This window comes from Buteo buteo, chromosome 23 (assembly GCF_964188355.1).
Source record: "Buteo buteo chromosome 23, bButBut1.hap1.1, whole genome shotgun sequence".
Taxonomy (NCBI): Eukaryota; Metazoa; Chordata; class Aves; order Accipitriformes; family Accipitridae; genus Buteo; species Buteo buteo.
Genome location: NC_134193.1, coordinates 139719 through 204195, shown reverse-complemented (window position 1 = coordinate 204195; position 64477 = coordinate 139719). Strand labels below are relative to the sequence as shown.

Genomic DNA, 64477 nt, shown 5'->3' with positions numbered 1-64477 from the left:
CAACTACATAACCAGTTAGGAAAAATCCATAGGGTAGGGCTTTTTTTTAAATTTTTATAGTCTCCTATACTGTTCAGTGTGCAAACAAGGGAAAGTAGATGACAGAAAAAGGAGCAGTCCTAAGAGAAGCATATGTTAAGTTTACATAGCACTCCATAGTTAACAGATTAAAAGTATTAAAAAGAAAATAAGAAGTGTCCTATCTTGGCAAGATGGCCCTAAGACTCTTGTAATGTCCTTTAATGGCCTCTGTGTATATGGACCCAGGTGCTAAGAGTGTGCCATTCTTCTTCCGAGCACAGCAGGTTTGATGTTATGCACTTGAGTTAGCAGTGGGATGATACCTACAAACTGTGAACCAGGTACTGAACAGCAGACTTTACTCACAAGGTACCGTGATGCTGAAATAAAGCAGAAAGTAACTTATTTCCTTACGTTTTCTGCTGAAAATCCAGTTCTTGCTCTTCCTCATCCCTCATTAAAGATGAAGCTTGAATATTTGATGTTCTTTCCACCATCCATAGCAGCATCTCCATTCACTCATGCAATCTCTTATGAAAAGTAGCAGTTACTAACCTCTACCTCACAGAGGTTAGGCACTAGCGCTCAAGACATATATGGCCCACTCTCCACCCTTTCTCATCTCAAGAATTCTCTCTGCCCCCCCCCCCCCCCCCCCCAGACCCATGTGCTGTGTACAAAAAATGACCTACATTGATTATGGCACTCAAGCAATCAAAGGTACAACCTGAAACAATGCCAAATGCCAGAACACTTAGAGCCTTAAAGTTTTGCATAAAAGGGTAGAAATTAATTTTTAGCAGAAACATCAAATAATTAATATTTAGAAACAGATACTCGAACCAAACATGTACTCTTTGAGGATGATAAATAAACGTTCAATTGCCACTCTTCTAGTACCCTGTAAGTGAATTGTCAACATCTCTGTGGGAAAGGTGATAATGACCTGGCATGTTTCGGCACCAATGTCCTTACCACCATCTCTTTACATAGAATAAGCCCTTTCTAAAATAGAGGGAGAAAAGACTATGAAATGGTAATATTATTCTTCTTTTGCAGCAGGAATCATAAAGACAAAATAATTTAGTTTGCCATGCTTGTCACATGTAACCTTATTCCCATGTACAGGAGCAAAGTCTAAATGGTAATTTCAGCCTACTGATACATTCACTGTGCAGCTCTAATCCTACACTGTATTGCATCAGTTACAACCATGGCAGCACCTGTTTGTGCTACTATCATCTATTAAACAGGTTAATTAATTCCAACTCCATTCAAAGCATGCGAGAGAAATAAGTCAGTCTGGAAACATCTTTTCTGACAAACAAGATAAGTTTTTAGCCTGATTACCAAAGTTTACTCAGAGTGAAATGCAAAGCATATAATGACAGACAAGAAATTGTCAATATGTGGCAAACTATCAGATTCCTAGTTAATGCTACATACTCTGTTGTAAACTCATTACTGCTCATGTTTATAAAATTCTACTAACTTCCATTTTTAAATTAAATATTACATTCAGAAAGGCCATTAAGCTGAATCAAAGTACTTAAAACAATTTAATCAATCAAGCTAAAAATCAAAACTCTGACATATACAAAACATGAATGATCTAGAATATTAGAAATGTTCCCATCTCTGGCAAAGAAGTGTCTGAAATAGTAATCTCCTGTCAGCTTGACTGCATTCTCATGAGTTACCAGGGTCAAATTAACTGAGACCTGAAAATACTACTGAGATGCAAGTTATATTTTTTTCTGTTTATGCAAATTCATTTTAAGAAATATGATTGTAGCTCCCAAGAAATTAGATTTTTCATTCACACTTTGCTTGAACCAGAATTCACAGGGTACAAATAAGAAATCTAATCTTCTTAGAAAAATCTTGCTTTCCATTTTGCAGTTTTCATGAATGTTCCTGGAATCTGATACTCTGTATTCCAAACACCTTAATTTTATTTCAACTGCAGTAAAGCCTCCGTGGAAGATGAAGAGAATCTGCTAGGTGGCCCTCCTTGAGCAGGGAGGTTGGACCAGATGACCTTCAGAGGTACCTTCCAACCTCAACCAATCTGCGATAATAGCAAAAGCTTTGTCCAAGTCAACTGCAATAATAAGCTGACAGCATTTGCGTGCTTGTCATGGATTCTACACAAGGCATGAACTGTAATTGTCATATGTATAATTTGGTGATAAAAAAATGCCTTTGCAGGCAAGGTTTGAAAATTTAAATTCTCTGAAAACACTGTTTACAATTAATACAAAATCCAGAGGATTTTGCAGAAACAGTAGGAGCCCTCCTTCTGTAAGATATGCCCCTTACACCTATGATTTAAGCAATCCAGTTACAGCTAGATGTATACAAGACTACTTTTACAACTGTTGGACCAAGAGAGGTTAGCTTCAATTAAGATAACAAAAGACCTTCTGGTGGTGAGAAAGTCTGGTATTCCCCAGCCCCCAACAGAACTGCAAAAACCATGTAGTGACAGGATGCAAGAGAGCTGGGGACTCCCAAGTTCTCAGCAAATAGCTGCAACATGAATTGCTACTCTCTGGTTTGTGAAGAGCATAGAGAATGACAGGAAAAAACTGGGAAGTAGGTATTTACCCAACAAAGCAGCAATTATGTTATCTAGTAAATGGCAAAGAAACAAAACCTTCAGCTTTAAGGTCAGACAGTGCCTTCTCAAGGTGTCTGAGCCTTTGAAAAGGCTATTTAGCACAGGAAAATTTAAGTCAGCTTACTATTAAACAGCATGTGCACTGAGCAAAAATGGGAACTAGGCCTACTTAACAGTAATCAGCAGCACTGCAAAATTATTATAATGCTCCCTTATGGGTGGGACCGACCGATTTTCTTCAGTATGAACCTAGGCATGCAAAAACCAACAGCCTACTTCTATGGTTAATGCCTACGCAAAATCACTGAGAAGAAAATAACTAACGTGACTTCTTTTACACTTAAGAAAAATCCAAATTAAGACAGTTGGGTTGTGTTAACGCATCTATTTAAATACACATTTACGCACTCACGGAGCACTTTGTCCCTTTGGCCTTTCAGCAGTATTTGTGTTCAAATTTAAGACCCTCGGGTCCAGTGATAGCAGCCTGTTGAGGTGAGGATTCCTTAGGGTCAGGTGTTTGTTTACGTTTAATTTATCTTAAGATGCCTTTTCACACAACTAAGCAATGGATCTGCAGACAATCCTAACATCCTTACCTCTTCTCAACATCTTAATCCTGGTGAGGAAGTCACAGAAAACCTGGGAGCACAGAACACAAAGGAGGCTAGCAGAGGGGGTGGGTCGATCGGAATCCGCACCGAGGCAAATTTGTCCTCTAAACGTCACCGGCCTCCTCTTCAATACCGAGACTATTGTCGCATTAAACGTTAGGCCTCTCTCACCTGGGAGAGGCTTGAAAACTGGGTCATCCTCTCTCCAGCTTCTTTGCTGCTAACCGGCTTACAGCCAAGGGCCTGGCCCCCGTTCGACCACCCCCACCCGTAAGGAGAATCACGGAAGCCCCGGGGCCACGGGGGCCGGGGCGGCCGCTCCCCGCCGCGGCCGCCTGCTCCTCGCGGCCCAGCGCACACGGCCTCTCCCGCAGGTGCCCAGCGGTGGCCACGCTGGGATCGATTTTGAGACGCACAATCCCGAACGAGTGAACGACTCTCACACCGGGGAACGAGAATGCACCCGCACGGCCCGCGGCCTCCCTCCGGTTCGCCCGCAGAGACAAAACTCGCCCCCGGCCCCGCCCGGGGCGCCGCGGCCGGCCCCGGCGCGACGAGCCCGCGGGCAGCGCCGCCCAGACGCCAGGGGGCGCCGCCGCGCAGCCCGTGCGTGGGGCCGTGCGTGGGGCCCCGCCGCCTGCCTGCACCGCCGCCTGCCTGCACCGCCGCCTGCGGTGTGGCGCGACCGGCGGGGCGGGCCCGCGAGCGCTCAGGAGGAGCGGCCTGAGGGGGGCGCGGCGGGGCGGGGCGGGGCGGGGCGGAACCCGGGCTCACCCCGCGCACGCAGCCGCCTCCTACCCGGCACCCGCTGCGTCTTAGGGCCCGCCGGCTGCCTGGGCGCCCCGAGCGGCGGGCGCAGAGGCCCGCCGGCGCCCCTGCCTCCGTCGCCACTCTCCCGCCTTTCCCCACCCGCCGCCAGGACGAGGCACCGCCCGCGCGCTCGCGCACACGGGCCGCGGCGCCGGTAGCCAATGCGGAGCGCGTACTGCCCGCCGTCCCTCCCCGGTGGGCGGGCCCGCTCCGCCGCGCGGGTCCCTGAGGTGAGCCGTGGCGGTGCGGCGGCAGCCGCCGGCTCGAGTCCTGTCCCGGTTGCCGGCGCGGGGCCTCGCCGGCCGAGGCCTGCTCCTTTACCGGAGCCCGCCCGCCCGCGGCCCCGCGCCGTGGCGATCAGACAGCCGAGGGTGACGGGCGAGCTCCGGCCAGACCCGCCCCGCAGCCTGCGCTCGCGCCCCGGCCTTAGGAGCCCCTCGCCGGGCGGGGGGCCGCCCCCGCCACCGAGTGACCGCCTGCCGCGGCGCACCGGGTGTCCCGAGCGCCAGGATGCCGAAGGTGAGGCGAAGGCAGCCCTGCCGCGGTGGGAGGGTCTCTGCTGGACGCCGCGGTTAGAGCTCAGCGCCCGGCCGGCCGCCCGGCGTGCCGCGCTCGCGGTGGCGGGGGTGGGGGGGGTCGGGTCGTCGCGGAAGGTCCCCAGCGTGAAATCCGGGAGTTTGTCGGGGGCTGGTTCTGACAGCGCACGCTGGAGGGCACGGAGACAAGCTCTCTCCGGTAGTCGTTTATTTCAGGTTATTTTTATTAGAAAGTTGTTTCAAATTCAAGACAGAAAAGGTGATAAAACGCCACTTCAGAACACATTAGACTAAAGGGAAGTGAAAGCTGATTTCAGCAACAGAATACGGTGGTTTTTTTCTCTCAAAGACAGCTGCCATAGAGGTAATTCTGCTACAGACTCTGCAGCATAAACCGATACGCCAGTCCTGTCCAAAATCAGAATTTGTGCTATAGAAGCAAATACATTGTATTGGAAGTGGTTTGTATTTTGGAGAACCTAGTGGCTGGAGCACCAATAGAGAGGAAGAAGTAAGATTGAAAAGCTTTATATATGTACATTTTCTATGAACAGCATCTGATGTTGTTCATCAGTAGCCTCCAAAGGCTGTAAAATATAGCATCTGAAGTATTAAGATAACTCAATTTCTTTTTCAATACATATGAAATATATTTTGCTAAAAAAATATCACTTTCAGTATGATGAAGAAAAGTGAAATACAAATCTTCATTGTAGGGATATTACAGGGCTGTGCTTCATCAGCTCCTGTGCAATCTCTGCGAGAGATCAAAACTGGCTGAGGTTTTTCTGTAACAAATGAAGCTCCCACTGAAGTCAGTTACTTAGAAAAATTAGACAAGGGAAATGTGAATAATGATGTTTAGAGTTATAATAAGGGCATCAACAATTTACACCTTTCATGCTTTAGAACAAACTGTTTGACAGGAGAATAAGAACACGTGTGTGATGTGCTTTCAGAATTATCACCTGGAGGGATTTGATCTTTTGTCACTTTCCTCTGAAACACAGTACAAGGGACAGGACTAAATGGGTACTTCTGCTGACTTATACGGCAGTTACTATGTATCTGGTGCACACAAGCATCGGAGTTTGTTAATTAACTCCTGGCATGCAACTTTGGAGCATGAACTGTATTTGAGGAACTTTAGGTACTGGTTTGGATTTAGTTACCTTTGAAAAGCTTTCTTATTGAAGACATATGGTGTAGCTGCTTGGAAATGATTTTGTACTGCCGACAAAGATCAAAGATTTTGTGCTTTCAAGAGCTGAAACGATAGAGCAGCAGCACAATAAACTGTGGGCACTATATATCTAGTTTGGATAGCCATAACCCCCCCTGTGACATCTAAGCGTTTAAAAAGGGCTGCTCAAGCTAGTAAATGAAAATTGGAGTTGTTAACTAGCTATGATCTAAAAGCAACAGGAAAGAATTCTTACAGCTTCGACAGGGAAAGAACAGGTGTATTTTCTGTCCCTTAATGAGTTAAAAAAGACTTTCAGTCACTAAGATGCAGAGAAAACTGCAAATATATTATGCACCTCACAACAGCAGACAACAGCAGGAAACAACAAAAGAGGCTGTATCTCTGGATTCTGTTAAAGGCACTAGTAGATGCATAACATTGATTTCCAGCTTAAATTATACCAATAACTTAGGTATTATTCTGTTCCTGATATGCAGTGCAAGTATCCCGTAAACTTAAATAGCAGTAAACCATAGAGTGTAAGCAGTAATTATGCTCAGAAAAAAAAATGCACTGTTCAGAAGAAGAAAAAAAAACCCAAAAAACCAAACACAAATCCAAAACACTTCAGCAGAAAGTTAGGTTGTTCAAGTCTGAATTTATGGAAGGTTTCTTTGTGCCATTCTTCCCTGTTTTCATAAGGCACTTAGATGTTTTTGTACTTCTGGGGGAGTGGGGAGCTGGGGAAGCAACGGAAGTTTCTGCAAGCTGCCTTTTTATTCAGTGCATCTCAAAAGCAGGAGTGGGCATCTTCCAACTTATTCAGGAAACAGTAAACAAATAAAGAAGTAAACTCTGGTCCTATCATTACATTCCGGTGCTACAGATTTGAGGAATTAAAACCAATTGTATGAAGATGTGTTTAAAATAAATAAAATGCTGTCATTACAAGGGGGAGTGTAACACAAGGAAGTGGCTTTATTTGCAATAAATCTCTATCCCTCTAGGGCAATAATCTTGGAACCTGAACTACTGGCTTCCCTACTGTGCTATTTTTACTGGTTTTCCTGGAAAGCTGTCTCGCTCTGAATGGCAAAAATGACACTATACACAGGTTTCTTCTTGCTGTCAGTATTACCTTGGGAGAAAACACGCCAGTCATATACTATCCCATTATCTATTTAGAGCAGAACCAGTTGTAGGGACAGTCTCAATTATATCTGGGATCCAGGAAATTGCTTTGGCTATGTCAGTTGTCTGCTGTGAGAAACTCACTTTCTTAGTTTCAGCTTGAGACCCCTGTGGATTTGCTGCTAGTGTCATTCTCCCAGTTGAGCCTTCCTTGGGAGCAGACAGCAGACTGGGGCCTTATTTCCTGGTCTGATGCTTGCAGAATAAGGTCCCAATTCCTACTTTTACACGGCATCCATAGCTAATCAGCTGTGAACAGAGTGATACAAGCCTAACTCTTCTTCGGTGTAGGATATAATGTCTCCCTGTCAGCTGGGTACCTGAAGCTAGGCCTGGAAACTGCTCAGTTGACAGTGCCTGCTGCATACCCAGCATTTAGTGCACAGTTGTCTCAGTGTCACAGGTTGTGGTTGAACAATTTGTAAAGACAGCAAGATGTGTCAGTTAAATCAGTTACATGGAACAGCAACACTCTTTCCAATCCTGAAGTAACAGAAAAGTGATGGGAGTTTGAGTTTGTTTGGGAAATGAGAGATAAATATAACGAGAGATGTATATTCCACACAAACATGTGCACTTGACTGTACACGTTTTCTGAAATCCCATTTCCTTCCATTGTGTTTCAGTGGAATAAAGACCCCATGACTTGTAAATGCCAAGTCCTGTTAGACATCGTGGACCGTTTCAATGAGATAGATACATAGTTTAGCTGAACTTTTCCCCATCATGTATGGAACAACTGCATCAGAAATCTGAACCTAGTGATCATCAGAGAGACAGAGCTGCTATGTGGATATTGTTAGCAAAAAGCTGTTCTCTGAAATGGTGAATAATCTTGAGTAAGCCAAAAATTAAGAGATTCTGAGCCTTTGATGTAATTTATTTTCCCCTTCTGGGGACAACCTTTCTCCCTTCTAGGTTGTTTTAAAAGGAACATTCTCTTATGAATAAATATGACAAATAGAAAAATAAAAATATAGAAACAAACTATGTAAACGCAAGCCCTGAGGTATTTCAAGCACACAGTGTAATTTTTCTACCTGACATGCAATCTAAAGGTGCCAGTAAGAAAATTTACTTTATGGCTCTGTAAAAATGTCCCATCTTTCTTTCCTGCCTTACACCCGCAAGAAAAGGTGAGAGGTTGAGGTAAGAGCCCCATGGAAGCTGTGATAGTCACAGAAGCAGAAACAGAGGATATTAAAGTGCTGTGTGTCTTTCCCTGACCATTTTCACTCTTGGTTGGCTTCCATAGGCCAGTTAGATTCTACAGAGTATCTGACAAAGCTGCTGCTTTTCTGGATATAGGCTCCACTCCTGCACCAGCATATATATCATATAGAGTCTTGCAGGATAAAGGGACTTCTGAATAAAGATTTTTAGTGGCCCCTTTAACTCATAGATTTATCTATTGTGTGTGTGTGTCTCAGGCTAGCTTGGGAAGCTTAAGCACACTTTGCACTGCAATCGCTCCCATATGACTGCATTATCTTGCCAGCTTCCCACCTCTTTCCCCCTCTTCCTTTAGCCTGGATCTCCTTGGACATGTTTCCTCCCCCAGAGCTTTCTGCATTTGCATGAAGGGTCCAGTCCTAAAAAAAAAAATCCAGTCTCTGCATGACAGTGAAGTCAATGGGTCTACTCACATGAATTAAAGCTTGCTGGAGCAGGCCCTTAGGCATTATAATTTTTTTCTTAATAAAGTCCAATTTTATTAATTCTACTCTGTTTGGGCTTTGGAAAGAACAGCTACAAAATGGATCATAGGTCTTACTTTTTAAAATGGCATTCGTTCCTCCACTAATTCTTGCAAAAGGGGCTCAAATTGAGAGGGTTTCAAGCACTGTATACCTATGGGTGTGTGTACACTCTTGCATAGTGAGACTCTGGAATAATACGCATGCAAACATGTCCACACAACATATTCCACTTGCACATACTTACCTAAACAAGGTACTGCATACACAGGTACCTGCTCATGTGCATATATATGTGTAAGGAGAGATATGCGTGTGCTTACACAATGTCTATAGATGTGTAAACTCTTAATTCCACATATACAAACATTAAAAATCAAATTAGTCTTAGATGCACCTTTGCTTCTTTTCATTAAAAAGGACATTTTAAACCCCTTTTTTGTTCACTTCAGTTTTACTGTAACTAATACAATTCACCTGCTCACCTAATGGGATATTCTCCTCTCAGTATGTTAAAACACTAATTAAAATGCATTACAATTATTAAATTGGGTAGAAGAGCACTTCTTGTAAAGCTTAGTCTGGAACTCCTGGGACATAGTTGTGCAGTGAAAGTTTTAGATCATATCTCTTGTGTTACGGATCGCACAGCACAGAACCATGCTGAATATCATGCCAAAGATCTAGAAGAGAAGGGATGCAATTTAGGGTTCCACTTACAAAACAGTTACAAAATAGTCTGCATGCCAGAACAATCTGAAGGTTCTTATGGCAGAGTAGCAAGTGACTGCTTCCATCTACAAACCCCAAGACATCAGGCAATTAACATAAAAGAGATTTCACTGATACTCAAAGCCAAGATTTTATCTGCTCACACTAGTTTCACTGTTCTTTTTTCTAAATGTTAAGGCCAGCATAACAGCCTCAAACGTTAATAATATTAACATAAATTTCACTGATATCAGTAACTGTGACTATTGGTATTATGCCTAGTATTGCACCAAAAGGTTCTGAGTTTCAGAATGCTTCTACATGGAATATTGTATACACACTTGAGTAAGAGCAGAGAATGATTCCAGAGGAACCAGGTCTCTGGAACTGGTGCTGAGCATTGCGATTTTACAGAGAAAGCTAAGCTCTTAACAGTTACTGCTCAAGACCAAGACTATACATTAAATATAAAATTCTCTTCATGTTAGGGAGCTAGTTAACTAGAGGGAATGTTAAAAACAGAGAACAGTGGGTGATGCCAGAGTCTCCAGAAATTTCTTTTTTGCCACAAGTTGATTCTCCAAAGCAGTTAGCAGCTATCTCCTCAGGCCTTATTGCTAATAATGGGAGATGAGCAGTACTATGAGGCAGTTAAACCACTGAGTTCACATCCCCTCCCCACACACCTCCCTAAGCAAGGAGACAGCTGACCAGTCATACCCCATGAAGTGTCAGAAACAAGCACAGAAAAATGTACAGACATGTTTCTGCTGCTAAAGAGGTTATAATTTCATAACTTGTGCTGTATCTGAGGTGGGAAGCCATAGAAGAGATGTTCCTATTTCTAGTGTATCCTTGTTGAGCAATGAGGTTATTGGAACTCTGTCCCACCCATGTTGCTTTGCTGTATTTTTGAGTATACCTTCACGTTCTATACAAATCACAGGATTGTTTAATCCCCTTTACCCACGCCACGGTTTCTATTACATCCATAAACCCTTCATATGCTTTTAAGTGTCCACCCATGTCCATGAACCTCCTGCTCTTCAGAGCAGCTTAAAGGTGTATTTCTTTATTAATATTCTGGCTCCTCATGCTGCTTCTGACTGCTGCTGGTTTCAGAGTCTGAAGGAAGTCATGGCACGTGCGTGCTGGAAAAGGCTTTCTGTTAAAGCCTGTGCCTGACACAGACTGCCCATTCCTGCCACATCCTTGCAGCAGGGTGACATCTACTGGTCACAGCTCTGTCAGGAAGGAGCAGACCATGGGAATACAACAGTCCACACTTGTGGGAGGAGGTGGACTGTAAGGACAGTTATCAATGCTTTGATGACACAATCCGATGAAACGGCTACCTGTAACTAGGTACTATGTGTTTAGGAAAGCAATGCTGTTCTGAAAACTATGCAGTTTAAATCCCGCTCCTTTAACAAAATACATACTGATCACTGGATCTGTGACCTAGAAAATCTGTTTATAAACTATCCTTCAGATTGAACCAATGCTACAGCCAGCATATTCCTGGAAAGCCATTTCTATGCAAAGGGCAGGTACTCTCTACTCCTTGTGAAATCTAAGGAATGGATCCTCAAAGGGCCTAAAGCATCAGTCTGCAGTTGTTTTGGAATAGACGAAATGCTGCTACAACCTTTTGCTTTTCAGTTTGGTTCATGTGCACTTTGCTTTCCTATTATTACACCAAAATAAGGTTACCATTACTTTGGACCTTCTCTGAGGACACAAAATGAACTGGTAAAATGAAGTCATGCAAGTCTGCTTGTGCCAACATGGGCAATTCCCAGAGAGAGGACACACTGAAAGTGGTAAGAATAACTGCACCTTTGAGGAATCTCACCAGTTGCTGCAAAACACCTTCCACAAAGCTTTGAGTAAGGGACAGGATACTGGGCTCAAATATAGATTTGAGAGTGAGAACATGGATTTACTCACTGTGATGCCAGCAATTGCAATTCCAACAATTCCAACTAAATGCAGATTAGCATCAATTACATTCTGGATTTCAACCAGGCAGTTCTATTAAAAACAAAATTGAAATACTTTTACTCCTAGAAAAATATACTCCAACCAATTCTGTCAGCTGTTCTCACTAAACAACAGATAAACATGAAAAAATACTGCAGTCACTGTCCTAATTCTTGCATCTATGCCTTGTGTTTTGTTGGACAATTTTCACAGCATATTCCCTTTTCTCGTGAGACATCTGTACCTCTTGCTTGTACAGGCTGACACATACAAGTTATTTTCTTACAATCAATTTTCCCGAAATTTAAAACCCTCTATATGATAGGCCATGCTAAATCAGGCAGTTTGGCCCTTCAGCTTGACATTGTACTCACAACCAGATTCACAAAAGACAGAAATAACAGTATCCTTCTTAACACCAACAAAGTTTCTAGTCGGGAGTCTCCATGCCTGATTAAGGCAGGCACTTGCCAAAATTCAGCCTTCACAGGGCTTTTCATTTAGGATTCCTTTTCTGCTACATCCTTCCCACTTTTCAGATGATGTAATATTGTCTCAGCTACCATGGGATGCTACAAGCAGGCTTCAGAAATGAGGGTTGGGCATGTTCAATATGACCTCCAAATTATTTCTGCCTCCACTCTGCTCCATTTCATATGGAATTTCATGCTGGAATTTGCAAGGTAAAGAGGAAGTTCTTTCTTTTACTTATAGAATGTATCCAATTTTACTAAACAATTGACATGAAAAAGTGATTAGAACAACCAGAAAAGAGGACACTTGCCTTTGGCATCTGGATATTCTCTGGACAGGGTAATCCCATTTGTTCCATATTATCTTTACCACAGCATTGGAGCTAAATGAGAGAGAGAGAGAGAGAGAGATGAAGAATTGAAGAAGGGGAAACCATAGACTTGTTTCATACTGAAATTAGTTATTACTTTCATATTGAAAGTGAGACAATAAATAACTAAAAAAAAAAGAAACAATACAGATCAAATTATAAATTTATTCCCTATATTAACTGCTACCTCTGGTAGAGTTCCAATTGTGTGGGCCAAAATTCTCAAAAATCACTTTCAGTTGTCTGAAGCCATAGCAAACAGACAAATTTGTATTAACAACAACTTCCAGAAGGGATTTTTATCACACTATCTCATAACAAAGCAAGCAAGTGGATTTTGGAAAAGCAGATCCCTGGCTTACAAGGAAACAGGAGTTGTTAAAGGGAGAAAGCAGAAAGTTCAAATAGCGCATACAGAATTATGGGCAACGCACAAAAGCTACAACAGAGAATGCTAGAATCTTTATTTCTGACAAAACATAGTGCTGGGTTTGGAGACAGTAATAAATCAGAGTGTTTCAGAGGGTTTGTTTTTCCTGTTTGCCTATCTCCCACAAAATGCTTGGAATTCCTCTTTGGGTCAGAAATAACAGCTATGGGAGAAGGACAAAAGGGTCTGAGGTTGTGAAATGTTTGTTCTAAAGAACGTGGGAATGCTGTAAGGAGCAACAAAGCTTGGGCTTGATCTCTGTGGGAGGCAGTGTAGATACAGGATGGACACAAATAGGATTCAGGAAGTCACAGGTTCTAATTCTGATTCAGACACTAACTTTTTGGGTGGCCTGAACTGAGTCACACATGTACTTTTGGTTCTTTACCTACTTGGTTCAGTCAGTGGCAGGATCTGCCACACTGTTGGTCCTGGGACACGGGTCACAGTTTTTTCTCTGACAAATGCAAAGAGATTCAGACCTTTCTACCTCTCTCTGCATTTGTGAGTATTTATTCTTGGATTTTAATATCCAAAAAGGCCATAATAGTCATATCTTCTGCACAACAAAGACAAGAAGCATCAGCTGAAATTTAAAAGCCTGGCCATTTTCACTTTCAAAGTTAGGGATTGCTTGGAATCTGAAAACCAGAATTCTGACAGAGCGATCAGGAAACCAGATTTTGAACCTCTGGCTCCATTTTAAGTAACACTCAGTTCTATTCTTTCATACCTCAGTGGGAGGCATTTGGAATTTTAAAGGGTAATGTGACAGTAGAGTAGCAGTGCAAGGTAATAAAGTTCAGGAGGACTACTCACAGCCAAGTGGTAGTGATAGATAGTCCTGTTGACCTTCCCCCCTGGGTTTTTCATATAGTCATCATAAATGTCTTCATAGATTTTCTGTGCTTCCTGTATTGCCTGCAGAAATCAGACTTTCCAAGTGAGTGGCAAATAAGTCTTACCCCCAATCCAGTGTGGACTTCCAGCTTGTGTCATCAACCTCCAGAGCAGAAAATTATGCCTGTTAAACTGAGGTACCATGATTGGAAAGATAGGAGGTTTTGTGGCCTGGTGGCATTCAGAGGGACTCTGCATGGGTCAGTATGTACATATGCTGTATTCTGTGTTTCGGTTAAACACTGTTAGCTGAAGTTCAGGGCTTGAATTTGTTTGCCCTTTTCCCTAGCAATACCCTCTTACATAGTTCTACTTGATGTTCCTTGTGGATGTAAGGTTGAACAACACCTACAGATTTTTCTTTAATAGAGGGGGGCAAAAACTGCATCCCATTCTGGACTTGTGACAACACAAGCTCTCATTGACTCCAGATAAGAATGTCAGAGAGTCTTCCTGGGAAAAGTCTCCTGGAAAGGTTTCCTATGCAAGAGCCAGACTGTAGGTCAGTTGGCACTGGAATCCATAACTGCCCCATTCTTACATTAGAAGTTGCTTGCTACTTACCACTTTCTTTCCTATGAAGGCAAATACTCCAGCAGTGACCTCAGCCGCAAATATCACCAACAAGCAAGCAAAGAACTGCAGAGGAAGAAGAGAACCTTGTATTAATGTACCTTGCACAATTCTGCTTTATATGGACTGCCAGTCAGTCCCTCATCGTTGCCCAGGCCTTAACAGCCCACACAGTTACTGAAAGAATGCTGGTAAGCAGGGTCTGTGACAAGGGCGTCAAGTCAGATTTCTTGTAATATGGAAACAAAGGTGGAAATGGCAAAGATGTGGCTTAGATGGTAGCTTCAGAAGAGACAGAAGGTAATTCCAGGAAGTATATCACATGAGACAAGCAATGGAACTTCTTCATGTATGGAAGCTCTGCAACAGGACGGTGGCTAGAGATGCTAGATTAGCCAGTAAAAGGACATAAGACATTTCAGGTCTTGCCTAGTAAAGATCTTTCCACTAATGACACAAAACATATGCTTTTGAATGATTTTCCTACGCAGCCCAGGCCCTTGTAACCTTTTACTTACTGCTCCAAGTAAGCACTGAGACTCCCGCGCTGCTCCACAGCACCCAAAAAATCCAACTGTGGTCATGAGAGCCCCTGCTCCCACCAATACATAGAGTCCTATGAAAAATCAGAATCAGAGAAGAATTTAAGGTTTGTCTTCCCAAAGTCTGCTACCTATTTTGTCAAAACCATGCATTTGTAAGTAACAATGGTCTCTGGCTCTCACAAAGAACACCTGTTACACAGAAAAGTTTCTCTTGATCCAAAAGGAGACCAATGATTTCTTCAGAATTCTTGGAGAATTTCATGAAGACAAATGAGAAGACTTCTACCTCCCAAGTTTCCTGTCCCAAGGGCAGCTCGGTCCAGGAAAAATATACACCATACTATCCAAAACCACCTTACAACTCTTCAGTGAGGAATGTAAGGCAAAAAAACTTCAACGTTGCTAGAGGGCTTATTTTTGTGAAACCTGGGACTGGAAATGTGCTGCACTGCTATGTAGGGGTGGAACTTAAAAAGCTACTTGGCAGCTATGCTCTGTCAGTTGCCTGGCAGTACATAAAAAGGGACATTTGAAAATCCTCAGGGAAGGTACAGGCACTACAGTGTGATGTTCTTCTGAAATCAGTGCTTTGGCTGGGGAAAAAGCTGATTGCTATTGGAAAGAAGAGGATGATTGGGGGAACCGGTTGAAAGCTGTTAGAGGAAGTGAATGAAACAATGAATGGGCACCCTCTGGCAAAATAGTGAGTGGGAAGAACAGCCTAGGGGAGGTCATAACCTCAGCAATAGTCCTAAGCTTTGTCACTGCAGAGAATGGAAGCTTGTCTACACTTCAGTGATTTGGAGTGTGGCATCTTCCTTTTACAATAAGTAGCTACTTTACTGCCTGCTGGGCAGGCATATTCCAGTGTCATTACTCTACTTTTTTTTTTCATCCAACATACTGATGCAAGTGTCAGAATATGTGATATCAGCAGCTTTTAAAGGCTAGTATCAGTGCACTGTGATCAGAAGCCTTGGAAAAGAGTTGCCTGAAAATGGATAGAATCACAGAACCAAACAAATCACATCAGATATTAAAAAAAGGTGATTTGTATGAAACGAGTAGAGCGTCTAAAACTTAGAGGCCAAGAACCTTGCATGCATGGCCAACAAACACCATCTCATGGTGCATGCTGCCCTCATCTGAACTGCAGGATATCCTCCCAGCACCTTATTTCAACAGGCAGAATCAGTGGCCCTGCAGCAGTCAGTGGCAACACTACATTGTCCTCCTGTTCTGGACATTTGCAGTTAAGTGTTATGCAGTTACTGAATTGTTCAGGGGATTGCTCAGACACCTTAGCCAACCTCCTCCTGGGACTGCATTGCTGAATGGACTTAAGGCTACTGGCACAAGGAGTTACCTGTGTGTAGACAAATCTAACGACATAAAGAAAGAACAGCAAATAGTGGATTATCAGACTAAACACATTAAGAGGATAATGAAGCAATCTGGGGATGAAACTGCCAGCAAAGACCAGGCCTGAAACAACTGCAGAACATGGGAGATGTCAGTGTAGCCCTGTATATATTTGAAGATCTCTAGGATCTCTAGCTATGTCCAGAACTTGACAGGACAAAAACTGTAGAGGTCAGGGGAATTGCATTCATCTCTGACACCTGTAAAGCTGCTAGAAACACTCACATTCAACAGGGTTGGGTTTTTTTGTATGGACTTTATCTAGGACAAAAGGAAACCAGAGCACAGAATTTTTCATTCCTCACTTGTAAACTTAGATGCTTGATCTGTGCTTAGGCAATACATCCGTTCATGGGCAGTGTCAGTTCCCATCAGACCACAACAACTGTGTTTGTGCCTTGTCTCTGGGTACCATGTCAGCCAAAGTACAACAGGCTCAGTGCAGTGCCTTGTAATTCTAGTCTTTGTCTTGTGTGGGCAACGTGGGAGACACACAGAAATCTTCCACGCCAATCCACTGCGAGAAAAAACAGCTTCCTTTCCCTCATGCCGTTATGAGGAAACAGCGAAGCTACAGACTGTGCACACTAGAGGGCACAGTGAGCCTCGCTCCCAGCTTTGACTACGCAAACTTTTAATGAGAACGTTTAGTATTCTCAATTACCAATTTAAACATTATTTTTAAAACTGACCCAAATCCTTAGGGTTAACAGAGCTGCTGGCATTTCCTGTTAGCAGACCTTGCATAACCTAGACTAGAAAGCCCTACAAATGACACTTTGCAATGATTGCTAGGAAAATGAAAAAATAAACTGTCAATATATGAGTGCAGAGCATCAGCTACTCTGCCACAGAGATGCAGCCTGATTGGAGAAGGCAAACTGCTGCCTGCTGCCCATTCATTGGCACATCACTGTCCAGTCACTGTATATCAGCCAGATATCTATCCCAGCTCTTATGATCCTTCTCCCCTCCACTCTTCTTGCCCTGGTACCTTTCTTGTGTCAAGGATTGCTGCTGAGGAACACATTCTGCTAAACAGCAACAAAACAATTATAATTAATATGGCTTTGTCAGGTCTGTGATGCTAGATATGTGGGATTTAGGGCAACCAAGTTGGTGAGGGGCCTGGAGCACAAGTCTTATGAGGAGCAGCTGAGGGAGCTGGAGCTGTTTAGTCTAGAGAAAAGGAGGCTGAGGGGAGACCTTATCGCTCTCTACAACTACCTGAAGGGGGGTTGTAGTGAGGTGGGTGCTGGTCTCTTCTGTCAGGTGGCTGGAGATAGGACAAGAGGAAATGGCCTCAAGTTGAGGCAAGGGAGATTTAGGTTAGATATTAGGAATTTTTTTTTTTACTGAGAGGGTTGTCAGAGGTTGGAATAGGCTGCCCAGGGAAGTGGTTGAGTCACCATCCCTGGAGGTATTCAAAAAGTGAGTACTTCAGGGTATGGTTTAGTGGGCATGGTTGATGGTTGGACTCGATGATCTTGAAGGTCTTTGTAGGGGTCGGCGTTCGGAAGATCTCGCGTTGTCACGGAAAGTTAGAGGGTTAGTCGCAGCCTTGTGATGTACCTGTAACCCCACCTCCCCTTGTTAGTATAAAAGGAATTAACTGCGCAATAAAAGGGGAAGTTGGCGCTCACACTGTGTGTGTTATCTGTCTCTTTCCCTGGTCCGGGCCGACCAGTGATCTAATCGTGGCACCTTGATATGTAGCGAATGCTACAGTCTTTTCCAAACTAAATGATTCTATGATCCTATGATTTGCTGCTGACTGTGCTGGCAGTTCATATTCTGTATTTTCTAGATTTTTAATATTCAGCATCTTGTGACTTAGTAGGACTGAGCATTCTTAAAGCTAATACTTGTACACATATTCACACCATAGTGGTTTTTACTGAGGGAGGGACATACAAAGATATACCTGGCTCAGGAGAGAAAGGTCAGCCCTTTGTGAAAGATGAATTGGAAAAAACTAAAAACTCTCAGGTGCCAAACCTGCTGTTCAACTGCCAAACACCAAAACTGCCATTTCCTGAGATCTCCATGGTAACAAACAACATGTAATTACAAAGATGTTTCCTGGACCCTTTTCTGCGTGTGACTCCCTTACTGCAATCCCTGTAATTACTTATAAGGCAACTTAGCAGAGAGACTTTTTGATTAAGAAGACTGGAAAGAAGTCTTCCCATTTCTTTTTGTTGCTTCCAGCTAGCAAAGGCAAAGCTCTCTGAGGCTCAGGGGTGAGACCACTTTCAGGAATTTGGATTTGCTTTTGTCTGAGAAACAGACTTAACATTTCACTTGCATGAGTCACAGCTAAACCGCTACCTCAATCAGAACTTCCCTTTTAAGGCATGTTACAGGAAGAACTCGCACCACTCACTAAACAAAGCTGAGCTTGCTGTGTGTCTGGCCCCACGACTGAGCCAGCCAAGAGTTTAAAACCACCTTCTTGCATCTTCTGTTCAGGAGAGTTCATTCCAGACTTTGTCCTTTCTCAGCCTGGGACTAGTAGTTGCTGATACCGAGAGCGCTATTTCTAGATGGAAAATAATGACGACACTTTAAAAAAAATTCCACAAAACTAAAGATGTTTTTACTTGTCTACTATATACACACACATCTAATCTTTCACACAGAGATGAGGCACTTGAAGAGTAGCTTGAAAAAAATTCAAAGGGACCAGGTTACTTCTCAGCTTGCACTGTGAAGTTTCCTAGCACCCAGATTCAGGTATGCTCAACAGGAAGATGATTTCTAGGCAGGGTATCAAAGCAGTAGATTCAGAAACATCCTAGATGGTGTAAGTATGTAAGACAGGGAGCTAGTATTTCTTTTCCTAGTAGGCTATACACAGCAGTGTAGGCATGATCACTTCAAATTCTTAATAGGAATAGACCTAAACTGAAAAGTGAGACTCTCTAGAAAGAAAAAAGGGTGACAATGTGTGGCACTCCTTGGAATCATAGCCTTACCTAGAGACATCATGCACTGATAGTCATCAAGTTAGCCCAGTTAGGATCAGCAAAGCAGAAAAAATCCAGAAATTTGGTGGTGTTAAATGTCATACATTGCTATGCAATAGTATCATGTGTCAGAAGTAACTAAGCTTCACTAGAGCCCGTTTGTTTCAAAAAAAGCAGGATGGAAAGTAAAAGCCTTAATCAGCTTCTATTCATAAGTGCTTCCACTGTAAAATACAAAGCCTTGGCATGGCCTCCTATTTGACATCTACAGCACAGCAAAGAAACAAAAAAAGACGCTTGGTTTATAGTCACAAAATGGAACACATTTGATAGCTAGAAACTGACACAAAAAAGTTCACTACAATTCTCAGCATGGCAAAAAGAAGTGTACAAGTCAGGTCAAAGTAGAGAGCTTGTTTTGGTGAATGGAAAATTTTGCGAAGACTGTCTAGCTGCAGCTTTTTGTGCAGCAGAAGTAAAACAGTACAAGGTAGAAAGGAAGCAAATGTTTGTGGCCTGTATTAAATTTTTCCTCTTACCTCTTCTTGCCTCTGTTAATTTCCTGATTTCTAATTATGTCACTTTGATCTGTGTGTGCTAATGAAGAGGAGAGAGAGTTTGACAATACTAACTATTGTCTGAGTTTGTTGGCAGCACACAGCCCACACAGGAGCAGATAACAGATCAAGAGAGAATACTGAGAACGGGCACACTGCCATGGCATTAAGGAGGGCAAATGCTGGACCTAGTGGCAGAAACCTGCCATCTATGTGACTGCCCACAACATTCAGGACCCACAAAGCAAGTCACACTCAGCCCTTGAATGCAAAGGGATGAAAAGGCACATTCCAAACACTTAGAAGCCATGTGCAAAATGCAACAGAAAACTGGTTGATCTGAGCACACGCAGCCAGGACACTGATGACTGTGAGGGGTACTAGAGGAAATACGGGCTTCTTTGTAAACACAAGAGGATGAAAAATGAAGTGTCATAGGACTGGGTTTTTTTTGTACAGAGCCTATTCTTTCAACCTTTTTTGTGGGGAAACATGCAGGTTTTAGGGTGGTGGGGTTTTATTTGTTGTTTGAGCTGTGCTAAAACACCCACCCACACAAACACAGATTTTTATAAGCTGTGAAGAGAAACCAACACTTCTACTTTTAGCAGTAAGTCAAGTAAGAGAACACCTAGTAACAAATTGATTTCCCTTCTGGCTAAAAAATAAGAGTGTAAGAAGGGGGGAAGCCCATACTTCAGCCATTGTTTCACTTTGCAAAGAACAAATTTGGAAAGCAGTAAAGCAGCAGCTTTTCTATATACTTGATTTTTTGATTCATCCCATGGGGAAATCATTATTTCCTGAAAGGAAAATGGCAAATGCGGGCATTTCCTGTGATAATTCCAACAGGAGGGATTCCTGTTTTCTGGCAGACTCTGCTTTGCAATTACAAGGAGAATTTAAAAGTTACCTGCAATCTCAGAGCAACCAATGGCTCCCAGTAGTGAAGAATGGCAAATCCACAACTCGGCAGATATCTCTAGATTGGTATCTATGTTCATGGCACAGAGTTCTTCCATAAGATAGTTTCCTCTGGGTACAAGCAAGTATACCCTACTGGGGCTGTATTCGGAGACAGCGGATCTGCAAGTGTGAAGAAGCACCTCAAGAAGGATAAAGGGTATTCTGTGTGTCATTTCTGGATAAACACCTTTGTGATTAGCAGTGAATACAGAATTTCATCATTTTAAGCTAGGTAGAAGAGAAGGATAGAATTTTATAGCTGCTGACTGCAGGGTGTCTTTATGTGTATCAAGAGTGAGGGAGGGATCAGCCCCATTTTTAGAAAAACAATGAGTGAAATATGCAAGACATCCGTTCTTTCTTCCTTAGAGCAATTAAAAGCCACTCTCAGGGTAAGATGCAAATCTATGCGTAACTAATCTGAAAGGAAGTGTCACCAGTTCTTTAGTCTGTCTGTGTCATATGGCACTGGGACAGAGTAACAACTGTGACCTTAGAACCAGAGTCCCTTTATGCTCCCATTGCAAAGAATCACGTGATAGGCAGAAGTGTGTACTACCAATGTTTTATGAACAGAAAGGAAACATTACAACACAAACCAGGCAGGTAGGAACCTAATAAACATTAAAACCATTCTTACTTCAGACAACACATGAACCATCACAACCACCACCAGATATACTCTGCCGGCTGCCTAGCCTGGGAGAGATCTAAATTCAGAGTCTGGGACAACCCACTCCCAGAGTTCTTTTTTGTTTGGTCTGCCCCACCTCCCACCCCCCCACCCCAAGTCTTATTGACGGCTTTGAGATACAAATCCCTGTCTAGAGCCTACTGCAAAGAGCAGGAGCAGACAAACGTACACTGTCTCTCTGTCTGGCTTTATTTCACATGGGTTTCTTGTTTACCTGGTTGCTATGGTCACTTTCCATTTGAAATAATTCTACTTTTTCTTTTTTGGGCTGAGTAACTTAGCACTGAACAAACCACCAACTGTTCATACTACACTGAGAAAACAAGCAGCTCTATTCCTGGTATAAGAGATCCAGAGGCAGTGATGACAGGAGTCCTAGAATCCAGACATGACTTGAAGAGATCTTCCTGAGGTTGTATGTGCATTACAGTCTGGGAGGCAGATGTGCTTCTCCACAGGACTCAAACTCTCAAGCCCTCAGTAGAGCACCAAGGAACCTGTAGTGCAAATGCACTATTGGAAAAGATGAGAAACACATGTTGGGAGTTGGAAATAACAGGCCAGACAGGGACAGTTGTGTATGTTGCACATGGTAGCAAAGTCAGTTTCTGGAACAGGCTTCTTACTAGAGATTACCATTTTTCTGTTAATAGATTTTTAGTATATTTATCTAAGAAATACATCTACAAAACCGAAGAAGAGAGGCAGAGTCCTCTGAAGGAAGATTAATTTCTGGAGAATTGAAATATATCCTTAATTTGAGCATAATGCATAGACATAATTACATGTCTTATGTGAATTCAACAGGTATTTCATGGTGTTTAATCTTCCTGGAACCACAAAAGCATTACAGATACCAGGCAGTTTGTAGGCTTCTGCTGATGCACAAATCCTGAATTTCAATTTAAAAGCAACCTCACTGTGGTGTAACATCCTGGTCCACTGCCTCCCCCTTCCCATGGAATACCAGCACTTGTTACGTATCTTGCTCACATGCATCTCACAACCCTAAATAATTATGTCCCAAATTCACATAAGCCAAAGTATGTCAGCTATTACCTTCTCAGTAGTCTCCAATGGCTCTGTCAAGATCTACTTCACCCTATACCAAACTTCACTGAAGTCAGATGTAATCAACATACCTGTATTAGGCGGATCTGTACTATCGCGGTTGAACTTCACAGAATCCTGTGGCAATGGATTCTACAATTTAATGATGTGAATAGTGTGAAAAACTTCCTAATATGGAAGTTGTTCATAGTGCATAGTATGATAATAAACTTACCAAAATTCTTAGTACTTTTTCTAGTTTTATTGCATCTTTTCTGACCAGAACCACATACGACATTCAAGACACTGAGTGCACTGGAAATTTACACAATGAGTTTAAAATTTTTCATTTGGATTCTCATTTCCTTTCTTAATAATTCCTGATATTTATATGCCTTTTTAACTGCAGCTGAGCAAGGCACTTTTGACAAGAGCAAATGAGTGAGTCTAAGATCACATTCCTGTGTCGTTATAGCTAATTTAAAGTCTATCAGTGTTTATACTGCTTAGAGTTTCTGTTACCACTTGTATCACTTTGCTTTATTGATACTGTGTTTCATCTGCCTTTCTAACACTCAGTCATTCCGTATTCTGAAATCCTCTCACAATGCTCTGCAATCCTTTCTAGATTAGGACACCCTGAATAATCCTGTGTGTATGCTGACATTTTGATGCAGGTGTCAACAACAATTATACACTTCTAATGCTTAAATGCACAGGCTGCAAGCCACTCAAAACAGAAAACAGAGTATGGGCATAATGAATTCACAGAAATCTGCAACCCCCACAGTAGCAAAAGTTAGGACTCTGCAGATAGCTGTCTTTACCCACCCAAGTGCAGGTAAAGTAAATGCTGGAACAAAACAAGCCAACTCAGTCAAAACCCTCTCTGTAGATGCTTTTGAAAGTGGCACACCCCAAAAAGGAGCTAAGGGCTTTTTTGTTCCTGTTTTATTTTTTTCCAGCAGACAAAATGCTTTCCTCTTAATGGCTTCATAGTGGACAGTCCCATTTTATTTCCAGTTCTGTCAGAATGAAACACTACACAGGACATTTCCCATGAGATACGATGGATTATATTGGTTCGGTTCTTTTTCTAGAAGTGATTTTAGAGACTGGCATCTAGAGCAGAGTTATTAAAGAGAGCATGTATGAAGACCAAAGCATGTAACAGAAAAAGTTCCTTGTGCCCAAGGAACCAGCACAGACTTTCCTCTTCATCCACCAAAAGCAAAGAGGGGAGAATAGGTGTCTTGAACTGACCCTTAAAAACTCCATTCCTGGAGTTTTGTGTGCTGCTACAGCAAGAGGAAACATCTTGATGTCTTTTTACTTCATGCAGGACCAGTGACAGGTTTATCCCCAGTCACCTAGGTCACTTGCTGCAGGTGGCTGTTTCTGGAAAAGTTGCAGTGTTGAGCCTGTGGTGCTGGGCTCTGGCCTTTGTGTATGGGCAGTCTGACCAGAATCAGATACAACTGCTTGATCGCTCACTGAGGTAGGCTGAGGGAGACCCCACATACTCAGTGAGCAGTATTCTCAGAGTTCAGCATTCACAGCAATGCGACCAGCGTGCAGGCACCAGGGTGACTTGCAGCTGCCTAGAGGAAGGAGAAGAGGGTGTGTCAAAGAAGGAAATGTCGTAACTGTCAGTTCAACTGTTGCTGCTGTGTGGAACTGGCTAGCTTTTAGGTAGCTACATGCAAAGAGAGTAGGATGGGAGAAAGGTTTATCCAGGAGGACAGAGTAACAGGCAAAAAGCATAAAGTGCATTCTTACTCTTAAGTGATTAATTAAAAAAAAAAAAAAAAAAGCCTCCTGAATCTCAGCATATTGCAAATATAAACCAATCAACCTGAGGTAGATGGACAGATTATTCCATTAGGCTTGATTAGCTTGTTTTGTCAGAATACTAACTTTGTGATGTCCTTGCCCTTACTCTGCCAGGTGGGATACTGACTCTTAGGAACTGACTGCTACGTTTTATGATCCAGCACATAGACTGAGGACTTTTGAATAACTTTAATTTTGACTAAGGTTTTTTTGGGGGTGGTAGTGGTGGTGTCATGTTTTTTAAGCAGATTTCTGGTGCAGCAGTTTTCCTTTTCCACTCAGGGCACTATCAGCATTTTCTAAAGCACTCTTCCTCAACTGCAGAAGACCTGCATACAACATGACAAGAAGAAAGACAAGTTCATTGCTCAAGACTTAAGTACACTAAAAGCCTCTCCAATACACATGATGGCAGGACCATGTGATGCTCCTCTTATGGTATTGCATCTCTACACAGAGGCTACTTTGCCAATAGCTCTCATTTTAAAGGCTGATAGAGTTTGAGAGGCTACGGATTTGGACAGAAAATACTGTTGACTAAGGGTATAGTGCTTGACTCTGAAATACATGAATAGAACTATAACAAAATGAGGCACAGGAGCAGAGAATTGCAGTTTACATGGATTTAACTGCTGGCCAACTCCTGTTTGTATGGGCACCTACTGCTATGGAGAAAAACGACTAACATCCTTCGACTCCAGACATGACTTCATATCCTAAGGCATGCGCCATCTAACTGTACCTTTCAAAGCCAGAACGATCACTCGTGCTCTCACAGACCCCAAGAAAAAGCCACAGCCACCCTGAAACTTCTGTCCACAACTGGTTTGGCCCTGGTGAATGCCTGGACCACAGATTGTATCGTGGAACTGCAGCATAGAAACGTAACATAGCAGGAAGTTCGTGAGCTCTGGCTGTGCAAAAGAAGCGATGCTTCAGTGCTGCTAGTTATGAGAAAGAGTAATCCAGACTGATTCACTCACATTCATCAGTTTTTGTCACCATTCCTGATGGGGCTTGTTGAGTGCATACACTTCATTTTTATTGCTACTGGCAGTGATGTGACCCTCTGCACTTCCATTTATCAGGGATACAGAGAGTTTGTCCTCCATGTTGCCCAAGGAACCAGCACAGACTTTCCTCTTCATCCACCAAAAGCAAAGAGGGGAGAATAGGTGTCTTGAACTGACCCTTAAAAAGTCCCCGTGTTAGTTTTTACTTCACAAATGCTCAACTTGCACTCAGCAGGCATTTTGCCTTCACTTCTGTGCCTTAGGTATTTTTAAATTTAAGAACAGCGCTACTACAAAGAATTAATTAAGGACGAATTAAATGTGAGACAGCAATGCTGACATCTTGGGTTCAAACAAGCATCTCTTTTCCTTCTTCTTGTTGCTGACTTTCCCGCCCAGTAAAAAACTTGCTAGAGTCTTGGTACAGGAGTCTCAAGAAGGACGAGCAATCTAAGGGAATTCCCTTTATTCTACAGATCTTTTCTCCTTTTGGTCAGTATAGTGTCACAGACCACTCAGATAAAAGAGGTAACTGCCCAGCTATTGACCTTTGCTGAAATTATCTTTTTTTTTCTTTTTTTTTTCTTTTTTTTTTTCTCTCAAGTAAAGCTGTGAGAGGACTATATGAAATCTACCAGAGCTGAACTGCAATAGAACAGGAAAGCTACAGTTTTGCCTCACCACTTGAAGCACAGGCACAAAAAACATACTATGACATAGAGTAACATAAAAATATTGTCATGCATGCCACTGCAGTGGGAACTCCAAAAGTTGGGGAGCTGCAGAGAGAGGATGTCCAATTTTAGGAAGCCATTACAGTCTAAGATACATCTGGTAAAGTGGACGGAGACTGCATCGGTCAATGAGTTCCAATTCCAACCTTTTATGTTGTAGGTTAAAAAACTGCAAGCTGCAGTGGGGAATATGGATCACTAAACACAAAACCACAAGCAAGAGAAAACTAAGAACACATATGTGCTTGACCTCAGCACTGCTGCCTGTAAGTTGTTCTCAAACCAACAAAAACATTTTAGTGACTGGAAAAGATGAACAGGCCTGGTTGCCAAGTCATGGCCTGAACTATTCCAGGGGGCAGAAAAGACAGCTGGACTGCTGGTAAAGAACAGGGCTATTTAAGGAGACTCATTCTGGCCTAATGGAAAATGCAAGGATATAATTATCAATTATTTTAAACTAAAACAACATTTCAGATCCAGGAAAAAACATCACAAGGAAGCACAAGAGACAAGCTGGTTAGATTCAGCTGGCAGCTCAATACAGGTACAAAAAGAGCAGAATGTGCTCCTCTTTAGAAGGAAGAAAATGAGATGTTTTCCACAAGATGGTGATTCTGGACAGTGCTTCAACCTACAAAGCAAACTCTGAATGCAGATGCACTGTTGTTCCAAGCACTGACACAAAGCTGATCTGATCACAGGGGCTTGGGTTATCATGAGGCAGCCACAAAAGCAGTCAGTGGAACACAGCTAAAGAAATTATAAATATATATAGCCATGTGTTTATATCTCCAAGTCATACCGATGGTCTGCTTTCTCTTTCAGCCCTCTGGGCAGCTGCGCCTTGGGTGCTGCACAGTGTTCCATATTAAGAATTCCTATGCAAAATTCTGGCTGTCACCCAGAATGCCTGTTACAGAGCAAACACAAAAAGCCAAATAAACAACACTCCTGGAGCTGGTGTGAGAAGGGCCCAATATACAACTGTCAGGGGGGACTCAGAGCTGAAATCTCCTAGAGAGGTAAAGCTCTTGAGCATGACCGTCAAGTGCAACCTTGTCTGCTGGAAAAAAAACGCTGTTACTGAACTTATCACCATCCTTTTACCAGTGCCTTAGTCACAGATTGTTAACAGCCTCAGACTTCTGAATGGCTGCCCTATCAGATGCTCAGAAGTCACAACAGCATTTAACATGATTGGTAATGAGGGAGGGCAGCAGAATTTTTTTTGTTTTCCTTTAACAGGAATGCTCTGTTCAAAGCACAATGCCTATTAGAAAAAAGGGCCAAAACTTTGCTTTTGAATTCAGTCAAAAGTGCAAGTTTTAAAGAATTCTCAACATATTTATGTCCTGTTCCTTAGCACTTCCTCTGCTAGCAGTTACATATTATAGCATACAGCTCTATAAATACACGTGGCAGCCCAATAGTTGAATGCCACAGTATATGACAAAAACTTTTACAAGAACAGCACTTCCCAAAATTAACAACTCTGAACAGCTTTTGTAATTCCCATTCAGGACTGAAGCAGAATAAATCTTTTAGAGATTTAAATATACATGCATCAAAGGATTATCTTGTTTACACAGCGTTACAGTCTGCACTGCAAAGCTGTGAAACAACTGTGGTGCTTATTCACATCACAGGATGTACTACTTTCTAACCAACAGTACTTGATTTTGAAGGCCAGAACATGCTTCTGTCTTGTTGAATCTCCTGGGTCAAATATTAAGTGGATGAGGCAGGGAAGAATTCCAACACAGAGCACAGGAAATTCTTCAGGTATAAACTGGATCTGGAAATGAAGTTGGTGATCTAATATGCTGCTGACATAGCAGCTCAGATGTAAGAGAAAAAGTAAATCATGCTTCCTGGCTCTCTGTGTCAGTGGAGGTGCTACAGGATATTTTCCAGTAACCCTCAGGTCCCAATCAAATTTTCATCTGAATGATTTTATTCAGCCTCATCAACTCTCACAGAAACTTTGCTGGACATAACATCCTACCCATCTATTCCCACAGTACTATACAGTCAGCTCTGTGCCTCTAGCCTGGTTGCATATATTAAAGAAGCTTGGGGTTAGGACTGCGGTGTATCAGAGTCAAGGTCTCCAATAAGAGAATCAGGGTATTTAAAGTAACTGCACAGCCCAGGCAATATTCCTGTGATAGGTAACTGACTGCTACAAGACATCTTGGGTCAACTTCCATTCCTGGCCACCCTGTCAGAGTGGCTCAATGGACAAGGCAGGACTGGGTATTCATTCACACTTTGCATTTGTATATGGCAAAAATGTTTGCGCCAACTGGATTTTATTGAGTGAGTCCATCTCCAGGGGTGATATATTAAAATAGAAAAAAGTCTGACTCTTCTGGTGTAAAGGCATGTTACAATTGCCAATGGATAGAGAAATGCAGTTGCTGACAGTTCTAGACAACTGCTATTTAAGAATGTCTATAGGTATGTAACACATGTGGCATTTCCAGAAAACCCAACTGGAAATCCTAGAGAGAAAAAAACTTATCTTAAATGTCTAAAATTAGACATGACCAATACCAATTCTGTGGGCTTGGGGAACTAGTTGATTCCTGCCTAGGCTGGACAAACTGTTCTTGAGATGACTGAACACTGTGTAGTTCTACTTTCCAGCTGTAGAAGGATTTGCTCTGGTACTTGAAGTCACACTGAGGGCCTCTATGCAGACACAGGGAGAACTGGTGAGCAGAAGTTTTGCTGCTGCACTGGTGTTAGAAACATTCAGAAGTGACACTCATTTTGTTGGCTAGCAGCTGCACAGAAAACTCTGGAAGGATGTGTTGGTGAGCCCCATGTTCCAGGAGTCCCTGACCCATCTCAACTTCTATTCTAACACTATTAGCACAATTCACTTAAGATATGTGAGGATCGGATCAAATCTGGGAGAAGAGTTCAGTTAGGCCTAAGGAAGTTGACGCCAAGCAGAGAAAGGACGAAAGCCATCATGCACATGACACACAGCACCAGAATGTCCAGTTTTGTGTAGTTTAGCCCAGGAATTGTTGGTCTTCATATAATTCAGTGCATAAGGTGTGTCACATGCCCCAGGATTAAACCAAGGCTAAAGGTTGCTGTCATCACAGGCACTTTAACTTACCCATGAAGAAATACTCTGGAGACTTTTTGTCTGAAGCAAAGTCTGCCATAACCCCACCAAACCGCAGCCACAGACCAAAGGCAATGACAGCCAGTCCTGCCAGCTGGAAGATAAACAGACCAGTCAATACTTTAGTAACAGTTGGCTGGAGAGCATCAAAGAGGTGTCATTGGTACTTTCTGCTTTCTTGAAATCCCACAGCTCAGGATTGCACTGTCAGAAAATTCAGGAAGCACTTGCCAGTGTTTGATAAGAATGAATTCCTATTATAGTGCAATGTACTTCTTTCTTTCTTTCAGCTCTTCAGTGTAGTGGTGCTTCTGAACTTACTAGTGACTTTCAAACCTTGTAAGTAAGCTCATTCAGTCATCAAAACTTGGCCTGAATTGCAATAGGGAGTGGAGTGGGTGGGGGTGCGGAGGGGAAGTGAGTGCCCATGAGAAGAACACACAGGCTGCAAAACCAATGAGGAACACTCTGACCTCCTTCCTAACCCTCAGAACTGGACTGTAGTCAGGCAGTATGCAGGAGGCCACTCAGGGCCTGGATCTGGAGTCAAGATGCTGTTACTGTAGGAAGAGCACCTTATGGGGAAGTGCCACACAACCAGGAGTTAAGCCTTGTTGGCTTGACACAAACCAAACTTTTAGGACAGAAGTAACTTGACTTCTTTTTCAATGCTCCCAGCTGTTTTAGGGGTAAATAACAGCCTTTTGGGCTGAGAGGTGCCCCTTTCCCCTGTATGTATCACAGAGGTCCAGCTCCGGTGTCACGAGATATGTGATGCTGTAGAGAGAACAGCTGGACCTCTAAATCATCATACCAAACTGCAGGAGACCATCTGCCATTTCAGAATTGCTGCTGCTGCTCAGTTGTAAGAAGTGTTCTGTTTGGAGGCTTACCAGAAGGAGATGCTTGTATTGTTCTTAGGGATGTGCTGAAGTCAAGTGTGTTTGGACCAATTATGACAGGGCATTTTTCTTTAAATCACCATGGGACCCCCTATCAGAACTAGAAGGTAAAAGGATGTACAATATCAGTGTGCAATATCTTGGATCACAGAAATGACTAAGAAACAAATGACAGATGCTGTCAAATGCAAGGAAAAATTCCCTTTAATGTGAACAGGACTAGATCAAAAAAAAGTGTCAAGGCATGTTGTTTGAGGGGAAAGATCTATAGACAGTGGTCTCGGACCCACAGCATGTGAGACATATTTATAAGCCTGCCAGGCAATGGTGGGTGTCCTGGCAGACAGCTTCAGCATCCTGCAGGACCAGGCACGATGCTCTGCTACTGTTCAGATGGAGGCCCAGAGCCTAGGCCTGCAGCAACTGCGCAACCTGAACGAGGTTCACAAAACACCTGCTGCTTACCATATCCTTGGCAGCCTGGCGTGGTGCTTTTTTAATCTGTCCTACATTGCCTGGCACTTGATTGTTCTGGCATAGCTACAGCAAGCAAAGAAAGCAGGCAAGCATATGCCTGAAGAGCTAGGGATCACAGCTTTCCAAACAAAAGTGTCACAGCACAGAGTGTGAGGGTGCCCTGCCACCCTGGTCACAGCATTTGAACCTCCCTGCTTGCAGGCATGGGCTCAGCCTTCGGACTGCCAGAACATGCTAGGAGCCCCCTCCTGTCAGTCCAGGCTTACAAGTGCCTCTGGTAGTTTGAATGTGTTTGAAATGAATGCCCCCAGTCCAGCTGAGGAGATGGTTTCTTCCATCTCAGTGAAAAGGCAGATAAAAAAACACAGCAATTGTCACTTTTGTGAAACAACATAACACAAAGCTTTGTCCTTCTACTGACTTGCAGCTGCAGCTGGGCAACATCACTCTGCCCCTACAGCTTGAGCACAGCAGCACTGTGTACCCGGAGCTTGCAGTGCTGTCACCAAGAGGGAAAACCATTTGGTTTAACTGTGTTTCAAACATAAAGGAGACAAAAGCCCAAAACCGCTTGCTCCAGAGAGGCTGAACAGGATTATTTTGTGACTTTTTAAAAAACAGTGAATCAGAAAGAAAGAAAAAGACATTTAAGAAGATAACATTGCTAATTGTTTTCCAGTGTGAAAAACGGCAAAGCTACTGGAAGGGGGAACACAGCATGAGGGAAAATGAAAGAAAAAAGCAAGCTTGAACTCAGTTGTGCTATGGAACTGTGAGACTATTAAAAAGGTGCAATGAGAGGAGAATGGGCAAAGCATTCTCTAAATCTCTTGAGGGTTCTGTAGTAGACACTGTTCCTTGCCACATTAGGGTAGCTTTCAGCAAAGTAAGTGCAATAGGATACAAGGACTTTCTCTTAGGATGAACTTGTAAAGTAGCAGCTGTTGGCTCACTATTTGAAATGACATTATTAGAAAGCATCGTGATGCTGTGAAAAAGTGTTCCGCTGCAATTCGCTGCATGGGATGCTGGGACAACCTCTCACAGCCTCCTGTCGTTTGAAATTTTATGCTTGCTGGGGAAATGGTCACTACTTTAAATTACCAGTTAAGACAGACGTTGTCTTCTCTCGGCAATATCATCAAGTACGTATTTCCCCAGGAAGAGCTGTATCTTTATACAAAGTCGAGTAACAGTCGAGCGCACTCTTGCAACCCGAGCTCAGGTAGCCCAGCCTGCAGCCCTCCTCCGAGGGACCCGCGCATCTCCTCAAAGCTCGCCCCTGGCGCGGGGCAGCCCCGGCGCCCGCGGCTGCGCCCCGGCGCCGCCCCGGCGGAGGCAGCGCCCGGCACCCCGGCACCCCCGCCGGCCGCTGCCCGCTGCCCGCGCGCTCCGCCGGGGCCCAGCGCCGCCACGGGGGCCGGGCCCGGCCGGCCGCCTCCGCGCGGGACCGGCCGCGGCCGCGACCCGGGAGCGCCCCGCGGCAGGTGCCGCAGGCGGCGCGGCGCGGCGCGGCTCGGCCCGGCCCCGGCCCGGCCCCGCTCCGCTCCGCTCGGCCCGGCCCGGCCCGGCCCGGCGCGGCGCTCACCCAGAAGGTCAGGTTGAAGATGAACAGCAGGATCTTGATGCAGCGCATCCCCCCGCGCACCGTGCCCATGGCGGGCGCCGGCTCCGGCAGCAGCTCCCCAGGCGGCTCGGCCCGACTCGCCGGCGGCTCCGCGCGGGGCGGGGAGCGGGGCGGCGCTGGGAGGCAGGTGCAGGGCTGGGCGCGGCGAGGGGCGGGCCGGGGCCGGGGCCGGGGCGGCGCTGCCCGAGCGGCCCCGCCGACCTGGACCCGCCTCGGGAGGCGGCGCGGCGGCGGGCGCGGGGCAGCTCTGCGGCGGGGACGGCGCCCGGGGAGCGGCGCGGGGCGGGCTTTGTGCCCAGAGCGATGCCCGGGGCCGCGAGGCCGGCCCCCCACCCCCGCGCCGCCCTGCCCTGCCCTGAGGGGCCGGGCCCGCTGCCCGCTGCCCGCACGGCGGCGTTTCCCGGCGGCGGCGCGGCGCGGGGCGGTCGGGCGCCCGGCAGCCGCCCTCCGGCGGGGTCTGGCCGTCCCAGGCGGGCGGCGCTGGGGCTGCTGCGGGAGCAGAGGGGGCGCGGCCCGCGGCTCCGCCGTGCGGACTGCGGACGGCAGCGGCGGCTCTGCTCGCCCGCCCGGCTGCCGCCAGCGGCCCGCGGCGGGCCCTGTCACCCTCTTCTCCGCCTGGGCTCGGTAAAATCCTTCTCAGCCTTCTGGGCGTGGGACGGGTCTCAGGCCAAGACTTGACATTAGGCACCGGAATTTTGCAGATACTAGAACGCGTGCCCACAAAATTACAAGCACGATCGAGAATTGGATGTGTGAAGTCTGAGGACAGCAGGACAAGGGCCATTCTCCTTAAAACTGTTTTCCCTCACACTCATAAACTAGGTGCCCCTAAAGTTCATTTTCCAATCACTAATACTTCCACTTTTGTTCTCAAGAGTTGACCAAAACCGCTGACTCTGTCATCAAAATCTTATATCCTTCTCCTCTTACAATTTTTTTCAGCTGCTGTTTTCTTTCAGTCTTCAGAAGGTCTGAGTCGGAAGCCGCCTGTGGGGCTTTGGCAAGGGAGCACAAGGTAAGGCAGAGTCTCTTGAGAAGTTGTTTTTCCATGTTAAACATTTCCTCTCAATGTTTAACAAATAAAGTGGTTATTTCCTGTTTTGTGCTGTATTAAAGTAACTGTACAGTTTTACCTATCCAGATTGTTTTCATGTTTAGAATCAGTTTTTCCCAAGTTGTGGATGGAAACCATGCAAAAAGGCATAGGAAAAGATCCTTGGGTCTTGTTATTTCAAATGCTTTTATACTCATCCAATGATCCAGTAATAATGAAGGATGTTGGAGATGGTTTCTGTTTTCACTCACTTTGCTGTTTACTTTCAGCTACTTTAAAGCCTAGCAGTATTTTGGGAAAATCATCTCAAATAGTTTATTTGAATTGCAACGCCAGAATTTTACTAAGAATCTATTGTTCCATTTGCAATGAAATACACTTTATTAGTTTGGATTTTTTTAAACATTCAACCTACCTATGACACAAAGCAAAACCCTGCAATTTCCCTTTTTTGCTTCAGAGTGATACTGTGCTAAATGGTATTGACCTACCAGGTTCAATGTATTCCTTCTAAAACAATGAAAACATGAATCCATTTGAATAGACAAAATAACTTAATGACAATGAGATGTATTAAACAGTAGGAAAAGACTTCGTTATCCCCTGATACATTTGAAGCAATAAAAAAAATCTAAAAGCGGGAGCAGTTCTGCATTGGCTTATGGCAGCAAAATAGATAGTTTTTGAGAAGTCTTTTATCAGGCTTCTCTACTTCTCTAGTAATTTTCATGCTAATTTTCTCTAAAAGTTTAGGAATGGAGCATTCAGCCTTCATAAGTAGCAGGTCTCCTTGCTACATAATTCTTGCAGTGAATGAAATCCAGTTGAACTGATACTAAATTTATCAGGAAGGTTTTGCTCTTTCCAGCTAGCAGTTTCAGATGGTGGTGTGAATACTGGCATGAGTTTGATATTCTACTCTACGTGGCTGGGCTCCTCTGGTCATTTGTTGTTGCTGATACATTTATGTTAATACTCCATTGCTTCTGGAAGGAAGTCATTCATGGTGACAAGAGCATATTCTCTTGTTGTCTAGCTCTTTTGACTGTATTCAGGAAGTGTGAGATCACTTGATGTGGACTTGATTCAATCTTTTTGTGATTATTTTTTCTCAAAAGCATTTCAGAAGTGGTGATTTAGCTGCTTCTGCATAGTTCTTTCTCTAAAATGTTTTCCCAGGGCTATGCCAAGGGGGCCAGCAAACAGTCCATGCAGGAAATGTTACCCTGTGAACTGCAGTCTTGGTCCCACTCCCCTTACTAAGCCTCTGAAGCCCAAGTTCTTGTAGAGGTTCTGTAGCACAGAATGTCTCTTCTTCCTCAAAGCAGATCAAAAGGTCATCTTTTAAAACCTGTCCTTTAGAGGTCCACAATTTCTCACAGAGCTCTGGGCAAGATTTTTAGACTCCTCAATATCCGGATCTAGCAAAGTCTGTTCCTAGGAGTTACAGGCAGTTTTCAATAACGGGGAGGCATGAAGAAAATTCCCTGGTTTTGATTCCCCCCACCCCTCCACCCCAATTTAAAAACAAAAACCTGGATTTGAATAAAGAAGAGTTGCAAATGTCTATTGTTGCAAATTGCAATCCAGGTTCCAAGGGCAACAAATGAAATTTACATTTGGGTTTTAATTTAGCCATCGGCAAAACCTTTTAATCTAGGAGACAGATGAGTAAGCAACAGTGGAAAGCAGAAGGCATCTCTCCCTAAATTAGTATCCACAGCTTTACTGGGTGGACAATGAACTGGATCGTGGGAGGGTCACATTATCTAACCTGAGCTCTGCCATATATCTCCCTGCATGATCCAGGGCAGCTGACTTAACCTGTGGGCCCTGGTTTGTCCCACCTACTCAGCATGTGTGCTCGTCATGGCAGGGGTATGTGCATGCAGGGATATGTTACTATATGTGCATGCAGGCAAGAGGAAGGAAGACCTTGGTTCTTCTCAGTGCCTTTGTTTTGGGTAGAGCTAACCAGGATTAAAATTAAATGTGTTCTTTCAGAATAGCACTTTTTTTTTTTTTTTTTAACTGGGGCTCATTGTAAGCTCATGAGAGTAAAACAGATTCGGGAGGGCAAAGGGAGAATCTGAGTCAATAAATATATGAGAAGGAGCTGTGGGGACAGGACCCCTTTACTTTGGAGGGGAAAGCTGTTTCCTGACTAGATTCGATGGGTGCTACCTTAATCACCACAGAAAACTGATGTAGGCAGGAGAGCAGATTTAATCAAGTGATTGCACAATCACTTTACAGAAGGTGCAAATGAAGACGAGAGAAATTATTCAGAGAGTTAGTGGCAGGGAGTGTGGGGAGTCTGTATCTTGCCCTTTTTCCCCGGCCTTCCATGCTGACCCTGTCAGCTGGGTACAAGGTCAGTACCCACCTGAATTCCGACATACTACTTTTCACCACATAGTTCTTAGCTTCTCTAGGAAGCACTTCATAGGCTTCCTCCTGCAGTGCCCCTATGAATAGTCATGCATGGTAAGGTCAAATAACCAAGAGCTTTGCTGACAGCCAGCGATGTTATAGGACCCCAAAAGATCTCTGAGAGAACTATGAAAGTCCAGGTTACAGGACTAGAGCTCTTCTGCTCTCTGTGCTGCTGCCAGCTCAGTCTCAGACCCCTCAGTCCTCCGGGGAGCTGAGCCTCGGTTGCAGCACAGTGTCTGCTCCCCGGTCACTAGATGGCCAGGGCAAAATGTAGGGCAGAAACCAACAGTCTTTCTGCAGCTTTCTCTCAGAGCTGATGCCAACAGCAAAGCAGAAATCCCTGTTCAGGACCCAGCGGGGCCACGTGCCTCCCGTCGGCCCGTCTTCCGCCCGCCACCGGTTTCGCGGGCCGGGCCGGCTCGCGCAGATTTGCCGCCTCGGCCTGTGCGCGGGATTTTGCGTGCAGCAGCGCCCTCTGCTGGCGCCCGCCGACCCGCCCGAGCGGTGCTGTGTGACAGGACCCGCGGCGGGCGGGAAGCGGGGAAGGAAAAGGGAGGCGAGAAGTCAGGCGGCCTGGCGAAAGAGAGGGAGAGGGTGCGTGGCCTGAAACACTTTTCCCTCCTGGTGTTCTTGTGGTAAGTGTTAATACTGTAACAATGGACTTGGACAGCTGCCTCACTCCGGACAGGTAGATTTCTAGCTCAAATCCAGTGTATTTATTGCTCTGAAAGTACCAACCTCTCTTATTCCACTTTGTGTTCTCTGCTTGTCTCTGGTACTCAATCAGTGGCTATGCAACCCTGACATTTATTACAATAATGTTTGTGATTTCCAGGTTTTTCTATCCATTAAGAGATTTTTGAGGAAAACTACGAAGGCGATTAATATTTTCATTTCAAAGGCCATTATGGAACAAATCAATATACTTAATGAAAGAAGGGACTCATAGTATTTTTGTCAATTGGATTATCAAACTGTGAAGTAAACATTCAGTTGGTAGGCAATTCTTAACATTATTTCATGAGCTGCACTGGTTAGTCGTACTTGCTGTGAAGGCTGATATTTTATTTCCGTCTTGAACACACCCAGCTTCAAAATGCATGCTTTCTATTGCTTTATGTATTAAAGAGCCTTCTATTATGAACGTGTCCTTTCCTCCATAGGTTCTTACATAGTATATCTTAGATGAAATAAGCATATGGATATTTGTAACGGCTTTCTAACCTGGAAATATCTTTGCGGTTAGATTTACAATTTTGCAGATCCTGGAGCAAAGACCATGTGGTTTTGGTTATTTTCTCATTGCAGAGCATGCTGGGAAGCTTTTGAAAGAAGTGCTATCCAACTGTAGCACTATTTAGATACTGCTAAACATGGTATCACTTTTATTTGTAATGACAGATGGATAAGAAACTATCCTTTCTTGAGCAAGTGCTGTTTAATTTCAATTACTAGAAGAAAGCTTGAGGTTTTAATCCCATAAAGATCATCCCTAAACTGACTTCAGAATTAAAACAGATAAAATGTATCCCTACAGGCCTGAATTTTACTATTCTCCTTCCAGGTCTGACCTACTCTTCCTCTGTTTTTCATTGTCTTCCAAACTGTTCTCTGCTAACCCATTGACCTTTGAGAGATTAGGAGGGCACAATATTGTTATTACTTTCTGGTGTTCAACTGTTTCCTAAGTGTTTTACAAGCATGCACCCACAATTATTCCAGTTTTATGCTTTATGAACAGCAAAACTTTCATATGATTATGCTTTATGAACAGCAAACCTTTCATATGCATACTTCTTAGCTCTGCAGAGGATTGTTCAGGTTTCACAGAATCATAGCATAGAATCAGAGAATGGTTTGGGCTGGAAAGGACCTTAAAGATCATCTCATTCCAACCCCCCTGCCATGGGCAGGGACACCTTCCACTAGACCAGGTTGCTCAAAGCCCCATCCAACCTGCTCTTGAACACTTCCAGGGATGGGGCAACCTGTTCCAGTGCCTCACCACTGTCACAGTGAAGAATTTCTTCCTTATAGCTAATCTAAATCTACCCTCTTTCAGTTTAAAGCCATTACCCCTTGTCCTGTTTCCGGTTTCTCAGCTCTTTCTATGCATGCTAAGATTAAATTTCCTGTTCAAGGTCCAAAAGAGTCCTTCAGAGAAGCATAGGCCAGGGAATGAGGAGGAGCTCCCTTAAAAAAAAAATCTTATTTCCTGGCTTAAACATGTAATTTACATGGAACTACAACTGACTTTAAATTCCAAGCAAACAGCCCAGAAACCATAATGGACTCCCATTCTGACAGGGACAATGAAACTTGCATCATACCGTTGGCATCTGCATTGCTGTTTCCACTTGCACTGAGTAATTGCCGGAATGCTAGGCCTGGCAACACTGCCTCCATCTCAGAACGCAGCTCAGGAATTGCTCCCTGGACTACAGAGGAGGTTAGAAGGGACTGTGCTTCTCTAACTGTCTGAGCAAATAGTCTGCTCCTTTGTTTCCTTCCACACTTTTTAATCTTTTAAAATATATTTACTTGCTTTGCATCAGGAACTTGCATGACAGATCAGTCTGCAAAGCTTAGACGAGGCTGTTGAGAACTATGGTTGGATCCCCTGACAGCTGTACTGGCCTGGTTTTCTCTTTAACAGGAGTGTCCAGAATCTGCTGTGCTTCAAATCCTGGCCTATCTCTGAAAGCTGCTTTTCAGAAAAAGCATTGCAAGTCTGCAAAATCACAGAATCCTGTAAACTACTTAATTTCTACGGCAAGCATGATCCAGATATTATATTTAGCATCTCCTCTTAATGGCCAGAATGGGAATGGGGATAGAAGAATACCTCAGTTTCTTTTCTATTCTCTCCCAGTAAGCAGCTCTCAGTTCCAGTTTGGCTTTTTGAGTGCCCTCCCAGCTCTCCACTAAGCAAATGAGAGGTATTTGTCCAATTACCAGTTAATGTGCTCTCTGCAGATTCCTTCTGCTCTTTGAGCCTGATTTCTCTCTACTCAGGTAGATTTCCAACTATGTGAGTTGCACACTTCCACTTTGATTCAGCAAGTCTTCCTACTAACGTAAGTTCCTCTGCAAGGTGCAGGTGAGTTGTCCTTAATATTTATACAAATGACCATCCTGTATGTGAGTTCAGTGAATAGGGCATGTCTGCAGAAAGACTGATGATGACATAGTTTGCAGGCTCATGTAAACAGTCACAGCATACACAGCCTCCTAGGCTTGATTACATGCGTTCCAAAGGAACATTCCCACTAAATTTTCCCTAGCCAAAGGAAGAACAGAAACAAGGTTCCATATCATAGCTGTACTATCTGCTGTCATTAACTTAAAAGAATGTGTTCCCCTACAGAAAATCAAAGGAGAAAAACATATATTATAGAAGCTGGAGTTGGCTTGCATTTTTGTGAAGGGCCCCTTTCACACATTTTTGCGATAGCAACATCCAATTCTCAGAAATGGAGTCTTTCCTTGACTTGGGATGAAACAAAGCACTGCCCAGAAAGGAACCTTTGTCCCTGGTTAATGTTGCCCCTGGACAAGAAGCGACTGTTACAAAAAGCAAGTTTAGTTGTTTCTGCTGCCCATTAAGCAGTAGCACATTCTGGGCTGTTGACGTTGATAGGTCCATGAACTATCTATGATAACATGTAGTGAACGCCCATGAAATGTTTTAATTTGGCTTCATTTCCCTGGAAGGATTAGAGGAGTAAGGAGATGCTTTGTTTCCCAGGAAACCTGGACTAGAGGGTAGTAACATGATCTGTTAAACTGTGAAAAATACTAAAGAAAAACAGGTTATCAAAACTGTTTCTCAAAGCTTAATTAGAAGGAATGCTTCTGCTATGTATGATGGCTAAGATCGTTTTGAGCTAATCTATCTAGTTGGGTCAGCATGGAAAATGAGGTATGGAACTAGTTCTATGATGAGTCATAGGGGGTCTGGAACACCTGTACAGGGGTAAACTTATTTGGCCTAGGCCTAAGAGACTCCACTGTGGATTACAGTGTGACCAACAACTGAATATGAGTGCTTAGACCACAGAAGTGAATGGCATTTGCTTGTGCAAATATACATTTCTTTTGTACCATGTTTTAAAACACAAACCCCTTATATAGCTTAAAAACCATGCCAGCAATAATGGAGTGTGAGATACTGTTTCTTCACATGGCTTTTCTGTCCTTATAAACTGAGAATTTCCAGGACATATGTCATATTACAACACAAGCTTTAAACACAAAGTAAAAAAGTGTTTTGAAAAGGGCATCTGTAGTATGACTCTTTAATAGGCCTTGATTTAAAGAGGTGAGATGCTCTCCTTGAAGTACAACATATTCTGGCACTACCTACCTGCTCTTTTACTCCCTCTTTCATATGTGATCCTTAGACTTCCTCTCCACATTCTCTTTTGAGACTTACTGCATGCTCTTTCACATCAGAACTGAAACTGTTCTGGAGCTGAGGCAGATTTCTTCATGATAATTATTCTAAGAGGAACCATCTTCATCCTCACCATGCTGCTTTGCAATGGAGAACATGCTGATCTGAAGTAGTGAACACCTTTCCTTGACTAAAAAGGAGAGGATCCAAATGCATGTTTTGTTTTGTTTTGTTCTGTAGTATGTTCACTTATACATGGCATGTTAAAAAATAATTGTGCCTTAGCATTCCCTCCACCACTAATAAGAATGCCCTGTTCAACTTGAACCCTAGTCTTCCAAAATGAAACAGTGTGCTGCTTTTCACTTTGAAACTAAAAATGCCACAAGGTAGAAACTAGTAACCTTGTTGTACACACTGCTGGGAAAAGCACAAAGATAAATCCTTACCTGTACATCTCATTATAAAGTAAGATCTTAATAGTCCAAAACTGTAATATCCTAAAACGCATTCTCACAGTGTCAAAGTCAGGTAATATTCAGGCAATGCAAAGAATATGGCCCAAGCATCAAGCCTTAAAAATTCATTTTATTCTTCAAATATGTTATACTGGCCATGGTGGAGAATATGACATAAGTACAAATAAAAGAGTATAGTAGTGAAGGATAGCACGGGATTCAACACTGTCTTTTACAGACTGTGAATTTTTCTTGGACAAGAAATGGATGCATGCTTGCACGTGTACTTTTCTCCTGTATTTACAGACTTCTCAGTGTGAAGGACTGACATTATAACCCTCATTCTTACAGACTGAATGCCTTGAGGTACTGCCAGTGCTCCCTGGTCTTAATGCCCAGTGACACATGAAAAGGCTGTTTTTCCAGAGCTTCTGGTTTTTGTATGTGCCTCACAGGTCTATGAGGCACGTATCACAGCCAGTGTGAAGCGCAGCATGAAAGTGGAGATTTTCTGCAGACTGGGCTACTGGAGTGATCCCAAAACTTATTGAGTACTTGTCCTAGCTCAGCCTTGTGGTTTACTCCCATGTAAATCTGTTCTTCTCTTTAGGGCATTAAAATCTAATACATAAAAAAAGGGTGTGAGAGTGACTTATTTCATAGTGGTCTGGGACTGTTTATTAGAGAAAGCCTATGAAAAGCTCTGCTAATCTCTGTGCTGTATTGCCATGGTCTAGGGAAGGGCGTGCAGTTCTGCTCTTTGCCTGGAAAGTAACAGGGTTCCTGTACTGTGACTCAACAGCAGACATTCAGGGTACCGTATGGTACTGCAAGCAATGCCAGCCATTCCAGGAATACCCCTGGGGCAATTGCCTGGGGGCACGTGTAACTTCATCCAGTCAGCACGCAGGTCCCAAAGGCCCTGACTCACAATCTGCATCACAGGATGGAATGTGCTGTTGCTGCTGTCTTGATTTGAAAATTGTTTTGAGCCAAGTAGGAAAAGGAAACTGTTCCAAAGAGCAACGGAAAAAAGAAAGTTGCTGAAATTCAAAGCGTATGCCTCAGGATCAAGGAAGTTTACTAGACAGGTTTTAAACTACACATTTCTGTGGTCCTTCAAAAATGCGTCAAGACTGGAATCTGAAATAAGAGAACTGAGTGGTGAAACGTGCCACATATTTTCTGCATTTCGCTTTACTGACATAAAAGACAGTGGTGATTGTCCTGGTTTCAGCTGGGATAGAGTTAATTGTCTTCGTAGTAGCTGGTCAGGTGCTGTGTTTTGAGTTTTGAGTTCAGTATGCGAAGAATGTTGATAACACTGATGTTTTCAGCTGTTGCTAAGTAGCATTTAGTCTGAAGTCAAGGATTTTTCAGCTTCTCAAGCCCAGCCAGCGAGAAAGCTGGAGGGGTACAAGAAGTTGGCACAGGACAAAGCCAGGGCAGCTGACCCAAACTGGCCAACAGGGTATTCCATACCATGTGAAGTCACATCTAGTATATAAACTGGGGGGAGTGGGGTGGGGGATAGCCGCTCGGGGACTAACTGGGTGTCGATTGGCGGGTGGTGACCAATTGCACTGTGCATCATTTGTATATTTCAATCCTTTTATTACTACTGTTGTCATTTTATTAGTGTTATCATTATCATTATTAGTTTCTTCTTTTCTGTTCTATTAAACTGTTCTTATCTCAACCCATGAGTTTTATTTCTTTTCCCGATTTTCTCCCCCATCCCACTGGGTGGGGGGGGAAGTGAGTGAGCAGCTGCGCGGTGCTTACTTGCTGGCTGGGGTTAAACCACGACAAACATGATGAGAAATAACAGTTCCACCAGTGAGTCCTGTAAGTTGGGTCAGCTCCTGGGGAATGAATGAGCAATGTATTGCCTGGCATGCTCCCACCAACAGATTCTGGCCTCAGTTTGGATCTCCCTCTAGCTGGCATAATCATTCCAGCAACAGAAGGTGAAGACCATAGGCGGTAGGGATTGAGTAGCACTTGCAGGGCTTGCATCTCATTATGATGGTGGATGGGGTAGCCCAGCAGACATCAGAAGTCCTTAAAGGGAAGTGTCTGCTTCCACAGAACTACTTTAAACTAGGAACTGATGGAGATTTAGACATTTTTTTGAGTTCACTACATGACAGCAGCAGAAGATAATGCATGAACTGCAACAGATGCTCAGGATCACAGAGAAATGCTCACTAAAAACCAAGACAGGTAGATATCTAAACATGTATTGTTTATTGTCCTAAAGAATGTAAATTTGTTCTTTTTGTTGGTTAAATAGAAGAAAACAAGGGAACTGAAGAAGTCTAGTAAGTCAATTTTTTTTTCTATTTCACTGAGTGCTTGATGGCTTTCAATCAAGAAAGATAGCTTTTAAAACAAACAGAGAAACAGTATTTTGGAGTTAAAAAGCTACACCACTAGTAGTATTTGGTTAGTGTTATATCTGGGCGACCACCAAGCTGCTTGCTATACACTTACTGCGAAATGTGATTTTTCTCTTGGCACAGAAAAACTCTGCCTGTATTGTATCAGAAGACTATTTGGACACACAGTTCAGTTATCTAAAAGAAGTTTTGGTTTCTCTTGCAAGGAATCTTCAAGCCAACAAGTTTATGGTAAATGATTTTATTGATTTTTTAGAAGATTTCTCTGCTATTTAGTCTGTTCTACAGATTATGGTAAATGGCTCCACTTCCAATAGTGTGACTCAAGTTAGCCATGTGAAAGACTGGCAACAGGAGTGCCTTTCTCCTCTTCCTCACTCACAGAGTAAATTTCTCTGCTGGGCTGCATGTTGACTTCAGTAGTTTTTTACACATATAAGGCATCTTCAGAGCGTGCCTACTTGGTAGGTCTTCTGGGGGTGTAAGCAGAGATAAGATGCTACTCCTCTGACTGGGCAACTTCTTTACATGCACTATGAATGTTGTGGGACCTTTGTGGTCCAGAGTTTAAGCACCAATTAAATATAAGTATCCCTGCAGGATGAGCTATTGCTGAGGAACAGAATCTGTCACTCCCTGAGGAATCTAAATAGGTTTTCTGAATTTCACCCCGAGTTACTCCTTTGCAAGGGCAAAATAGAAGGGAAAGGCCCAATATGAGCTTCATTCTGTCATGTAGATGCTTACTTCTCAAATAAAATGAAATGATGCTGAGTTTTGCATGCATCTTCCACGGAAATTTACTAGGAAGCAGGTGAACTGAGACGAGGAGGAACTCTTAAAAATTATGTATCCAAAGCTGTTCTTGTCCTATTTATACAAAGTTGTTGCATCTGTAACAACTGCTAGCATGTTAGAGATGTACGAAATGTCCTTCCAGAGCAAACATACTCATACAAATTCAGATATATTTGGCAACTCATAAAGGTGTTCAACTGTTCATGTATCTGGGTAGAAAAGTCAAGTACTTTTCATTTTAAGACTGAAGTCAAGTGCTAATAGTGACTGATGTTTTTCTTGAGAACTTGCCACTAAGACTAAAATTGCCTTTTTCATCCTAAGTCAAATTTGCCCATGTCTATAATCACTATTTATTGTATGCCTAAGTATACAAAACTTCACTGAGTTTTATAACCCTCCTCCCCTTCCCCAATTCCTACTAACCCCTGCAAGAAGTACTCATTAGGGACTGTTAATTTAAAGTATTTGTAGCGTGAAAAAGGAAAATCACAGTGGTACTAGGACATATTTTACTAGGTTGGTCCTATTTCAAATGGATCCTTACTCCAATCATGACAGAATCCGATTTGCTCTTCCATTCACATGCCTCCCTGAGCACTGCTTTTCTGCTTCTGGCTTGAAAATTTCACATTCACACCAATTTCAGGCATGTCGGAAGAATGAAGAGAAAACCATTATACATAACAGTCATATAAACAAATTGATGCAAGGACTTACCACTGAAGACGAGAAAAAAAAAGAGTTGAATAGTTAAAAAAATGACAAGAACAAGGCATGTTGTGGGAACTTCTATTCACATTCATGAAGCTAGAAAACAAAACGGGAATTATAGTCTCACACCTGACTTGCTCAGAATTTTTAAAAAAGGGAAATTTTGGTGAAGCAAATGTTTTAAGAAGGCCCAAACAGTCAAGGGAAAAAATCCAGCCTGTTTAATTAAAGTTGAAAACTTATTCAACAGTAATGTTGGTATCCCACCAACAGCTGTGGGATAGCTGGGCTGTTCCTCAAAAGACTCTCACTTATCAGAACACACATTTTACAAAGAGGATTTCTATCTAAATTATTTTATTCAGGATTAGTTACTAGCTGACTTTTAAACATGGTTAAAATTCCAATGGTGTGGGGATTCACTTATTTCTGAACTCATAGAGACTACAGGGTGGGCAAAAATGTGTGCATAAAGGCATAAAGAGATACACAATGATGTGAGGGGAAAATATTACTGCAAAGGTCATACTGGCACACAGACACACATACAATATGTAAATGGAGCATATGCAGAAGTTCAGGGGAAAGAAGGTATGTAAGGCTAAGGATAAAAAGACATGAAACAGAGAATTTGAAGGAAATGTATCGATGCAATCATACTCTGATACTGTATGTGTACAACAAGAGAAAATGTCTGTCAGGGAGAGCTGCTGATCCTAGCCACAGCTGCTACTGCTGATTGGAAAGTTGCCAGTGTTTTAAATAGACTTCTACATTTTCCCAGGTTGTAGAAGTAATAGAAAAGGCCAATAAGAATAGAATAGGATGAAATGGTTAGGAAAAATGGGGGAAAAGGTATTGGAGTTTCATTACCATCTGTGAACTGTAGAGGAGAATTTGAGAGACCCAGTTCTAGTGTTTAAATTTCTTTGTGTAAAGATGAGCCAAATGACAGGACTGTTCCTTTGAAATCATTCCACAGCTGGATAGTTTTGGCTGTCCTTTATTTCCATTATTCTCACTCTATATTTTGTTTTCCTGTTCTTCTTCTTAAAACAAACATTACTGAATTCCAGAAGGTTAATGCTAGTAAGAACTCCCTCTATTCTTACCCTTACATTCTCAGGCTGTTTCCTTAAGCATTTACTGGCAGCTACCAATAAAAGTAGATGGACTGTTGGTATGACCGAAACATATATCTGTATATCTGGCATTTCTTTCAAGTCAGTTCTGAGAATTTCACTACTCTGCAAGATGTCTGAAACAATGCTACTAGTCCACAGCCTACACTCTTCCCATTTCTACCTTCAGTTTGGAAAAAACAAACCCGTCTGGTGCCTGAGTCTATTAGCTTTCATGGTGTGCACACTACTGAAGCTAAGTAAGTGTATTAGCTTAAACAGGAAGCTTATTTCAAAGACTGCGCACCACAGCCAGGAAAGCTTCCAGAAACATATGCTCTGAGATGATCTAAGCATGTTCATTATTCAGACTGTGACTAGCTTTAAAAGGCCCAAATTTCTTAGGGCTGAATCAGATAGGAAAGTAATTCAAATAGAAAAGTAAGAATCAATTGAGCAATTCAGAAAATTTTTATTGTGGCCAAAAAGCTACTAAAAATGTAGTAGAAAGAAAAATAGAATTTACTTTGATAAATATATATAAAAAGTTTGGAAATACAAGAAATTGAAAAAGTAAGTGGAAGGACCGTAATTTTTTCTTCCAGAATGGTGACGCTCTAAACCCATCTATAACAAGAAAAAGACCCCAACAACAGCATCACTTCATAAGCAGACATAATGGTCATGAAAAATTCACATGCTTAGTAAATTTTGCTATTTTGCATTTTGGGGATAAAACAGGCAATATGCCTGTGAAACTAACCGTAACTATCATTCAGCAATTTTACAAAAAAATCACAATCACCATCAATTTTTCAGTCAAAGTATTTTTCACAGTGGCTTATGTCATAAAATTCTATGGACCTATAAAAGCATTTCAAACCAAATACAAACCCTCTAATTTAGTCCCACAAAAGTGGGAAAAGCATGGACTAGATATTCTGAAACCACACTAGAGGGCACTTGAGCTGTTTCTTCCAGAGTAGGTAAAGGTCAGAATAGTAGGATGCTTACTCAGGAGCAGCAGTGGACAGAATTGAGAATTAGTAGGATTTATCAGCATCAGGTTGGTAGAACAATTATTGATTTCCCCAACAGCCTACTGTGGGGGAGTAGGTGTGAATTTCCAAGTGTAAATTTTGCTTATGGGTAATGTAAGCAATTAGGAAGAAATGATCTGAAGATTGCTGATTGATTGTAAGTGTTTTGTCTTTGTACATGGATCAGCCACAGAAATGTGGGATATTTTGGGGCGTTTAAAAGAAAACCTAGTCTCAAATAGAGCTAATGTCCAAAGACTTGAGCTGCTCTTTGGAGTCTGCTCCCACTGTATTGCTCTTGCTCCAGTTCTGTCCCCTCCCCAAGTATAGTGTGACGCTCTAAAAAGATTGCTTTTGTGGAAATGGAACAAACAGCATTTGACAGCCTTTCTATAAAGTATCTGTAATAAAACCTGAAGACTAGAAAGGTAGTACAGGCCTGCCAGTAGACCCCAATACTTAGTAAGACACTTCAGAATTTCAGAGGTTTGGTTAAAAAAATAAAAAAATACTGATCTGGTTCCCAATGTGGAAAACACGCATAGAAGTCTGAGTAAGGACTTGAGCTTTTGTTTGTATGGTGGCCCAAGTATTCATTGTTCTTCAGAAACATGCAACAAAGACAAGGTCTTTGAGCTCAATTACTGTCCATCTAATTGAGAGACAACCATCCTAGGCCCAAGTGTTCCAAACTAATGAGTCAGATCATGATTTATACATGTGGTCCTGTTAAAATTTTTTAAAAAATATTTAGTGTTTATCCAGATAAAATTTTCTATGTTTTCTCTGTAACCTGGTGTTTGCCTTGTTCACCAAAACAAAAAAGATGCTATTATAAAAGTCCATGAACTGGGCTTTAATAAAAAGCATACACTGTGATCCCCTATGTATGGATACACTGTACCATTAAATGGTACTCTGGGCAATGGCTTCTAACTTGCCAGGAGCATCAGCACCTATCAGTTCCCCCTATTTTGCACGTCCCCCCCACCCCCCAAGTTAACGTGTTCACTGCAGTTTTATTTACTTAGCAGCTATAGAAAGTGAATTTACACCTCTCTGACATCACAGCCTCCCTAGTGTTAGCATCTGGGCCCCACCATTTTGAGGCTGTAGTCCTGGAGCTTGGCTCCAGAGCAGGGGAGCTCCCTGGGCATTTTCTCTCTGCTTGTTCACAGAATCCATTGTTAGCAGGTGGCTGACTCCAGATCTTGCTGCACAGCACAACCGAAAATTCATTTCTAGCAGATGATCGTAACGTAGGTGTAAAACAAACTTTGCTTGAGAATTGGCAGCTGTCTCCAAAGCAGGCCGTATTTGGCTGAGTTTCAAACAATTCTCCTTATGCCCTGACAACAGACACAACTAAACTCCAATTCACAGCATCTTCACTCGCAGTTATCAGTGAAAGGAAGCCACAAGCTACAGTTGAGTTTCTGGGCAATTTACAGGCCTTCTGGTGAATGAGATCGCCTATGAAGGGCATAGACTCCTTTTATTTGTTAAGGAACATCTACTTTTTGCTAATCACTCTCACCCAGTCATAGGGGAACTACTGGCCAATCTAGTGATCTTTCCATCTTTGCCTGCTGTCTCTAGAGCAATCTCTTGTCTTCATCCTTCCCTGCCCCATCCTCCTGTCGTCCTCCACATCTTAATACCCGTCTTGTTCTGCTTCTGCCACCACCACTTCGGCATCCTCTGTAGCAGTCTTTGTGTCTCTTCGGATCCCACAGCCCCTTTGTTCCTTACGTTTCTCCCTAGGTAATTTTGTTTGTTCTTCAGGGCTGGAACTACTTCATCCTCCTCCTCAGCCAGACGACGGTCCCCTCCTATCACAAGCCCCACACGCGGCTCCTCAGCTCCCTTCAGATTTTGGAGGGGCTCCCACCAGAAGGTTCTTCACGCCCGCCAGTATGGTGGAGGACCCCCGGAACAGAAGTACTGCGGCAGCCGTGCAACACCCTCGCAACTCGAGCCGGGCCTCGGGCGGTTTGCTTTAGGCGGCGGTCCTGCTCGGCCCCATACGGGAGGCAACGGCAGCCGTCGCCTGCCTCCGGGCAGGCTGCCGCCCCCCCCGCGCGGCCGCCAGCCGCGGGCAGGCCCCCAGCCGCGGGCAGGCCCCCGCGGCCCGCCGGCAGCTCGGCGCGGCTGCTGGCGGTGGCGCCGCGGGGCGCGCGCTGCGCGCAGCGGGCGGGCCCGCCTCCGGCTGGCTTCCCGCCGCGGAGGGGACGCTCGAGGGCACTGCGGCTGCCGCTGCCCCTCGCTTGAGGCGGCCGCGCGCTCACGCGGTTGGACTCGGCCTGTGGCTGGCAGGCGGGGGCGCACGTCCGGTGCGGTCCGGTCCGGTCCGCCTCGCCTCGGCTAGGGCTCGGCGCCGGCAGCGCGGGCGGCTGCCCGCTTGGGAGGCAGGGGCGCGGCGGCATGCCCGGGAGGGCGGGAGCCGCGGCCGCTGAGGCAGCAGGTAAGCGGTGGTGGGGCTTGGCGGTGGGGGGCGGCCTGAGGCGCCGGCAGCCTGTGGGCGAGGGGCCTGGGGCCTTCCCGGGAAGGCTGTGCTGTGGCGGGGGGAGCAGGGGCCGTTGGCGCCTGCTGAGCTCGTGCGGCTGGCCTGTCCTAGAAAGTTCTGGGCTCGCTGCCGGCGTGGTGTGACTTTGCTGCTGCTGTCCCTTATCGCTAGGCCTGCGGCCCTTCCTGTAGGGTTGGTTCCTGGTTCTAGCTCTCTTTAATCTTTCTCATCTGCTCCTTCCTGTTGTGCCCCTACAAGTCATTCTTGTGTGGCATATTTTAACTCCTGATTCTTCTCGCCCTTAGTCTCTCTTTTTTTCCTCTCATTTAAACCTCTGCTTCTGGTCCTGATTTGTGTCTCCAGCTGTGTTTGCCCTGGTTGCTTTCTTGCATCTGGTTCCTTAAACTCTTCTGTATCCACTCACACGTGTTCAGCTTAGTTGGCTAAAGGATGCCCTCCTTAGGGAGAGGAACTTAGAGCCAACCAAATGGGAATTTAGCTTTTTCAGTTCCCAGCTGCATGGGCTCCCAGATAAGACCAGCATCAAACAAACATATGAAAATGCAGCTTTCTGATCAGAGAGGGGTGCAAGAGCCATGCTGGGAGCCAGATAAATTGTCTTGGCTGGCTGCATTTAGTTAGTTGGCTGCCATTTTGCCCTTATTAAGTTAAATAATTTGAAGTTGGGAAAAGCTTCTTTAAAAAAAAAAAAGTTGTATTGCTGACCTATCACTTTCAGCTTTCTGTACTTGTTTCCTCATGAATATCAAGTCACAGTGGGAGTTTTTCCTGTTCACAGTAGCTTGAGGTAGGACACGTTATTTGACAGTCTGACACGCATGCATGATGCTTCTTGTAGCAAGGAAAAACTGTGTGCAGAGGATAAACCTTTGCTAATAGCTGGCTGAAGGCTGTTGGACAAGCCCTCACAGGATCTGTGAACCAGCTCAGGTCTCTTTGCATTCCATTCAAATGCAAGGTGTGCTCTTTTGATCTGACTCCAGTAGCAAGCTAGGCACAGGGTGAAGTAAGAGTACCTCCACCCATTTTCCCATGGATGAGGAAAGAGGGACAATGTCTTGTGGCAGATGCTGGGTTTGCTCTTTAGAGTACTATTGGGTTATGCTTGGAAACTTAATGAGATTAGTGCAAAAACTTGAGTGGAATAGAGTGGATGGGGCCACATATCTACTTTCTGCTACAGGCATGTCGATTCTAATCCATTGCTTTCCATCTATGTCCTGTATGCCCATGTGTTAAGAGCACACCAGCAGAAACCCTGAGCACCTGAATCCTCAAATTTTTATTAGCTTTTGTAAAGCTCTTCTTTGAAGTATCTTGCAGGGTTTTTTTTTCATTTTAGTTGTAATCAGAATTTAGAGCACATGCGTAACGAGGTGTCAAATTGTAGTAACCTTGTGAATGGTTATGGTGCTGTGTACAGGAGAACCTCTCTGTCTACATGCTTAACTTTTTGGGTGCTAGGAGTTACCGCAAGGCCACGGGTAGACTCACACTGCTGTAGTTTGGTTGGTCTCTGGCATAAGAATCCCTGTACTTTATTAAAAGCAGTGCTAAAAAAAAAGTTGTTGTGAATGGGACTTGTAAGTGGGGATGATCCTAAGGCTTAATAACCTTTTAGAGACAGAGAATTGGGTAAGCAAAGAGGAAAGACTGTCTTGTTGCCATCTTGTCTCTTTCTAAAACCAACAACCTGTTTTTACTAACCTGAGAAATTTAATGTAATCCCCCAGATGCCATCAGACAGAACAATAATTATTGTAACTTCACAAGACACTTCACTATATATTTTTCCTTAACTGTTCTGCTCTGTAATTGTATAAAACTTTAGCTACAAAATTTCTTGTTCCAGAAGGCTGTGTTCAACTCTCAGCACACTTATATCACATTTAACTGATTAATTTCTAAATTTTAGAACTGAATATGATTATGAGGGTCAGCCAGGAAACAGCTGTCAGAACTATGTAGGCTGTATCTTTGGAGAACTTGATTACAGAATATGCAGCCACAGGCGTCAAGTGTAGAATCATAGAATGGTTTGGGTTGGAAGGGACCTTAAGGATTATCTCGTTCCAACCCCCCTGCCATGGGCAAGGATAAAAGTATGTTCCCTAACTCATCCCAATGTGTAAAGTACTGGTTAATGCTCACCATCTTCTAGCTTTATGGTGTTGTTTTATTGCATTATTTTATTACTGCACAACTTGTTCCATCTGCTTAGAAAAGGGAGCTTATCTTTTAAGACTGAATAGTGTTTACCTCTCTAGGAGGAGCTTTCCATGTCTGGAATAAGAAGGAATTCCCTTCCTTCTACTGAGTGGAGGTTTTGCAAATATATATATATATATTTTTTTTTTTTTTTTTAAAGAAAGAACATGACTTGGAGTTTGTGGTGAACTTCCTTCCTTAGTATTTTTGGGTGGAATGAAAGTTTAGTGAAATTCTGGGGTGCTGCGCTAATGATTTTGGTTTTTAGCTTAAATTAGATTGTTTCCAAGACAATCCTTTAGTTCATTGTACTTAAGCCACTTAATACCACAGTTTCTCTTGGGTCTTCCTATGTTGCTGCATGTGTGGCCTGCTGCTGTCTGCAGTCAGGAACATGAGCTTTCTTAGAAAAACAGCTGAAATTGGCATCAGAGAAGGCATAGAATATGGAAAGAAAAAGAGAAGTGAGAAAGAATAGCAGAACAATGGATAATAAGTATTACCTTGAACAAAATGACTGGGCTGCACATGCAGCTGGGAGATGATTTAGACAGAAAGGAAGGAACCAGAGCAAAAACTTCTTCTGGAAGAAGAGAGACATAAACAGTACTTTCCTGAGCTCTTAATAAAAACATAGGAGTCCCTCCAATTGCTGAGGTCAAACGTGGAGGAGATTGACTATGTAGAGCAGGAGCCTTAGGATGTCTGGAACTGTCGACTTTCTAATTAAATTACAGAATAGTGCTCTGTTGTTTGAACATGGAAAAACATGCAGAAAGCAAGCCTACTGACAACATCATGTGACAACATATGACTTGATTTGGACAAGAGGTAATTAAAATTGTGCATGGGCAGAGTTGGTAGCAGATCTGGTTTCCAAATTTTAACTTGTTACTGAAAAAAAAAGCATTTCAGATTTTATGTATGGTATTGTTTCTCTAAGCTGCATAGCTGAAGAAAATAAGACAAATGTGATCAAAGATCTGTGACAAGTTACTGGAAAGTCAGTCTTTTTCCTTGAATGTTTTCAGTGAAATAACCTGCATCAGTTACTTGTGCTTCTTAGTGCACACAAGCACGTATCAAGTGAAGTTATTGGGGTAAATGGCAATGAATCTTGTGTTGGCCAATATTTTCTTTAACATAACCTGGGTAATGTAATGGAAACTCCATAAGCAATTTAGGGATGGCAATGAGCTGCAAAAAGTTGCCAGAATGGAGGAGAACTAGAATTGTAAATGACTGACAGATTAGAGAAAACCTCTAAAAGAGTAGCTATAACTTATATGATAACATAAAAGATCATGCATTTGTGTAGGAACAAGCATCATCACATGTGCAGCATTGGAAGTAAATGGCCAGGTGGGGTCTGTAGTGAAGAATTTGGGAAATGCTGCAAACTGCAAGCTGAGCAGAAAATGCTGTAGGGAAGGAGGCAAACATACCGCTTATTATGGACGGACCACAGTTTGTGAGATGAACATGACAATCAGCACTCACGCAGCCTATTCTGGGTTCTGCTCCCCAAGAAAGGTGGGGACCACTAGGGGACAATCCAGACCAACTTTGAGATCTCTTAACCCTCTTTGAGTTGTAAACATGAGAGTGTTCCAGGATATCTCCTGCATATGTCCTACATATGTCTCAAATCTTTACACTGTGAACTCTGCAAACAAATACTGCAAAGAATATTAAAGTGCAGCCCAGATGAGGTGGTATCAGGCTCAGAATGTAGACAAAAAAATACAAAAGTGACAAAAGCAGGATGAATATGGAAGCTTGCTTCTTCATAGCATTGTGATCAGAATACTGCTTTCTGTCTTTATTTAGCTGTCTTGTTTTGATTGCTCAGAAATGTGGGAAGTCTAAATCAATTTCCTTGATTCTTACAGTTAGCAGTTTAATGCCTTTTTTACAGGTCTCTTCTGCATTTCTAGGCTAGGTAGGTAACTTTTCATGGATGCTTGTGGAAGGTGGTGGCGATTCAGAATGCCTTTGAAAATTATTGTCTGTGGTGCTGCTCAAAAGATGTTTGAAATCACAAGATTTTTCTTGCTTCTGATGTTGGCTTATATCCAATTTTCTTTCATGACTTTCACAGGTCCTTGAGAATTAAGCACTTCGGGCTATTCTGCTGGAATTGAGGTGTTATGGGAGAGTCACTGTTCCCAAATTACCAATTTGTCTTTACACCCACATTTATGTTGAGTGTTTATGTGCCTGCCTGTTTTATCTTTACAGGCATGCCCTGTTGCAAAGAGTTGAGTAGATACAGATCAGGCTTTGTTCTGACTCAGTATGTTGTTTTAATGCTTTTAAGGTAAAGGTGATTTTTTTAGTGGTGAAAATGGGGCCATCCACCAGCCTTTCCTGACCTGGCTACACAACTGATGACCGCCAGCTTCCCTTGATCCTGCATGGAGAAGGACATGGATATCCCATCAAAACAATGCTTACTACTGAATGTTTTGAATTCTTTTTTTCTGAGCAGTAACTTGGGCACTGGTTTTTGGTGACTCTCTAGTGAATTCTGGACTGAGTTCAAATATCCGAGCTACTCTTGGTCCTATATTACTGGTGAAACTGTTGACTAACATTTAAAAGTACATTGTATCCTGTCTGATAAACCGGACAATTTGCAGCTTCTCTATAATGACACTTTGTATAGCAAATGTTTTTAAAGCAGTGTCATATGTTTTGTAGGTTTTGTTTCTTTCAGGATAACAAAACCCTCTTATGCTTGCAGAGGTTAGAGCTTTTTGCTCTTCGCAAGAGCTGAAAACTATTTACTAAGGATATAGCCTCCAGTGTGGGCAGGGGTGCAGTAAAAAGAACCATACGACTAAATTAAGATCCTCCAAGGAGGAAAATGGCTGGAAGCGGCTCAGGTCTCTGCATTGAGCTGTTAAAGTTGAACTTCCAAGTTTCTAATCAAAAGCTGAAACCAGATGGAAGTAAAATGTGAGGAGTAATACAAAAAATATGTTGCAGAGAAGATCAAATGCAAGAAAGAAAATGAAAATGTTCTCAATTGACTGCAGAGTTCCTTCAGAAGCAGCTTTATAGGAGAGTAACCCTGTTCATACTTCACCTTTATTTTCTCTCTAGGAGCACACAGGTGAAACAAAGTGGAGCCTTGTGGAGCTGGGGGTATGCATTGCAACATTGCTCATGCCAGCATTTCTCAGCTTTTCTGTGTTACTAAATTAAATTTAGGAAACTAACAGACTTTCTGTGATCTCTGAAGGCTCCCTTTGCAGTATCCAGCTGAAAAGACAAAAACTGAAATCAAGTGTCTCCTCTGCTGGTAAAATTTTGTTCTCTTTTCTTTTACTTTGAGACAGTAGGATGACTTCTGTGCCCTCATGTGGAAGAGCAAGAGTTAGAAGGATTTGAAGCCTCATGATCCAAAGATCCAACAATTCAAGAAGGAGAAAGGAAAATAAATAATTAAGTCACTCTAATAAGCAAGATGTGTCCTTATTCAGAGAACAGGAATACCATTCTTTCCTTCTTTGGGGAATACATGAGCAGAAAAATGAACTGGGAGACAATAACATAAGACTGTTGTCAAAGTATTCCAAAAAATAACTGAGACTTGTGCAGATGCCAAGTCTAACTTTGGCTGATTCTCTTTTAGGAATTTTGTAGAGCAATTTTCTGAATTCTATTAATATAACAAGCAAATATACTTTGGGTGCTTTAGGTCCATACTGTGGAAAGTAAAGGTGATTTCTTGGTGATTTTTCAGAGGCCAAGAGCATGTATGCTTTTGAAATAAAAACTTAAATGTTATATATAAATGAAAAGATGGTGAAATATTAAGGGAAGGGAAAGAGGAATGAAAAGAATAGACAGCAAAAGTGGAACCAAATTTCAAATGTAAGAGTAATGTAATGATAATATTTGGTATTTTTTTGGACTACGTGCCACAGTAGTGGGCAGTAGCAAGTTTCTTTGCTGCCTCCATACCTAGCATTCTGAGTTTTGTATAAGCTAGTGTTCTGACATTATTTGTATCATAACAGCACACAGCAACATGGTCTGTGCTGCCAGCAATGTGAATGGGCCCCACTGTTGTTTAAAACAGGAAGAGGTTGCCCTGTCAGTTGAACCCTAATTTTTTGATAACATAATATACGCTGGCATTGTTAACCTATCAAGTGATACAGCTCAAGGAGGTCGGTAACAGAGGTATTAAAGGTATGACAGAATGTAAGGCCTGTGATATATGCAGTCCATGGTAAGGGTTGACTATAATGATATATTCTACATATGCCGACCATGGCAAGAAAGATGGTGAGGGGTGGTATGTGCTTGTCTCTGTAGTTGATTACTTTCTGTACCATTTTGCCTCCTGCTACAGTAGGCTTGTGTCATGCAACTGAATGTACATTGCTGTGTCCTTCTGCATAATTCAGAAGGGACTGAACTCTTTCCACTGTTGAAGTGCATTTGTCTTTCCCAGACAACGCGTTTCCCAGAGTCCTGGTAGCATTAGTGTATCCTCAAGTCCCAGCTCAATTATGAAACCATAGCATTTTTGGTCATAGTGCAATGAATAATACTGTATATTGATTGCTTTCACTCTAAGCCTGTTCAAGACAACAAATATTTGCCTGAACATCCATGATCTGTGAGTTCAGGAGGCTAATAAAATTTGTTACCCTGGGTTTTAGCCTATAACTTAATGAATACAAATTTGCAGTTGTCTCTCAGTGAAGCTGTCTTAATGAGGATAATTTAATAATGCAACTGCTAGCTAGAGTCTTTTTGTCCTGCTGTATTTCACTTCTTTTTCATAGATTCTGAGATTTGATGATAAAATTTTCTGCTATTTTCCCCTCTTCCTGTAAAAATATAAGAAATACTTCTTTATCAAGTGGCAAGATACATGCTATTGATTAGGTTCTTCAGACCTCATAGATCTCAGAACCATAGGGATTTTAGTATGTTCTTTTGTTTGGGGCTTAAATTGTATCCAGATCTTTACCATCTATTAAGCAAGTATGCATGCTGGCCTTTCTTCTCCTGTAAGCATCCAGTTTTGGCTGTTGTTGGAAATGGGCTGCTGAAATAGCAAACTTTTGGTGTGACTTGAATACATCAGATTTTTTTAATGGTCTAAATATATTCTTAAAATGTGCATTGGAGCTACAGGCAGCATGGAATTTTCAGGAGGACTCTTCTTTCAGTTAAAACAGATTTTCTTCTATTTGGTTTTTTTTTTCTGCTATGCATATGATTTAACTTCAAGCAATTGTATTTATCTCAGAAAAAGATCTTGTAATTGAGTTGAAGAGGTGGTGCCTTTGTGTGTCATGGTGCTCTGTTTATATAAAACGAGGCCTCAGTTGTGCAGCCCTGGAATATGTTTTCGTGGATGAGTAAGGTCAACTCTTGGTAGTATCTTGATTAGGTCTTAGTTTCCAAAGGTGTAAGAAACAGTCTTTTAGAGTGATGAGTAATTCTTTGATGCTCTGGAAATAGACTTCTATTCATGTTCCTTTCATCTAATGTAGAAGAAATGAGATGCATTGGATGAGCCACAGTGGAATGAACTGCCCCACTAAATTATCTTAAGTAGCCACTGAGCTTTAACTGTTTTTACATGTTACTTTTTATCTAGGGGTATAAAAATAGCCCATAGCAATACTGCTGAGTCATACTAACCAGCCTCAGATCTCTTTGCAAGAATCCTCTCACTTTCACTTCTTACGTCTTTGTGTATAAGAACATTGTCTGTTTCACAGAGATGCTGTCTGTGTTCCAGAACTGGCATGGTATATTAACGGTGTTTCTCCACTCCCTCCCCCTCCCCGGGTATAGCTCATTGCAGGGCTGGCAGTTTGGATAGTGTGGTCCAATATAGGAGGCTGAAATGTTTATTTGATTCCTTGTTCATTCCCAGCTCCCTCAGTGTCTTACATTTATGCAAAAGGAAGAGGCTAAATAGAGGCTTAGATACTTTCACAGTAATGCCAAAATCCTGTTTAGGTCCTAAAATCTGTAGAAACTGTTTTTGACAAGCTTAAGAAGGGTTTTGGTTCTGCTGCTGTTGGCTCAGAGGTCTTCCATCATTTGTCTCTATTTTTTTGTAATTTCTTTTCCTGCCCTGATAAAATGAACCATTCTGCCCATGGACCTTGAAGTTTAGCCCCTCCTTCCTGGACCAGACTGTCCACAAAGGCACCACAATTATCAGCTTCCCACGTTGAGAAAAGTGGTCTCAGCTTTATGCTGTTACTGCTTCAAAATACACCTCAGATAACGTCTAAGCCATTGTTTGTAATGTAAGTTAACACGATTTGTCATAAAGTAACACCATGACATTCTGCTTATTCCATCACACTGAGAAAATAAATACATGAAATTTCACTTTGACCTCTGGCTTAGAAATGAAGTGAATTTAAACACTGAGAATAAACATAAAATGAAGGACATACAGTTTAAGAACTAGTAAGTCATTCCTATGTATTCTGGCTGTTTATCTTTTGCTGTTGATTAGTTTCTGGTTTACAAAGGATCTTTTGTGCATTCACAGCAAAGATATGAATGAAAGTAACTAGTACTATTTCTAACAGTAATTTAACAACAATAATAGTGAATTAGTTTTTGTAATGTTATCTGTGATCAGTGGCTGACAAGAAGCTGTCTCCAGATTATGTCCTTTTCTCACATATTCCTAGGTTCTAAACAGCTTTAGGTAACAACCTAGCAAACAAAAGAGTATAAGAAAAGCTGAATAATGGTGTCACCTGAGTCAGAAAATACATTCATAACCATACTATCACAAGATGACTGCAAGAATGTAGTTTTAATGAACTTCTAACAACATTTGTGTCAAACTTACAGACATAATTTATTATTTCTGTGTTGTATGAATGTGCACATAGAGTTAACTGCTATTCAGAGCAATCTACTTTACAATAAGAGGAACAAAAATTGATAAAATTCACTTGAAAGGACTGAAAATGCAAGGCTATGCAGCTTGCATAGTAGTCTTCAGGCAAATTGAAGGCAAAGGCAAAAATGCCTTTGAGAGTAGAAATGTTTTGAGTGAGAAGTGTTATAGAAATAAATTCATTGCCTTGAGCGGAATCTGCACTAGTAGAATGAGTTCAAATGACTCTAATGCAAGAAGAAGGAGGAAACCAATAGGAAGGAGAAAATAACCAAAACGAAAACCTAAGCAACTGTTTGGAAATGTTGTTCCAGACTAGTTGGTGAGAAGAAATGAATAGAGGCATAGGCTAGGTTTAAGTGTTGGGAATTGAGAAGGCAAAGGCTGTTAAGGAGCTGAACTGTAGTTAAGGAAGTGGAGCTTCTGCATTTGCTGTCTCATTGGTTCTTGTTGCCAGATATATTTTGGTAGAAGTGTTTTATCATTTTTACTTTCTGTCTGTTCACAGTGGAACAACTTGTAGCCTAAGTTGGTATCAGAGCTAAGTCTCGAAAACACTTGAGACACTAAAGGAGCCATTAGTATTACTACAGAATTATAAATTGTGATGGACATAAACTCTCTGCCCCCAACCATTATACGCTGTGTCGCTTCTGACTGTGCAAAAGGAGCTGTGGTTAGACTTTAGCTGTTCCAGCACAACTCTGCAGTGAAAAGGAAGCAAATCTATCGCAAAATCTCTATGTAAAATGTGAGTGCAGATAGAAACGTTTGAGGAGGCAAAACTACTGAGGTGGCAGACTGGCTATGCCTGGCATCCAAAGCCAGCCACTCACTGAGTTCCATTTTTACCTAGTAACAGTGACCGTGTACTGTTGGTACTTTCCTGTGATGGTTTTGATCACAATGGTCTTGCTTGTCATCTTTTTTCCTTTGCTGTGGAAGCTATTGCTATTGTATATAGGGGAACAGTTGCTTCTCTCAACCTGCTGGTTATGCTCTGGCTAGTGCAGCATAGCAGAGGTGCCAAGACCATTTTTGTGCTTCCAATTTCATGCTGCATTTGCACTTTCCAACTCCCAGTCCCCACATGCTTACCTCTCACGTTTGATCACTGAATGAGTACGGTCTTTTTAGCTAAATATTTACTAGGGACTCTTGAAACCTAAAATCTAGCAGGTCATGAGGGAGAGTGTTTGGAGGAGAGGGTTAAGTGATAGCTTCCTTTGCTAGTCTCCCCATGTGCCGCCTTTCTTTTTCTGGTTTCCATTTGTGGACTGTCATGATATTTGAGTTATACAGAGCTGAACCAAGTGGTTGGTGTTAGAGATCATGAGCATGACTGCACATTTGCTGGATGCTCAATTGTTTTGGCCTGAAATCTCTTTGGAGTATTACTCCCTGTGAATTGGTCATTCACTCTGAAACATACTGTCATAGCATGACATTTTTTAATGTCTTTCTGTAACCTTACTTTCTGTTAGAGGCAAACCACAAGCACATCTCTCAGGAGTACTGTTTGGTGCAGTACTTTGTCTAAACATTTTCCCACTGGATCTAATCCAGTCTGGGATCGCAACTGTCGTGAGAATGCAACAAATCATTCTGGGAAGTATCTAAATTTGCCTGTATTGGTCAAAGCAATGTTTATGCACGGTCAGAACCACATGACAGAGAAGAGGGTAGTCATGAACCCTGTTAGTAATGTGTGCTAAAAAAATACTAGAGCTCCCAATTTTTTGTATGAGTAAACCGCAAAACTACTGTTTGCTGGTTTGAACAACCCTGATTTGAACATCGCTGGAAAAAGGCCAGGAAAGCAACTGGAGTCAGCCCAGAAACATTTTTTATCCTGGTAGCCACTTTATTTATTCAAACAAACAAAAAAACTAAAAAACAAACAAAAAAAAGCCCACAAAAAAGCCTTTTCAAAAATGTACATTTTCTTTGAAAGAGTATTTTAGGGCTTTACAATGATTGCTTGAGATGTGGTACCTACATGAAGACTGCCAGTAGGAAACTGTCAAACATAAAATAAATGCCAAAAGCCTACACATTTTTGCTCATTTTCAGTCCTGCCTCAGATCAGCATAAATCATTGTTCGTTTCCTATATAGTAACTTCGTTACATCTGCAAGGTATCTGAAAATGATCAGCCTCACAAAGAGGTATATTTAGCAGTTTTCCAGTGGAGTGAATTGCAGAGCTCTCATACAAACAGGGCAAATGACCAAGAAAGTCTACTATTTCCATGGGTTGCTCTGAAAACTCTAGAGTGGTAGTTTTGTCTCCGACTGTAACTGATGCTCAAGTTGCAAAATACAGCATTTAATACATATCTGAGGGAGAGATCTAAGGTACTTGGATGACAGAGGCTCTGTCAGGCAAAGAGTGGAGCATGTTGGCAGGAGCACTGGTGGTGTTGCAGCCTGTTCTGCATCAGCTTTGGAGGGTAAAATGTGTGTTCATTCCTCCATCTACTACTTTATCATGAGCAGCTAAAACTGTGGCCTAGTTGCTCCTGCCTCCAACTGCCATTTCAGCTTAGGGTATTGACAAGGAGATCCTTTAGGTAAGGAATGGTACTGATTTTGAAGGTCCAGATTGATCAACAGGGCCCTGCTATGTGTGGTCACCTGCCTGGTGAGTGAGTTACAGCACCTTCTGTGCCTTATTAATCAGGGTGACAGTTTGAGAAACAAACAGGCAGCAAAATAGAAAATGAAGATTTATGGGATTAGGTGCAAAGTAGGTAGGTATTGTGAAAAATGGGCAAGAATAGAATGAGAGCTGCTGCTGTTGAGGAACATTTCAAAAATAATATTAATAAGCTAGATCCTGAGCACAGAAAAATTTAGTACATGAAAATAAAAGAGAAATAAGAATGGGATGGAGAAAACTTGGTAAAACAAAATGGAAACATGCAAACTGCAAGACAGCCTGTTTGATTTTAAGTTGTTAGCTTCAGCTGGGTAATAGTACAGTCGTTTCCTAAATATGTCAGCATTATTAAAAAAGGCAGCAGTTTGTAAGTAAACATAGGGCGATGCTGAGAAAATGACAGTATTAAATATTTGTCGAATCACCTTCTATGCTCAAATATAAGATCCTGTTAGAATTAGCTAACAGAAAACCAGAATTTGTTGACTTGTCTTGCAGTGTAAGATCAATGGCAAGACTGCTGCAAGTGTATACTTTATCTGTAGAATGACTGGTTGTTGTGAACGTAAGGAAGAAACTCCTACAATAAACATCATTTTTCAGCCTAGTGCTGAAGAAGCTAGGAGCAGTTCCAGTTTGCAAAATCTTATTTATTAATTTGATTACACCTATTTGCCCTTGCATAGCTTTGATGTTCAGAAGTCAGTGTTTAAGCCTTCCTGCAGATGACAGCTGCATTGCAAGTTATTAAGCACTGAATGAGTCATCTGTTCACCTGCATTAGACAATGTCTAAGCAGTATGATAAAGTTGAAGGTGACCTGAGTTTAGGGAAGATGGGATGAATATTATTTATTTCAATTTGTCCCAAATCAGTTGTAGATAAGACAGTCTGCATGTTAGATTCTCCAAAGAAATGTCTGGTTATTTTTAAACAAATCAGAAAATTAGGGCCTGTAACGTCTTTAAAACATTGGTGAAATAGAGGGTAATTCAGTATTTCAAGTGCAAATATGAAGGAAATTTCAAGGTTGATGATAACTTAAGTTGCTGGGGACACCATCTTGTTCCAATTTCAGAAAGATAAATCTCTTGATGTAACTTAATTAGATGGAAAGTGGTGCATTTATCAGTAGTGCTGAGCTTATACAGAAGTCTGCTACTCGTGGATTGTATGGCCTTAATTTTCATAGTGCCACTCTCCTCCTCATGCTGGCTGTGGAAATTGTAATCAGAATAACTGATTCCGCTTGGGACATGGCAGAAAGCCTTTAGCTTTTTTCAGAAACTTATCGCCACAGTTCTCCTGGCTCTGGGGACTCTTACAGCAGCAACGAGGAGAAAGCATGAAAACTTCAACAGAAGGTTGTCAAGTGCAAGTAAATGAAACTTTTTTTTTTTTTTCTCTTTCATGTGTCAGCAGTTAGTCATTAATTGTAACAGGACCTTCAATACGTAGTAAGCTGCATTACGTGTAGGTCAATACTTATGTGGCAAGGAATAAAGCAAGAAGATTCTGTTATAGATGGCTTTTCTGCTTCAGCTAGTATCTAGCAGTCTTGTGGCAAAAATTAGTTGCATGGTGTCTGGTTTTCGCTGTTTTTTACAGTTCAGTGATACAGTTGTGTGTAGTAATTCTAGTACTGTAGTTGGCAAATAACTCTGCAAGAGATACATGTTAGATGGCTGCTGAAAAACGGTGTTAGTGCCTAACTGTTCTGAATTTAGCTTCTCTAATAACTTGCTTCAGTCAGACATCTGAAAAGTTGTTTGCTTCAAACTAACAATAGCCCTTGCAAAGTTTGTTGTGTTTGGCTTCAATGATATGCTTTGGGAGTGCGCTTTGAAAGAGAACTTCAAGAACTCTTGCCTTCCTAGAATGAGAGAACTGGACTTCCATCATTAGTCATTAAACAGTCCAAGTTTAGAACAGCACTTTCCCATTAGATACTGCCTTTTCTATGTTACTAATCACCTAAATTTATTTCTATGATACTAAAATCTTCTTCTTGCTCTCCTTGTCTATTCTGATCTTATAGTCTTAGGAAACTAATGGAGGACAAGGGATGTTTCATACACTTCTTGCATTCTGGTCAGCTTCAGTTCTTCATCTTAACTAGTTACATACAGCTGTTCTGATTCAGAATATTTTTAACCTAAGCCTCTGGTTTACTGCTTGCTAAACAATATTTATGGCTAAAATTTCTTGTTGTCAGTTGATATAAAAGCTATTGAAAAATTTGTACAAAATCTATCTGCTCATATCTTTACTGCCTTATTAGGAAGTTGTTCTTCATGACTTCTGAAAAGTATTCTTAACTTTGTGTAGGAAAACAAAAGAAAAACTTGGATCTTACAATTACAGGTTTGCTATATAGGGGACATTTTCTAGAGAATTGTACATACTCTTTCATTATTTACCTATTCAGCGGCTCTTTCCTATGTTCAGCATGCTCTATGCCGCCTAAAATGTCATCACATGCTATCTAGAGACTCACAGTGCATATGTTTTTAGAAATTTGAGTTCCAGTCTATATGAAGAACCTAGAACCAAAGCAATCATTTGCAGTTGGTGGCATGAACACTTTTTTCCCTTTCCTTTTTTTACTGTGCATTAAGTCAATACAAATTCAAACTGAATTAGAGCTTGAATGTTACTGCAACATACAAAACTGAATTTTGGAATTAGTACACAGTTGAACTCCTAAATCAGAAAAGTTCTGTTTTAATTAGAACCTGTAATAAAAGTCTTGTTATTTATTGGTTAGTAGATTTCTCACAAGGGAATTTGGATTGTGCACGTTTGTTCCTTCCTTCCTGCCACAGCTTAACTTGTTCTCAGAGTTGGATTCTGTGCAGTAGAACTGGAATCTAACCAAATCAAATGATTCAAGAGGAAAAAGGAAAACAGAACAAAATCCCCAGAGGATGCCTATGATCAGTAGCAACAGCAGATGTGCTTTTCACAGAGATGCTGAGAGCATCTGCGCTGTGTTCATCAGAGGCTAAAGGTATTGCCTAGGTTGAATGTTACTGCATAGCTTTATAACTGTATGATTCATTTCTCAAATGATCACACTTTGGATCACAAACTTAAGGGCAAGATCTTGCTAAATGCCTGAAGAGGGGCCACTGTGTATGCTGGATTATGTAAATAGAAGTGATACAAAGGAGACAATCCATGAGTCAGTGCATTCAGTACAGGCTTGCCTTTTCCAGGCAGAAGGATGCATCACACAGTAACTGAATTTGAGTATTAAGCGAAGCACCAGTTTGCAGAGTATAGTGGATTTTGTGCTTTAGTGCTGGCTGGCAATATTCTATTTAAAAGCCATGTATGCCAAAAGCAATGCTTCAAAAGAAAAAGCCATATGCATTTAAAGCAGTAATCCATTTAACTGACTTAGACATGGGCATTTTTCAGGGTTTTTTATTTTCTTTTGGTGTAAAGGAAGAAAAATTTGTACTCCAGAACAGTTTGGCAGGAGCACAGTGGAAGAACCTCCTACTCCACCCTGGTCACTTTATAGTCAGATTGTAGTGTCCCCATCACTTGGACAACAGGTGGCAGAATGATGGCTTTCCTGGACAAAGATGCACAGTAAAACTTTGCAGCTTCATCGTTCCTCTTAGTTTCTTGAAGAGTTTAAGGAAACCCTCCAAAAGCTATGAATTCCCAATTCCATTGGGAAATATTTGGTGCTGT

The 64477-nt window shown here is 42.5% G+C and overlaps 2 protein-coding genes across 12 annotated transcripts; one reads left to right on the top strand and one right to left on the bottom strand.

Moving 5' to 3' along the window:
* The first annotated feature begins 4058 nt into the window (after positions 1-4058).
* Positions 4059-54640, top strand: LOC142043948 (uncharacterized). 10 transcript variants are annotated; one of them, XR_012654168.1, is made up of 5 exons: positions 4059-4587; positions 32996-33068; positions 38559-38643; positions 42923-43030; positions 54552-54640. XR_012654168.1 is itself a non-coding variant. In XM_075055813.1 (4 exons), the coding sequence occupies exons 1-4, from the start codon at positions 4230-4232 to the stop codon at positions 40797-40799; spliced, it is 624 nt and encodes a 207-aa protein (XP_074911914.1). In that variant the 5' UTR covers positions 4059-4229; the 3' UTR covers positions 40800-42004. The 10 variants fall into 10 exon arrangements, 3 of the variants coding, with proteins under 3 accessions (XP_074911914.1, XP_074911916.1, XP_074911917.1); XR_012654166.1 differs by lacking the exons at positions 38559-38643; positions 54552-54640 and adding an exon at positions 48258-48431; XR_012654169.1 differs by lacking the exons at positions 42923-43030; positions 54552-54640 and adding an exon at positions 40749-42004 and having other exon boundaries at positions 38559-38620.
* TSPAN2 (tetraspanin 2) lies at positions 4816-32183 on the bottom strand. 2 transcript variants are annotated; one of them, XM_075055812.1, is made up of 8 exons: positions 32015-32183; positions 29039-29141; positions 14638-14735; positions 14111-14185; positions 13466-13567; positions 12157-12228; positions 11340-11423; positions 4816-8573 (listed from the first exon to the last, which is right to left on the bottom strand). In XM_075055812.1, exons 1-8 carry the CDS (start codon positions 32081-32083, stop codon positions 8427-8429), a joined length of 750 nt encoding a protein of 249 aa, XP_074911913.1. In that variant the 5' UTR covers positions 32084-32183; the 3' UTR covers positions 4816-8426. The 2 variants fall into 2 exon arrangements, with proteins under 2 accessions (XP_074911913.1, XP_074911912.1); XM_075055811.1 differs by having other exon boundaries at positions 4816-9361; positions 32015-32182.
* Positions 54641-64477: the final 9837 nt, after the last annotated feature.

Excerpts from the sequence above, each read along its gene's own strand:
- LOC142043948 (XM_075055813.1), top strand. The coding sequence starts at position 4,230 with ATGCGGAGCGCGTACTGCCCGCCGTCCCTCCCCGGTGGGCGGGCCCGC. Across the intron at positions 4,588-32,995 it reads CGAGCGCCAGGATGCCGAAG|CTGCTGTTTTCTTTCAGTCT; the intron begins GTGAGGCGAAGG and ends AATTTTTTTCAG. Across the intron at positions 37,993-40,748 it reads CTCCCTGGACTACAGAGGAG|ACTGAATGCCTTGAGGTACT; the intron begins GTTAGAAGGGAC and ends TCATTCTTACAG.
- TSPAN2 (XM_075055812.1), bottom strand. The coding sequence starts at position 32,083 with ATGGGCACGGTGCGCGGGGGGATGCGCTGCATCAAGATCCTGCTGTTC. Across the intron at positions 13,568-14,110 it reads CCTTCATAGGAAAGAAAGTG|GCAATACAGGAAGCACAGAA; the intron begins GTAAGTAGCAAG and ends TGATTTCTGCAG. Across the intron at positions 8,574-11,339 it reads TTGCAATTGCTGGCATCACA|GACTGGACCCTTCATGCAAA; the intron begins GTGAGTAAATCC and ends TTTTTTTTTTAG.